Here is a 54658-nt window from a genome sequence, read left to right on the forward strand (position 1 = left end):
GTTCATTGCATGAAATCCTGACTCTAAAGAGGAAGAGCAAAGGACTTCTCCTTTTAAACCTGGATTAGTCATTGTAGTTGAACACCACAGTTTGGCCAGGAACCTAACAAATTATACCATCTCATGATCACGGAGTCACAGACACACATGCACGATTTCGCAGCCCTCGAAAACTGGTTGCCTCAACATGCAGAGCTGGAGGCGGCTGAGCACATGTTTAAACACAGTTGATGCTATCAGTGTTGGTGAAATGCATGACAAGTGTAGGCAGTTCTTTTTGGAGTATCATGCAAGACCAGTCATGTACACATCGTACATTATGCGCAGTAGTCAGTGATGTTTTCCCTTGCTCCGCTGCTAGGCAAAATATCCTTCTCAACTATAATGCCAGAGAAGCAATGCTGGGACTGCTAGCACCAGCATGCTTTTAACATGGTAGTAGATTTCCAATAAACCTTTATTCTTGTCTGACAGCAAATACCAGCGTGTCAGACTAGAGAAACCACGTTTCTTGAAAATTTTAGTTCACTTCCAAGAAGAAAGTTATACCAAACAGTGCAACAGCTTGCCATACCATCCTGGAAGAGTTCACCCACCCATGGTGCGTTTGGGCTTGAACCAGCCCAAGTAGGTACCAGCACTTTGTTCCACCTTGCAGCACATCTGCAACACTTTATTAGCAGAAGGTGGAAAGAGGCTCTCACTGTCCAACTACTTTGTGAAAGAGGAGGAGTACTGCCCCCTCCTGTGAGCAGCCCCATAGCTTACATGCTGCCTCATCAGACCTGAGCTTGTGGGCTCCCTGCAGCAAATAGACACAAAGCCTTCACTCAAAAAAAAAAAAAACCAAAAAAAAAACAAAACCTAAAAACCAAATTTTAAATAGCACAAAAAGTCCATGTACTTTTTATTTTGGATAGGACAAGATGTGGATATAGCACTGAGGTGCAAAAATAGCCATCGCCTACACCCTGTGCTCCCTCTTCACCCTTAGCCATTCTTGAAGGCCAGTCAGAGACTTCAAAAGTACTCAGGGTCACTTTCTGGCAGCAAGCAGCTTCTCTGAAAAACACAGGATTTTTCCCCTTCAGTTGCCTTTCCGCTTCTGATCTGTTCTCTTTTATTCCCCTCTCTTTCACACAAGCACTAACACGTAAGTTCAAACATGCCAACGACGGATGTACTAAAATAGAGGTGCAGAGAACTCTGTAAGCACCTCCAGCTCCTCCTGTCTGGCTTGTCATGTCAGCCACGAATCCCCCCGCCCCAGGCACAGCTACCTCCAGCTCCAGCAACCGCTTCCCCCTGGGCTGTAGTCACATATTTGCCCAGGGGTAAAATATTTGAAAGGGTAATCATCCAAATTTAATGACCCTCTGTCATCAGCTTTGTGCCAGGTGCAAGAATTGTGCCTGGAATCTCTCATAGGCTTCACTGCAACTTGGAAGCAGAAAATGACAGAGAAGCCAACCAAGCCCCACTTTCAATAAAACGCACCCCAGATCGAACAGCATCCAGACTCTGAGCATGGAGAAACCTGCCGAACGCTCACATGCGCGATAATTGGGTCAAAGAAACGTTTTGGGTCTTTCAATTTAAGTTCACTTTTATTCTCGAGGTATATTTTTTGTGACATACAAATGGCAGTTTCCGTTTGCCAGTTAGTTAATAAGGATAAATTTGTGGAGGACAGTGAGGAAGGGAATTTTCCAGCCTCTGGAAGAACATTGCACATCAGAGTGTAGTTTTGAAAATGAACGTGGCTGTTGGTTGACGCGTTTTAGGTGGATGAAATATAACCTAAGGAACATTTGGAAGATGCAGGTCTGAACAAAAAAAAAGAGGCCAGGAATAGTGCTATCACAGATAAAGAAAGGCTTGGGGCTATTTCAGAGGAAAAGGGATCCATTTTGACTAGATAAAAGGGCACTGAAAGGCATCCAAGAAGAGAACTGCCAGTTCTAGATGGACAAGAGGAAGAAATACGATGGGCTCGAAACGTAAGAGCAAATTCCTGAATCTTTGGTGTGTCTGAAGCCAGATTTAGGAACAAGATTATATGTGAAAAGGATAAAGAGAAATACCCAGGAGGAGGGAATAAGGTCAATAAGGAGTGAACGACATAAAAACCTACTGGAAAAAAAAGCCTACACGAAACGATAAAAGTTAGAACTAGAAAATGATGGTCACAGGAATCAAGGTTTCACAGAATATCGGGGTAAACAGAACAAACAGTGCTAAGAAGTCGGGAAGATATTGAGAAGGACAGTGGAGAAACTTGAAATACTGAAAGTGCAAAGTAAAATAGCTTTCATTTCTGATAAGCACTACCACTTTTGCAGGGCTGTGTTGAGATATGCTGAAAAAATTATTTTTTTTTCTGAATTCCATGAAAAATAATTTCCTTAGTTACAGGCATATGCATGACAAGGTAAGAATCAAACTATCTGTAAGTTAGAAACCACCTGCATTTACAGGTATAGAAGGAGTGGTGGTAACAGAACGCATCAAATCAGTGGCCGTTCACCTGATAGTCAGCCCGGCATGCTTTTTTCTAAAGAAACAATGGAGTTTCTTCTTATTTCCTACAATACCAGCTAACTGCATCCACTACATAATACACTTTTTATTTACTAATTGGGGGGAGGGGGAACAACTGATTGCCACTTTAGAGAGATAAGTCTAATTGAGTAGAAGTGAATTACAAATACTTTCTCCTCTGCTTTCAAGCGTTGTGCCTTGCACACAGGGCTGGATGGACAGCCAAGCCCTTGACCTGGAATCCAATGCCACATCCTCTGTCGATCTGAACTGTCTACGGGGCTGCACAGGGTGCTGGGGTGAGTCCCTGAGAGGTTTATTCACAAGAGGAAATATTAAAAGAGCAACCCTTGATTTAACAACATCAGGCAGCTAGGTCTTTCTCCAGCTTCACTCATTACCGGGACGATATGGCTCTTGTCTTAGCAGGGTGCGATGGCCGTTAATTAAATTACTGTTTGCACAGTGCTTCACATTCAAAGTACTACCCCAGAAGAGGCAGTACAAGCACCAAAATGGGAATACCAACTTGTACATGCAAGGATGCTAATTTAGAAAACCGCAGTTCTTCATGTGTGTCATCTGCCTTTTTGGCCTGATATTTAGGACACCCAGGAGGGGAACTTCCAGAACAAGCACTTTGAGAAGATGCTGGCAGAGCTACAGTGAGAGCTTCTCAGCAGCTGTTCGTTCCCCCCCACCCCGACACCCCGTGCAGACTCCCCCAAGACCCACACGCTCCAGCATCCTTTGACTCTTGGCTTGTGGTACCCTGTGCAAGTCAGGCATGGTGTGAAACCAAGGACTTGCAGGCTCAAATCTATCAGCTGCAATGCCACCTCGCTTCAGGTTTGTCCATAAAAAGTATTTTTTTCCCAAACCAAAAAGCTCCTGCAATGCTTTCCAGAGATTAGCACGGAAGTTACAAGCCACAGCGACTCATCTTGCACACCAACCCCCCTTCCATGCCTGACAAGCGTGCCTCATCCCGGTTGGAAACCCTCAGACCTCTCACACGCAGATGGCAACGTTTTCAGCATATACATTCTGCGTGGTGAAACAGGAAATTGGGTAACAGGATGGTGCCCGACCTTCTGTAGCTATTGAGGGGGGGGAAAGCCTGCCGGGGGGCCCAGCCCTGCAGGAAACCCTGATGTAAAAAAAAAGAAGAGGGGGGAGCGGGATTCATTTTTGTTTGCGTGATGCTAAAGGAGTAAAACAAAATTTTATTTTTTTATTATTTTTTTTTAAAAAAAGAGGCTGAACGTGCCGGCGGCCGGGAAGCGGGGGGTGCCGAGGAGCCCCCACGGGTCCACGTGCCGCCGGGCGGCCTCGGCGAGGCGGCGGCGCGGGGGCTCCCGGGAGCTCCGTGTCCCGCAGCACCTGGCGGCGCGGCCCCGGTTCCGCCCCCCCGCCCCCCCTCCCTCACCTCCCCCAGCCCGGCGGCGCGCTTGGCGCGCTCCCGCCGCAGCCGCCCGCCTCCACATGCACGGCGGGAGGAGGAGTGGCATCTTCTCGCAGCCCCATCGCCTATGTGATTCCCCTCCGTCCTCGCCCTTTTCTATTTCCCCTTCATTTTTTTCTTTGTTTAATTTTATTTCCCCGTTATCGTTGTAATTATTTGCCGGGGTGCGCCGGGCGGCTCCCGCCGGAGAGGTTGGATTATACGTCGGGGGATCCCCGCTGCTCCTCGGGAAGGTAAGGAGCAGCTGATGCAATCAGGGGGACGGGGACGCGGCGCCCCGCGCAGCCTTTGTCTCCGCGCCGCGGCCGCGCTGCGCGGCCGGAACCCGCCGCGGGTCGCGCTTTTGTCTCCGCCGTGTGCGCAGCAACTTCCCCCCCCAACCCCCCCGCCCAAAAAAAAAATGTGCCGCCTCGCCTGCGGTCGCTTCCTATTTTGAACCCTAAAATTGCGCTCAGGGACTCTGGGAGGCGACGGCGGAGCCCAGCGGCATCGCTGCGGAGCGGGAAGGGACGAGACGCGGACACGGACACATGGAGCCGGCCATGCGGCATCTCCCCGCGGTTGGAGGGCGCTGCTGGGCGGGGGGAGAGGGGGGGGCTGGCCACCGGGATGCTACCCTAGCGAGCCGCTGCGGCGTGCCTGAAAGAAACAAATAAAATAAAAAAAAAAACCGGCAGGCAGCACCTAGGAGCTCTCGCTGGCAGCGCCAGAAAATAAAATAAAATAATAATAATAATAATAATAATAATGATAATGAAAACCGTAATGAGTTTCACCCTGGCAAACATGAGGGCTGGGGCTGCGCCGCTGGGCCGCGTGTGCCGCAGCCCCCGCAAGATGCGCGGTGGCGGCCGTAGCCTGCCTTGCTGGGAAGCCTCCCTGCCTTTCCCCTTCGAGCCCTCCCTGCCTTTCCCCTTCGAGCCTTCCCTGCCTTTCCCCTTCGAGCCCCTCCCGCCTTTCCCCTTAGATCCCCTGCTGCCGTAGGGTCAAGTGGAAGTTTTACGGTATTGGGAAAATGCAGGCAGGGCCCACGGCGCGCACGCGTGTGTGTCTGTGTCTGTCTGTCTCTGTGTGTCTGTGTCCGTCCGTGTGTGTGTGTGTTCGCCCGCCCGCGAACGCACCGTAACAGCCAAGCTCTGCTGGCTTTTAAGGGGCCGAAAGACGAGAACAAAAAGGGGCACTTTGGAATGCCAGGGTGTGCGTTTGCTCACGTGTGCGTGCGCCCAGGGCTTGTTCCATTGTTTTGCGGAGTTTTTTGAGGCAACCTGTAGCTAGGGCATCCCTCCTTGTGAAAGGGGAGGCGAGAAGGTGCCTAAACGCGGGCTTTGTTTATGTGAGGCTGGAAGGGCCGCAATAAACCCGACGTTTGGCAGCCGGTTTTGCCGAAGGGGAGGTGACTGTGCCGCCGGCTGAACCCGCTGCCGCATGTCCTCGGGCTGCTGAGCGTGCCACGGGTGGCTCTGGGGCATGGATACCGGCCTCTGTCCCAGACGGTGGTAACCTCTGCTTTGCGGTGCTGCCTTCACCTTCCAGACGTCGTTCTAAAAGTTACAATGTCCTTGTTAACTAACAAAACACGTTCTGGAAGGGGGGTATTCTTAGTGTCTCCGTTAAAACGAGGGGAGAGAGCAAGCATACTTCCATCTAACTCTTACTTCATCTCGCACCGATGTATCGACTCTGTTTTAAAGGCCTCTGATAGGAAATCCCATCTGTCACTGGAGGATACAGAGTATCATCGACAGCTGCCCTTTTCAGGCCAGAAGCCCGTGCCGAAATTGCTGAAATCAACTGGCAAAACCTGCCTGAAACCGAGGAATTGCCATACTCCCAGTGAGCAGGGGCCTTCTGCTGTGGCTCGGTGGAAATTCACTGGCTAAAACGGGATCTGCTTCACTGCCAGACTGAATGACTCCTGTTTGACTTTGCCTTTCTGGAAAGTGGGGGGCGTTTGTTGTGGCTTTATTATTATTATTATTTTTCTTTTTAAGAGGCGCCACAGAGCGAGCACTTCAGTGGAGCACACTGCAGCATCCTCTGGCTCGTCACTTGAGACTATTTATGCTCTAGTTGGACCAAGTGGGCTCTCCGGCCCCAGCGAGGACAAGAGGTTTGCTGGCGAGTGCCACGCTCCACATACCCCTGTGCAGAGGATTATCCTTCAAGTTTTTTGAGGCTTTCTGCAGACTGCCACAGAACATGGAGGATCAATTGTCCTCTGTGTCCAAATCCTGCTTTTTACAAGGGTTTTAAAGGCATGGAAGGGAAGGCAGGGCTCTCTTAGCCCGACTGTTGAAGGCTGCTTGTCCTTGGTCTCTCCTACGTTTTATCAGGGTTTTGGGTTGGTTTTTTTTACCAAGGGAAGAGTGGCGACTGAGCAGAAAGATGACTTGTCTTCCTCCCATGCGTCTCCGCTGTCGTTTTCTCAGCTCACTTATTTCTGTAGAAACACTCATAGCACACAGTGTGACAATAAACACGGCTTTAGAAGTTTGCATTGTGAAGGCAAATGAGATTTTGAGGGAATATTTAAATATTCTAAGCTTAAACCCAGTTTTCTTTCTGACAGGCATTTATTGCTGTGACCTTAATCTAATCCAAGAAGCTTGAGTGGTCACTCTTGGGAAAAATGGCAGCTTTTCTATGCTAAAAGTGTTTCATGGCCCTTTTCCAGTTACCTCTCATAATATTTGTGTAAGCTTATCAAGTAAATATCACTCTTGAGTCTCTTACAGGCAAGAAAACTTAAGCAAAGAAATTACTTGTACACTGTGGGTGGAGGAGGAGAAAGAGTGAGTTACCTATGAACATGTGCAGAGCTCTCTTCCTTCTGTGGGGCAGAATTTACTTTAAGAATTTCTGAGCTGAGATTTAGCCCTTACAAATACATCTGGATAGTCTGTTTCATTGCTGTAACCCACAAAGTACTGCTCATACAGCGCTTCCACTTTCTGAGACAAGAGTTCGTCTATTCGCGGCGGTGCGTCCTGGGATCTCTTCAGCAAAGCCAGGACTGTTGAGAGGTTTTCACAGAGCAATATAATTAGGAAAAAATGTGACTGTATTCCTCTGCCAGCTGCCTCCCCTAAATTGACTGGGAAGGGCTCGTAACAAAAATGTACATAAAACCATCTTCCTTTATGGCTCATCTTTAAGTGTTTTGCCTAAAGTAATGAATCACTGGGTGAATCAGACTGGGATTTCAGATTTCTTATTTGCCTGCCTTTGATCAGCTGAGTAGCCTGTCGAGACTTAATTTGGGACTGTCTTCCCTTTCTTTATGGCAGCATGGAGAGCGATGGGGCAGAGCGGGAACATATTCCTCTGGCAGCACAAGGTCACGCAGCACATAGAGAAAGGTTCATCACTTCTGTTTTACAGCATCCTTCTCTGAGCTTCCTTCTTACACCTTCTGTGACTTGTTGGGGTTTTTTTCTCTCTCCTCCTCCAACCAGTTATGGTTTAACCGTTTCCATCCCTCCCGCTGGGGGGCTGAGAGAGAAGGAGCCTGAAAACGAAAGGTGATGGCTTGCAGCCACCAAGCAAACAAACAGCTGCAGCAGCTGGAAGGCCTTCTGGATGCTACACTGCCCACAGCACTGCCGATGGGCAGAATGGGCATGGACCAGCACCTCGATGGTTCTCCATGGCAGCACTGAGCCCAACCAGTGCTGGGCTGCTGTCGGGGCCCCTGGGGGTGAACAGGCTTCCTTCCTCTGCAGCCTGCTGCGACGGGGCAGTACCGATGAGCTGGAGGCAATGACATTTCAAGCACTGCAGATGTTTGCTCAGTGGATGTGAGTCAGTCTTTAATTTCCAAGCCCTTTGTTATCTCAGTGGCTCTTCTCTAATCTCTCCATTTCGTCCTTCCTGTAGACGAGGAGTAAACCGGGAGCTTTATGTTCTGCATGTCAGGTGTTACTAATGCTAAACAAAAAGGAGGTAGTTCTTCCCCGCCTCTCAGCGCGATACTGTTACATTTAGAGCCTATTATTGCTTTTGGTCATTCAGCTGAATAGTCCATACACAGAGTCGCAGGCTCAGTGTTTTATTATTTATATCCCCAGTCTCTTACTGGTCATATTGCTCTTCTTTGAAAGAACCTTAAAAAGTATGAGCAAAGAAAGACGTATCGCATCTCAGGCTTTGTAGGAATAAAAACAGCTTGTGTGAAACTCAAGCACTGGGTTCTGATGACTTGTAACCGACCAAGAGGAGTTCTTGGCAAAACTCCCTTTGAGAAGAAATTTGAGTCATATTTCAGCTTTTAAGCAAATTATCTTGAATTCCATAGTGAAAATTGCTTAGCATGTCTTGGATAGTTGCCAGCCCTGAGACCGTTTGACTGTGGGATGTGTAGAGTGAATGAAGGGCCTGGTGAGTGTGCAAGGGCACATGTGACGAAAACCATATCCAGAGGTGGTCAAGACAAGGCAATGTCTGACCCAAACACCTCCCATATACTGGGTCAGCTTTTTTTGAATGATGTCATTGACAGGATATTTAATTTGAAAAAAAAAAAACCAACCCACCCTGTAAATTAAGTCATCACCATTACCACGAGGCGTGACAAAAACAGAGCTTCTAGCAAGGGGTTTTCTGAGATTACACCTCTTTCTGGTACGGCCCCAAAAAGGGAACAACAGACCCAGTGGAAAAATTCAAGCTAGACAGTCTGTATTGTCATATTTTTTTCAAACACAAACTTTTTGAGTCTGTTACTGCTGTTGGGGAATTTTAACAGTCCAGAAAACCGGAGTTGCAGGGACTTTTCAATATTTATTTATGTTTTTAATGTTTCAGAAGACAACAGAGAAAATGACCCTAGTTTTTGGAATGTGTTTTAATGGCTTGTGAAGGTCTCAGTGTCCTTGAGAAAAATAAACTCACTTTATCTTCTTGTGTCATCTCACAGTCCTCCTTCTGAAGTCTGTGACCAGTTGCAGTCTTTCCCATATTCTGCAAGGAGCACACAATGAATAAATTATCTGTGATGGGTTTTACAAGACATGTCATGGGATGTTTAGAGAGAAAGGCAAACTCAAACTCCTAGGCCAGAGCAATGCTTTCTCTACTAAACGGAGGGGTTGGATTCACTGCCAAACACAGACGCTTGAGGTTCCTTTAGAGGGGTCATTAGCTCTTTCCTGGTTTTCTCTCAGAGTGATTCCTGCCTCAAGAAGGAGTGTTTTCCCATCCAAGTAGAAAAGCTTGAAGTAGGAGCAAAATTCTTGTTTATTCTTGTTTATTTATTATGTGTGTGTCTGGATAGACAGGTTTGGTGGCAGGTATCTGGAAGTTTTCTTTCCGGGAGGTTTAAGGCTGGGCAGAGTAGTAGGAACAGTGAATGAAAGTGACTGGAATTACGACAGTCACTCTTAAGTCACTCTTACTGCTTTCACTGTGAGTTAGGAGTAAAGTTCAACCTAGAGTAACTTTTGCCAATGTAAGTTGTGGGGGTTTTTTTGTTTGGTTGGTTGTGGGTTTTTTTTTAATTTTCATTTATTTTATGACACTTCTTGAATCTAAAGGCCTTAAAAGTAAGGATATTGCCATGTTGCTTTCATGTAGGTCAGCGTCAATATACAGTGAATTTTTATTAGTTGAACCAAGTTATTTTTTTCTTCCCACATCACTAGTGGCACCTACACCTGACGTAGCAACTTGCTTAGCCCAGGTACCTCAGTGTTGAAGCTCTCTTTGGGAGCAAAGCTATCATATTTGCAGACTGCAGCTCAGCATGGCTGCAAACCTTTCCTGTGGACCAAGGTGGATTGCCCTCTGGCACTGCCAGGCTCTGCTGTAGAGACCAAGCGATGAGCCTGGAGTGGACACTCAACACGTAGAGTTAAAGCTGGTTGATTTCAAGCCCACCCTTAGGGACTGTAGATTTTATTCAGACTCTGTGATTTGTCACATCTGTGAACTTGAAATTTTAAATAGGCGATTTTGGGGGTGAAATTCATACAACCACCTCCGCTCCACTAATGGTGGAGGGTACCTAGAGCAATTAGCAGTGACAAAGGGTTTGCTCCATATATGTCTATGGTAAAGTTATCTTTACGCAAAGCTGGAGGTTTGCATCGTGGGGTTTTTTTTCAGGTATCACACTTCTGCCACCCTTTTCCTCTGAATTTGCAAGTGCTTCAGAAACTGAGTGTTATTGTTGCTATTATCATCTTAATTTTGCAGATGGAGGTGCTAAGGATGAGGTAGTTATCCTTTGCCAAAGATTTGTGATGAGTTCATGCTGTGACAGTGAAAGTTTCCATCCCCAGCCCCACTGCTCCCTCTTCAAAACCCACTTTGTTTTTGTTTCAGGGGTTTGTGTTGTTGGGGTGTTGTTTGGGTATTTTTTTTTTTTTTAGTAAATCACTTAATCCAGCAAGAACCTGAGGCAGATTCAAAGATGTATGTGCTGTCATGCTGCTTCAGGGGCAACTTGTCTGCCTGAAACCTGGGATCTGCTGAAATGATCACTGGTGGGTCACCTGGCACCGCTTGCACTAAGGTTTTTGCTGTGTCTTCATTCAGTCAGTTTTTCACGTAATCAGAATTTTGGTTAAAAACAAGCAAACTAAAGGAAAAAAAAGATTATTTGCACTGCAAGGATTCTTTGTGAACAAACCAGCCAGCCATTTTTCTGCTGGTTTGGCCTCACAGCGTTTTGGCTACAGAGGAGCCGGAGCAGCAAAGCAGAAGCTGCACACATCAGTGAGCTGTGGAGTCTGCTCTCCAGCACGCTGTTTGCCTCACAGGAGCGCTAATTTCAGCACGTGCTTTGGAAGCACTTAATGGGGAATTTATTAAGCACAGGCAATGTCAAGGCAGTTCTGAAAAATCCTCCTGAGGGACCGTGATGCAAAACAGCGCCCAAAGGGAGGGCTGCTCTGCCCGAACCTTTACACCAGTTTTTAAGTGCCGGGGGATACAGATCTCAGTACAGAGGTTGTCACATCTATTAAGGAATTGTTTATTTTAGGAACTCACAGTCACAAGAAGCTTCAGGATTCAGTGGGCTTGGTCCTTACCACCTCAGCAGTCACTGTCTCCTGTGGCTTTATCCTTTTATAAAAAGATCACGCTTCCCTTCCAAACTAGGTAGACTATTTTATCCTCACAGCCTCTGGGAAGACTGTTCCAGAATGTCACTGCTAAAACCACCCTCTGCTTGCCAATCTGCAACATCATCATCATTTTATTATTATTACTACTACTACTACATTTTAATAACTGTGTGGTTGCTCCCCTGGTATCTGTAGTGGAAATCTCTTCTGCAGAGGAGCTGAAAGGGACCCAACTCACATCCACTCCCACGCAGGACCAGGCCCCCTCTGCCACCACAACCACAGGCATAGTTGCTCTTTTAGTAGAACAGAACAGGTCCTTCCCTATTTTAGACTGTGAGGCTTGCCTATAAACTTTGCACCTGAAATTTTGACAGTTTGGGCTCTTGAGGAAATGTTAGGAGCACCTGTAAGCTTCAAGAGAGTATTACATTTCTGAGAAAGCTTTTACAGGGGGAAGAAAAACGCTCATTTGCAAAGCCCTTTTTTTGGCATGGTGGGGATGTGGTATAAACCAGCAGTACCAGGTTCTGTAAATTTGATTTGAAACAGAGAAATGGCTGAACCAAGTGAACTGCGGCCTCCTACCTCGACACAGTGCCCTGAGAAAGCTGGGGATGCTCCTGCTGCTTTTTTTCCAGCTTGATGGTTTTGAGGCAGTCCTGAGAATTTGAAAATATCCCCAAATTAATCTGGCTTCTGAGTGTTTGTACCCCAGGGTGAGTTGTTGTTTGGCAATACTACAGAAAATCCATTCACAAAACAGAAACTGAGTGAGTTGTGGTGCAGGAACTTGTTTGTGAAGGAAGTCCTGTTAGCTAACAGTACCACACTGGAGTTGTAGCTCAGATGAGGGTGATCAGACTCTGGAAAATATTGGTTTTTCGGTTGATTTGCATTGATGAGGAGGAAGTAACGTCACTGTGGCTGACGTGCCTGATCTTTTTACCGAAAAACCTTAATGTATTCAAATACCTGGGATACCTATTTTAGTAGACCCAAGTGCTGGGATAACTGTCTCTCTGTTACATGCATTTACTATCAGCATGGACGCAGGATATTTTATGTTTTTAAGCAACATGGAGAACATATGGAAGAAGAACTCCTAATATCAAAATAGGATTTGGACAAGCAAATAATTTTTTATTCCTAAATTTGTTTAATTTGCAGGTAGCTAGTAGTTTCTCCTGAAACAAATAGGATTTGTTTGCTCATTGGTTTTTTTATATACAAGTACTGTCTTCAGCAGTTGGTTGAGAGACCAGCAAATTTGTAAGGTTAGTGAAGTTGATCTCATTAGGGCATATAAGGTTACTACTGTTCTACAGTGCATTTAGGTTATAACCTGAGGTTCTTCTAACAATACAGAATTGGTTGGTAAGGAAAGTCCCTCTTGTCCAGGATTCACTGGTTTCTTCTGGTGATATTGCCTGTTGGTGGTGGTATACATCTTTGGGGTTTATTTCTTGTGTTTTATTTAGGTTGCTGACACTGTGGCTACAGTTTACTCACGAGATACCAACCAAACACTAATATTTGGAGAAACACTTGGATACCTACAGCCCCTTACCCAGGATGCCTTTCAAAGCTGGATTAGAACTGACTGAATTGCAGAATATGACTGTCCCTGAAGATGATAACATCAGCAATGATTCGAATGATTTCACGGAGGTGGAAAATGGCCAGATAAATAGGTGAGTATTTTTCCACTGATGCTGCCTGTGCTAAGAAACACACTGTTTAAAAACAGCATTCTAATTTTCAGTATATGTCTTGAATTATTCATTATCAAGTCATGCTCCATTTGAAGATGTAATTTGAATTTCATATGTGACATCTGTTGGGCATAGGCTGCAACAGCAGATAAAGCAAACAGAGTGGCAATTTATTCATCGTTTTGAATCTTCCAAATTAGTCTAATAAAATGCACAAACATATAATGTAGCAAAAAGCCAACATTTTGAAATGTCTGCTTGCACAGTGCAAAGAAGTAATAATAATTAATACAATTAGACCAACAGCATAATTTGGGGCAAACAGCTTTGTTGACCTTTGATCTCTTATATGATAATTTTAACCTGCCTGGCCACCTTCGTGCACCCAAGCTCCTGGAGTTTTACAGCTGGTGGTAGTGGAAGCAACTGTAATCCCAGTCCACATTCTCAATTTGGCAAGGTAAAACTGGGCAGTGGCCATCGCTCCCTGAAGTAGGCATGGTGAGAAGCTGGTACAACAGAAATGTGTAACTAGCACGTGTCAAGTTTGAAAAACACATCTATTTATCAATATTGGTGAAAATCATTACATTTGTTTAAATTAGGCAGTAGGCTTTTCCTGTAAGCTGTGGAGTCATTTCAAAGAGCAGCTTGTTCCACCCGAGAGCGGTTCTTCAGCCTCCACCAGTTGCTGAGTTGTCCCTGTTTACAGCCAACACCTGCTGATGGACCCTGTTTGGGTTTTGTGAGCTGTAAAACGAGGAGCTGGTTTTCTGATCAAACTTCCTGCTCAAATATTGCAAACCAAGGTGGAGCACGCCGTCTGGACATTGCCTGAGTGGAATCCAGCCCTTCCTGGCACTGGTGCTGCTGGGAAGCCTCTGTCGGCACATCACCCCACTCCTTTACTGCCAGGCTGCCCCAGCCTGCGTTTATGGTCTTTAATAACTTTTCCTTTTACCTGTTCTTCCTTTTGGCAGCAGCTTCTCTGGCTACCCAGAGAAACTCATTTTCTAGCGTAAAAACAAAATTAAAAGCTTTTGTTCCCAAATGAGTGTAACATTGTGTGGCTTTTGTGGGAATAAGCACCCAGCACTGCCCACACCATGCACATAGCGAATTCATCTGACCGTATAGCCGGGGACTGAGCAGGGGGCCCTGGCTGGCAGCTCCAGCAAGCCCCACATCAGGAAGGGTGCCAGCCTGCACACCCCCCCTTCCCACCACCGCCCACCCAGGGGGAAGTCCTGGGGCTGTCGCCAGCTGCGCCGTGTAGCGGTGCGACCGCAGCGCAGCTGCACCGATGAAGATTAGAGCCGGTCAGGAATTTTCTGATGCAACTGCTTTGATGGAAAGTGCCAGAACGAAATGCAAACCACTTCTGTTAAAAAAAAAAACCCAACAAAAAAAAACCCACAAAAAAAAAGGCAAGAAAGAAAGAAAGATAGACCTCCCAACTGACTGCCAAAAACAAAGCAGTTCCAGTATGAACCTGCTTGCTTTCCTGCTGGCTCACTCGGTAAGGCTCAGGGGCTGACAGTGGTAAATTCACTCCCTGGAGCCTGCTGAGCATTTATATCCTTGAGAGGAGAAGGAGTGGCTGTATAGGGTTGGCTGCACCTCCCCAACGCTTTGGCTGGTGGCACCAGTAATGAGCAAACACCCTGTTAGCACTGCCATCTTTCCGTGAATGTTTATGGAGGGTGGGGAAGGAGCGTTCCGTGTGTGCCCTATCCTCAGCAGCCACAATGTGCTCTGTGGAGTTAGGGTGTAGTAAGCGTGGCACGGTCTAGGTCAGACCCAGACTTGTCTGGAAAGGACAGGAGAGTAGAGGAGAAAATTGGGGTGTGGAAAATGTGTCAGAATCTCAGAGACAGAATTTCCGGTTACTGTTCTGGCTTTTCAGGCAGAGAACACGTCCCACAATTTTTCATTCCCTTCTGGATAACTTCTTTCTTCTGCAGAGAATCATTTTCTTAGAGGATGTGGCCCTTCACAGTTGTGTATTATCCTGCTGGGGTGCCCGCGGGATAGCTACTCACTCACGCATCTCATACACAAGTATTTTTCCCTACATATCCCCACGTGTTCGTGTTCCCCTCCATGTCTAAACCAAGAGTTTCAAGCCAGCTTGCCCTGACCACAGCTTCCAGCTCCACAGCACGTTGGCAGTGGCGCAGCCCCATCGGCGTCCCCTGGGGCTGTGCTGCCCAGGGCTGCTGCCCTGTGCAAAAGCCTCCACCATGCCGACATGGGTGGAGAGCGGCAGGGCAGACCCTGCTTCATAGCCCGTGCCAAACACATCCTGAAGGGATGTGGCTATTCCCTGTCCATGGCTATTTTGGGAAATGCTCTGTCTCTGTGGAATATGATGTTAACGAGCGTACGGAAGAAATCCTTTTGCGCTGCCTGGCACAGGGTGGGAGGCCTCGTGAAACGCCGCAGTCCATCAAAATCACTGGGATTTTTTTCTGTTGATTTCACTCGAGCTTTAGATTAGATCTGTAATTTTCAACTAACTTCTTGTTCTTGTTTCAACCTGATGGTTTTGTGCTCTCTATTGCATTTCAAATATTCTTTTTTTTTCTCCCAACGCATAATTTTTCAAGCTCAATGTAGAGCAGTTTTTAAGGGCCATTTGGAGAAAGTACATGATATTGGAAAAGAATTCTCCATTTTCCTTTGGATGACCAGCATCTTCCTGGCCTAAATACGGATTTATGCATGCATTTGTATGTAGGGAAGCGATGTTGTTTGGAAGGGGCTGTTTTGGCAGGGGGAGTTGTGTGCAGATGTTGAGTTTCTTTTGGGAGTGTCGACAAAGAGCCTTGAGCATCAAATCCAGACATGGATTTGGTGACTTTTAACCATGTGTCACGGCTATAAGAGTCTGTACATTACTAAACCAGTATTTAGGTGACATCTTCCTTTTCTGTAACCACGACTATGCTCTCTGAAAGCTGCTGGCTGAATGCCTCTCTTATTTTACAGCTACTCCTGTAAGTTATCAGCACCCTTTGTTCAGTTAACCGGGTTGTTAGTAGGTATACCCAGATCTGGTCCAAGTTTTATAGCATAAGCCAGACCAAGGTTTAAGGTTTCTTCTACATTTCTTGTTCCTGCCTGCCCTGGAAATCTTTGCTATTGCTTTAGCTAGAGCTCAGTTTAAGAAGCTGCCTAAGGATAAAGTTCTGTCATCTTGGCAAAGCTAGTTTTCCCTAACAAATGTTTAAGGCATTGTCAAATATCGCTTTAACTTAATTATGTTCAAACGTATCTGGGATGGCTAAATGGTTTTTGGCTAGGTCTGCTTAGCTGAAATGGTTAGCTTGAGGATATCACCTTAATCAAAAATTTCTCATTCAAGTCTTTCAACAAATTAAATTTGGAAGCCATAGTTAAACATGGGCCTTTTAAAACCACTTCATCAACAATGCTGAGCTTCTACTTTGCACTAAGTCAAACCAGGAAAAGAATTAAATGAAGAAATTCTTCCCAAGCCAACCATGAGGCTTTATGCGTCGCAAGGATGAGCTGATTGGTTTTCGGCCAGGGTATTTTATTAATGATACAAGAAGCTTTGTATTAACTGCTCATACTCAGCTGTGATGTAGGAAGCACAACAGGAAAGCCAGAAACACAGAAGAAGAGGTTATGTTTTTTTAATGATGAGCAAAGTGTTTGAAATGAAGACGACAAACAGAGCAAATGGATTTCAGGCTTGTCAGGGAGTCACAAGGCTTTGATGGCACAGACGGTCCTACTGCACGTTTCCACAGCACCTGTCACAGTGGCCAGTCGTCCTTGGGAGGGCTGGGAGAGGCTGGAGTAAACAGCCCTTTCACTTCATTCATCTCATGTTTATAAAGGCCAAATATACAACGTTTTGTGACAGTGAACAGCTCGTTTTCTAAGCACACCTATTAAGCAGAGCAGATGCAAGTCACGGTTTAACTAGAAATACCAGTATTCCAAAGTGTGTTCCCTTTCATTTGCTGTAGGGGCAGGGGAAAACCACCCTGAAATGAAAAAATGTTTATAAAAAGAAAAATTGTGGGAAAATTAGTTTCTGTTGAATCCATTGGGTTATCTTCCCCATACCTTCTTTTTTTTTTTTTAATTGATGTTCAGCAACACATTCAATTTATGGAAAACATAGGCTGTCATATGGTACAGCTGTACCACCTACCGAGCGTGGTCCCGAGGCAAGGTTCTCGTCTGGACTTGCAGATTAAGTTGCCTGCAATAGCAAATGCAGCACAGCCTCTGGGTCAGGCAGAATCTGCAGTCCTCACCACTGCATGGCTGCTGAGCTTTCCGGCAAGCCATTCTGGGGCTGGGAAGCCCACCCTGGAAAAAAGCTGGGTGCAATGCTGTGTACCTTGTAGAAGGTGTGACATGGGAGCCCTGGGCCACATTCCCATGTCTGGCTTTGCTCTCCCCTATGCATCACTCAGCATAAATGTAGAGAATGTGACATGGTGAACGTGGGGTCGGCGAGGAGCACAGCTTTGTTATGAGAGATGAGAGGCTGGACAACAAGCCCGCTCCATTTTAATGTAGGACTAGCTCAAAATAAAGTACTTTGGATCAACTTACCAAGTCAGACCAGTTTCTTTTAAAGTCCCATCCAGGAGGAAATGTTGTGTTCATTGGCCACGGGAGATACAAGTTCTGCAGAAGCTGTTTGCTCTGTCAAAAGTATCCCTATGGAAAGCCCCGCATTTGCTTTACATTCAGGCAATATTATTCAAGTGTTGTCTTTATCATGTTTTAGTTAGTTAACAATTATTTTCATTGAATTTTAGTACCAGCTGGCAATAATAATAATAATAGTATCTACAGATCTTTTATTTTTGTAGTTATTATGAGGGGACCGGCAGCAGAGGGATGCGGAGAAGTGTCGGTGTCATAACTCTGACAAAATCTGAAATGACACATGCTCTCCATAAGTGACAGGAGAAGGCAAAGTCCACAGATGTTCCCAGCAGCACATACAAATCCAAAAGAGACAAAACTCTTCTCTCTGCTCCTGCCTGTATAAATCGCCTGCGGGGTGTTTCAAGAGAGAGAGAGATGGAATGTCTTTTTCAAACTGTTCACACTCTGCTGCCTGTGTTCAAGAGATGGGCTTTAAACAGACATCAAAAGAAAAAAACCCGCACACTCTGAATCGGGTTGAGATTTTATTCCATGAGGATGAAATACCTACACGGTGAGCTTTGGAAAGTTAATTTTGGATCGGTCTATCTCAGAAGTGGTTGGTTATACACTTCTTAAAACAGTGGGGGAAGTTCAGCCATCTATTCCAACTGTGTTAGGGCTGGTAAGCCTGGCACGGTGTCTATATTTTGCAGCAGATTAGCTCCTAAAGGTAGCAGTTTAAAAAACACAGGAGAAGCCTATAGCTGGTTTTTATTGATACAAAGGAAGTCAAAGCAGATGGATGGTTGGAAGTGAAAGTTGCAGCAAACCCAGAAAAAATGCTGCATACATTTTGCCAGCTATGCCCAGATCTAAGGGATAAACCCAAAACACATATGTAGTACCCAAAATGTTAGAGACAGACACAGGGCCCAGCATGTCAGCGGCAGAAGCCAGGTCAGCAGCACTACAACTGCATGACTTTGGCGTACCCTTAGAAGCTGTGCTAGCACATATAGTTGTAGTATAGCCACAGCCCGGGTGTTACAGAAGTTTGATAGACCTCTGTCTTGATGAGTTCACAGTTGTATTACCAGCCTGGATACCTTTGGATGTCATCAAATGATGTCTTGAGTCACGGCTTGCACTACACTTCCCTGCTCAGAAGATGTTCCCAGCTGTGGGAAAGGACCAGCGGTGCCACTCTTTGTGTTCAGCGTATTGTCTGTCTGTTTTAATTTAAGAAGACCCATCTTAATTTACCTATAGAAAAAAAGGGCCTCTGGGTTTTGGTGACAGCCTCTGCTTCGGTACGCAATGCGCTGGCTGATGCATTAGCCACTGCAGCCTGAGAACCATCTGTGGATTAACAAAGATGCCAGGGACTTAACTGTGCATAAACCTTCAAAAGATGAAAAGCTGAAAGAATGCATTGTACAAACTCAAATGTTTGCTGAAGAGAGGGTCTGGGAGAAAATAACAGCTCACCCAAATCAGAAGTGTCGTAAATCCCAAGGATACTGACACAGCAGCAGAAAGCAAACCTTGTTCTGGTGACGCCAAGTTCCTAAACTTGGATATATCAAGGACACAGAACAAGTAAAGGGTGGAGAGAAAGAAAAGCTGGGTATTCTGTGCTTCTCTCCACAGAAGCGCTTAATTTTGCAGCATGGTGCATTCAGTTTTGGGTTTTTAAAGTCTTATTAAGTGAAAATTCCCTAGCTCAGGCCATGTCACCCAAGAGAACATGTTCAGGGTGGGCCGGGTGGTGCTGGCGTGCAGCACCTCTTCCTCCTCTCAACTCCAGCCGTACTGATCCTAGGGTGGTCATTTAAGGTTTCATAGGGTCCCCAACACTGAGGGGACAGAGAGGTGATTTTAGGCATCCTTGGCAAAATGGTGATGCACTGGATTGCAGTTTAAATAAAGTTTTGTTTACTGAACAGGATATTGTGATGAGTATAGCACAGAATTTATTATTAGAATGGCATATAGTTTCCACAAGAAGAATCAGTGTAGTACAACCTGTAAGTAACATAATACAGGGTTTAAAATACAACTTAAAATTTCTAATCACCTGGACCCCCTGCAGATCAGGTCAAATCTTAATACATGGTTTGCTGTACCAACATAACAATCACAACCGAGACTCTAAAGTCATATAAAAGAAGAAGACCAGTTGCTCCCTCAGTCCTTGTAGGGAGCAGAGAACAGTGGAGGTGTCCCTGGCTATTGGGGGGTCCCAGGTCTCTCTGTCCAGCAGCAGCTCTGGTCCGAGTTCTCCATTTAGGACATGTACCTGTTTGATTCTACGGTCAGTGCTCTGGGTGCTGTTATTCTTCCCTCTTCTGTAAGGGGGCCCTCACCACCACCTCATGGGATGGGTGCCTGGGACCTTCAAGGCTGGCACAAGGAGGGAAGTAATCAGGCTGATACCCTGAAGTCTTGAGATCAATAAGGAGGGGAAGAAGAAATCTGTTTGGTTTGTCTACTTGGTTAATAGAACCTTCAAGCCTGATGATGAGGAAAGAATATGAATACATGATCCACTCAGTCACAGAGAACAGCTGCCTGCCTTATAAAATGGCGTTAGTTATGCTAGCGTCCCGGGGCAGGGGTTGAGGGGTAGACTGCTGGTCACAGGCACCCCTAAAGGACACCTAGAGAAGTATCTCCTCTTAGTGTCTGTGCAAGCAAATTGCTTTCCATCCACAAAATCAGTGCTGCTGTTTCACTACGTGCTACCTTTATTGATGCTCAATGTACATTGGTATCAGTGAAGCACATTCTGGCTCATTAAATAGTTATGAGTTTGACCTCTTTTCACATACAGTTTTTATTATACATTGCATATTTTGTAATCACATGCTGCTTGTGGAATTAATGTGTTCACATTTTCTAAATGCTTGCTGGAAATAAATCCTCTGACTTCTTTCAGCAAGTTCATTTCAGATCGAGAAAGCAGAAGAAGTCTCACAAACAGCCACCTGGAGAAGAAGAAATGCGATGAATACGTAAGTCTCTCCTGCGGCCTTGCTCCCTGTCAAATTGAACTCTGTGTTGTGTATATGAACTCTGTATATATGAACTATGTGTTGTGTATAAGGGCCTTCAGGCATGATCTTCCAAAGTGCTGGACACACACACAGTTACAGTTGAGATTTGGGTTCCAGTAGGAACTGCTCAGCACTTCAAAAACAAAAACAAACCTAAAAACACTGAAGCATTTTGATTGAGTTGAGGCAAGGGAATCCCTCTGGCATGTGTTAGGCAGGAAGTCCTGGTGGTTCCCTGTGGCCTTACAATATATATAAATCACGTGCCTGAGATGTTTCACAGCTGCAGTGAAAGATGGGGTTTAAAATTGAAAGTGTAGTGTGAGCTGTGTCTGTCTGTACCATTTGCGTCAGTTTACAAAAGCTGTAGGACAGTGATGAGATGTAGCTGTGACAGGGTTCAGCTACACTTTTTCCCTTCTCAAACTAATTTTTATTGCTGTTTCCATAGCAGTGGTTGCTTATATCTGATATGTTGCAAAACGAAAGAGTTGTTCCAAGCTGTTGCTGACACATCTGTCTCTACTTCTCCAGATCCCAGGAACTACTTCACTGGGGATGTCCGTCTTCAACCTCAGCAATGCAATTATGGGCAGTGGGATTTTGGGTCTCGCTTTTGCCCTGGCCAACACAGGAATTCTCCTTTTTCTGTAAGTATTCACGTGGTGAGTAGCTGATCTCCAGGCAGTTTCACTGCATATAAAGAATGTGTGTGCTGCCAGCAAGCGGAGGGATTTATAGTCCATCTGCAATCAAGAACGGCATTCAAGCCTGAAAATGTTAGCTACAAGTCTCAGGCTTTTTTTTTCAGTCCATTTTTCTGGGGGGAAAACCCACCAATTTTAGTGCCAGAGCAAATTAAGCCCATGTTATATACTACTGACCTGATCCTAGCCAGGGATTTTTCCTATAGTCCACAAGCTACACATACATCAGAAATATTCCGTCATAATAGTTGCAGTGGGATAGTTCCTACCTCTTTACTTGGTCACAGGATCTCTGGAGCTTTCATCAAAGCATGGTGCAACAACTGCTTTTTTTTTTTTAACCAAGGAAAAGAATATTTATATTCCTTTACATGTTACATATAATATTTTCATCTCACTCCCACAGATTCTTCAGTTTCTTATGTGAGAGTCCTTGAGAGCCAACATAAATATAGCCAAGATTTTAGTATAAAAAAAGAGTTGAGGTAGAGTACTTGACTCCAGCAAAAAAAAAAAAAGAGGTATTTTGTAGATGAGAATTTTATAGTTTAAAAATGAAACGGTGCCAGCGAATGAGTAAGACACAGTGTTACTCTGTGTTATTCTGGATCACAGTATGAGACGTTTCATTGTGAAAAGTGATTGTTAAGAAACCAGTTGGGAATTGTGTGCAGATTTTGGTGATAAATGTTCATTGAGGGGAGAAATACAGTAATTTACAGTCTTTGAGAACTGTTCAACACGGTTATTGAGTTTACAGATTACTCTGAAGATGTGTCATTTCTTGAATGTCAAATCTAAAAGTCTAGAACCTTTGTTATTTCTTTGGTGTTTTTTGGCAAATATATAACTTGAGCCCTACATGTAGCAGAATGGATGGCCAAAGTGGTATGTATAGCCATCTGGTTTTGGGGTTTGTGTTGGGATAGACAAATCCATGCTGCTACCTTACAGTTTGCTGTGGTTGGGTAAAAACTAGGAGTAATCCAAGGAGCTAATCCATTTATATTAGGAATGTACAAAGTCTCGTATTTTTCTTGTCAGTAAGATAGGCTGTAAAGTAGTTGGGCTCTAACTCAGGTCTTTCTTATGCAAAGGGACTGGGTTCATTTTATTTTTACTACCTATTTTACCAAGTACTCTAACTAGTATGCGATGCCTCACTCATGCTCTGACCAGCACATCTCTCTGCACAGACTGGCAGTTGCGAAAAATGCTGTAACCAGGAAAAAAAGAAGTTACCTCTCTTCGGCCTTGTTACCTCTCCTGTGATCATAGTGTCTCAGCCAAACGAGGAGCACCCTCAGTTCCTCCTTACCGCTTTAGTTTTCTGTGATCTCATTAAGTGAAATGTGTTTGGTCTGAAGGATGTTAAAAGGCAATTTCTTTTAAATGCAATAGATCACAGTGATGTGACCCAGAGAAACTTCTATCAACGTGTGCTGGCGACTGGGCTCGTCTTGGTCAGAGTACTGAGTCTGTAGATCTGCACCACCAATTTGTACTAAAAACTGCCCAGCCTGATTGTAGGGGTTTTATACAGTAAACAGCAGCATTATTCTCTACAGAACTAACTGTGTGCATTTTCAAGTGTGCAGTTGGTTTTCCTAGCTTTATAATGCCTTGAGATCCGTTGATCTGGAGGTAGATGGGCCTGCTGAGATCTAGTGACTAGAGTCCTAGAAGTACTTTGACTACTTCTTGCACATTTACTTTGACTACTTCTTGCACATTAGAAAGCACTTAAATCCATTGCTCTTGAGTAGCACCATTCTGGAAAGTTTCTGGGTTGCTTTATCCAGTATTGGCATGCACCATCCCTGAGAAACAGAAAGCAGAGGAGGAAAAATTACAGGAGCATTTTCAGTGCTAACAAAGCAGACCCAGCCTGATTTCCACTCTCACAACTCTTTAACCCTGGCAGTGGGAAGTGTGCACTACTGTGCACACCTGGGTCAGTTCAGATCCTGGATCCTTGGCAGAAGACATGCAAAATAAACAGTGATGAAAGTACACTCTCACATCCTATTTACCTAACTTAGTGGCGCAGCAAAATGCCATGCTTTCTAGGCAAAACAACTGAGGTAGGAGCTCAGAGGAACTTCGTCACAGTATTGTTGAAAACTACAGCCTAGACCAAAGAAGAACATCTTTTGCTGTATGCAAAAGGGGAGGAAACCTTGCTGCAGAAAGCTGGCACAAAAGGCTTCTGAAGTTATAGAATGGCCAGGACACCTAGGGATGGCAGGAGCACTCGTCACTGCCTGTGGTTTCATCCTGGAAAGCCAGGACCTGGAGCAATGGATCACATTGCAGAGACCTGTGGGTTGACCAAGTGCAAGTTGCGTTCAGCCTGAAGTTAGCCCAGCTCAGCATTTGATCTGAAAAACCCTGCTGAGGCACAGGCTTGGTAGATAAGGCGTGGTGTGAGACTACAACTGAAGTTTCACACTGCTTTCTGCAGTTGTTTCTGCTAGGGTTGGCTGGAAGCAGTCACAAAGAGGTAGCCCAGCTCCTCCAAAGGTGTGGGGTAGGTGGTCCCTCTGAGTGGCTGTACAGTGGCAAACGTTCTTCTGCACCAGGTGACTCCACAAGCCTCATAGGTCCTCCCGCCCCAAAACCTGGGGCTCCACAGAGGGCTGGGGACAAAACATGTTTCAGCTGACCGGGTAATGTGGCAGCTGGGAGCAAACAGCAGTGGCATTGCAGGGACAGTTTGGTTTTCCCAGCACCATATCAGTCCCCTGCCCTAAACCATTCATCCTGGATTCGTTGTGGGACAGGGACTTCTGCGTGTGCCGGTTGCTCACATAGCTGCCAGCGCTGCTTTAAAAGCAGCCAGAATGGAAAAGTAGGGGAGTGCTTTTGGGACTGCAGTTCAAGCTCCCCTGCTTCTGTTCTGAATTTTTGCAGTGCAAGCGGCACGGACATTTCCATTGCTTTCCAAGGGGTGGTTCTGGCGTGGATATCCCTGTCCATACCACAGTGCTAACACAAACAAGTTTTTCATGGCAGCGCTAATGAAAATGCCGAGTGTCTCTGTAGGAGCCCTATGGGGAGCTAAGGACAACGGATCAGATAAATACCTGGCTGCTTGGTAGTGTTATTTTTACCACTGCAAAGGCTCCATGAGCTCAGTGCTTGAAAAACGGGAGCTTTTAATATTAAAATAGACTTGACGCTGGCATGCGGAGCCGACGCCGTTTGGGGCTGGGAGTGAATCAGCCCAGCAGCCGGGTACGGGGGGTGCCTCCAGGCAGGCAGGGGTGTAGGGGTTCTGCGGGGAAAATGGAACAGAGTGACCTCAGCCAGTACAATCTCTCTTCCCTTCTCCACCTCCCTGAGGAGCAACACCCTTTGGGCTGTACAAAGAACGTGTTGTTATTGTCGACCATCGCTCTCCCTCTTTTAAGTTTCTTCCTGCCCCAGGAAACTTGTGGGTCACTATTTGGTGCTGAAGTATTTCTAGTCAAAAATAATAAAAAAGTGGGGGAGGAGGCTTCTCATCCCGTTCTTTCTATGTACTCCGATGAAAAGATGTATCGCTGCCTATCTATGGCAGTGGCTTGTTTTCTGTTAAATTTTAGGCTTGTTTTTCTCAATGTCCTGAGGGTAGTTGTCATAATAAAGAGAGGAATTGCCAACAGATTTTCTGAATGCTCTTCACACACATCATGAAAACATCATCAGGTCTTTGTGTGTCAGAGTGTTGGAGGGGGAGGCACACATGGTGCTTGGCTTAAAGACATGGAGCAATGAGCAAATGTGTTTTTATGCACTTAGCCCCCAGCACTGACTAATTATCATTTGTGCCAGCAAGTTCCCTACACAAACAGTTTGGTCATTACTTCCTGCAATTCTTCTGTATGAAGTCAAATTGTGGATCAGGAGTGACATCAGTGAGGGAACACCAGTCCCCGCCTGGACAAAATATGAGCCCTTGGTTTCTGCCTTTATTCCCAAAGGAAGCCAGTAAACCCTTAACTTTCTTTCTCTCCCTTCTCCTTGGGCACTGAGAGGCCCATAAAGAAGCTTTTTGGGCTTCCTACCTCCACAGTGGTGCAGTGAAACTGTGGACATGTGTAAATCACATGTATTTTTAGGGGGGTTTTTTGCACCGTCAGAATAGTATAAAAAATATCTCCGCATCGATGGGCTTATGACCCAATATGTGAAATATTGCAATGTTAGAGCTCAGCTCTTACAATAAGCTGTGTTTTCCATTCTTTTGTAGGCTGCTTTTGGTGTCAGTGACGCTGCTGTCTATTTATTCAATATATCTCCTGTTGGTGTGTTCAAAAGAAACAGGTAACTTAAGATGTTATTATACCATATCAGTAGAATTGTAAAGTACAAGAGGTGAAAAGTGCTCAAATAAGGCCAGGTGCTTTCTGCAGGATGGAGTTTCTATCACTTTGCTGCCACGATAAAAAAGCCTAAGGCATTTTGGGTCAGAAGCCCAGAATTAACAATAATTCACGTCATGGCAATGGAGAACAGCATCTGACCATCACTATAAAGAGAAAAAAAAATACAGTAAAGGGTGAGTTCTGCTACCATGAAATGACGTGTTCAGTGGCTGGGAAGGAACAGCTCGTATAGTTTCTTTACATTACAAAACCAATTGCAAAGGACATACAATGAATCTTTGTGGTGAAGCTTACCTGTAAGTATAGTTTGTCCTTGATGGTCAGCGTGAAGTTCTTGATAGCCTTTGTGGTGCAGTAGCAGGTTTCCTAGAAGAAAACAGAAGGGAAAAGTTCCTTCACAGAGAGAAGTATATCTGTAAGCACAATATATTCTAAACACAGAAATGAGAAGTTACCTACAGTGTTAAAAGTCACTGTCACTGTGCTCTGAAGCCCAAGAGTCTCTTTTCTTGGGTTACAATCTCTGAAGGCAGATTTTTTGAATTATCTCTGCACCAGAACACTGTAATATTTTAATATCCAGTATGGACACACATGAGCTACTCTTATAGCATGTATAATGGCAGCAGCTGCCTGTTTAAATTAGGTACGTATGTCTCGTTGTGGACACATTTATGCCCTTTTAGCTCCTACAATCTGAGCCCTTGATTCTACGCTGCTGGTACACTTAAGATCAAACTCACTGTTTATACAAGCTTCAAAGTAGAAATGTCAGCTCTAAGGAAATAGAGAGAGAACCAAATAATGGGATACATTTAAAAAATCATCTGTACATTGTAACATCTGCAGTACTTCTCTTTCAGCACTCACGTATCTCCCCATCTTTACAACATTCGTTCTTTTTCTCAGCTGAAATCACAGCCAAGGGAAAAAAAAATTAACAGAAACACAAGCCAGTGAATAGAGGCATTTCTCAAGCTTGACAGATATTTTAAAAGAAGTTTTTAGTTATAATTTACACCTTTCCCTGCTTTTACCAAAAACATACCACGCTGAGAATTCATGAAGTTAAAGCTTCGTCATTAGAAAGCTGTAAATCATCCTGCAAAACAGCGGCTGCCCTTATTAGGATCGTTTTGTCAAAGCAAACGAAATCACAGAATCGTGGTACTGTGCTGTGGCCAGGCTGCCAGCGCTGACTCGTGGGTCCTGCTGTACCAGGTTTTGTCTGAAGAAGAGGCTTTCTACGTCACTCTTACTGCGGGCGCAAGCCTAACACGCCAGGACGGGGATGCCAGAACTTAACATGTCACTGGGGGGTATAGACAGGGTGAAATAGCCTCATTAAGAGCTTCAATTTCAAATGTGACTGGTAGCCAATGATAACATTTATAGACGTAAGAAAACATTCCTACGTAAGTTCCAGCCCTAGTAATTACAAGAGAGCTCTCTTATTTACTTGCAAAGGGCAGACATGGCTGTAGAGATGGGTGTTTAGCTGAGAAGGGATCGTAAGTGTTTGGACTCAGCATCTTTCACTGGTGTATTTGTGACCTTTCTCCTCATTTCTTTTCATGCAGGCTGCATGGTGTATGAAAAGCTGGGTGAGCAGGTCTTCGGTACCCCAGGGAAAATGATTGTCTTTGGATCTACATCTCTGCAGAACGTTGGAGGTAAAGGAGAGGAGGGGTATTGAGAAACACAGCAATGTCATAATGATGTTATGGCTACCAGCCAGTCAGGCTCTTCTTCTCTCAGTGATGCCTTGGGATCTGCGTAGCTGTGGCTGACACTTTGCATGGAACCCTTTCAAAATGACATACTGCTGAGTGATCAGTAGTTTGCAGTCAGTTACAGTCCGAGTTCTTCTGTCATCAGAGGCTGATGTGGAGAAGGCTTAAGCTGCTTCTCTGCATTTATCCCACAGATCATCTTATCTATTTTCTAAACTGACTTTCTTCTTCCCCCAGCAATGTTGAGCTATCTCTTCATAGTCAAAAATGAGCTGCCTTCCGCCATAAAGTTTCTAATGGGAAAAGAAGAAACTTTTTGGTAAGTTGAAATAATTCTGCTGATTAGAATATAGAATTTAACATTGCATACAATGTGTTTATAAAAGTTCTTTAGGATGCTTTAGGTTTGTCAAAGCAGATTTTCACAGGAATATCTCAGGGGGTTGATAAAAACCAAGGCAACTTTGGGAAGAAAAAGAGGATAGATAGGAAATGAATGGCTAAGTCGTCAGAAGTTACTCTCTTTGCACGCTGGATTTTCATGCAAATTGTGATTTGTACAAACCCCTTTTCATAGGACACAGATTTTTACAGTGTTAGGCAACACTTGAAGGTGTTGGTAACAATGCAAGTTTGACATGTATTTCCCTGCATTCATCAACACGCAACTTATAGGATCTTGTCCCTAAAGCACTGTCCATGAAATTCCTTGGTATGAGCGTATGACAGCAGCAGAATATTGTACTTCAATTTCTGCCACTTACCACTCATTGATATTTACCAAGTTCTTCAACAGAGGGGTGATACTTCTTTATAACAGTAAATATCCTTTGCAGTGGGTTATGTGCTGTGCTGTAGCACACGAGAAGAAGGTAGAGAGCCCATTCCTCAGACTTTCATACTAAATTAGACCGAGCAGTGGAACATCGCTAACACTGTCCCTTCTCCCCTGTCTTGCTTTCCAGCAGAATTCAAAGCGATTTGCTAAAAGGAGAGACAGCCTCAGGCTGGCTATTGTGTGCCAGCCCTCAGGAGCCTGGTTTGCCACTCCAGGCACGTGCCTGGGCGCTTTAGCAAATGAATCATGGCAGTACCCCCACCCCTCCACGGCCCACTGTACTGTATGTGTGGCCCTTTGCATGATCTTTCCTTGTCCTGGTAGGGTGGCTGATACCAGAGTAGAGTGGATGTTGTTCTGCCTCTCAGTCCCACTCGTTGATCTCGGCAGCAGGACAGTATTTTGCCTAGTGACTATGAAAATCTGCCTTATCTGACTCAGAGAGGTGCCATCTTTGAAGGGCTGGATGTTTAATGACTCTACAAAGGTCAAAAGTGGCCCCCATTTCTCCTGCTGTAGGAGCTTGTAGGGTCAGGAGCCCAAAGGTAGTTCTGTAACAGCAACAATCATAGAGGATGACTTGAGCATGAGGAAAACCAGAGAGGGCTCAAGGTGTGCTCACAGTGGGTTTTTTTACTGTTTTTTACAGGGAATGGTACGTGGATGGGCGGATTCTTGTTGTCACAGTGACGTTCGGTATAATCCTCCCTTTATGTCTCCTTAAGAACTTAGGTAAGATGTAAATGTCATTGTGGGAATACAATAAAGGAGCCCAGACTTCATGCTACTGACAGCCACACTGGCAGCTCAACTATAATTCAAAAAAGCATGCTGTCCTTATAAACTAAGCAGCCTCCCTGGTCCAGGAATAAACTGAGCTTTGAGTGTCTAGGAACAAGTAGGCCTAAACGCTCCTGGTGGTTGAACTCAGTATGAACCAACTTTACCCATAGGATTGTGGAAATCGATTCAAAAAGTTACAGTTAAGAGGGTCTTAATTTCATAAGGCAACTCTGGCTTGTATGTAGGCTGTAAAAATAAGTTCACAAACTGTGAGATTACAAAAAATAACATAGGGAATTTTTTTGTGGTGAGCTTATTAGGAGGCATTGAGCTTTGAAGCAAGGTGTCTATAAAGGATTGTATTTTCAAATGTGTTTGAGTCTGCAGAGATGTCAGTAAGTTCACAATGTATTTTTCAAAACTGTGTAACAAGTTTTGGCGCTGAAGTCTGTTGCTTTTGAGGAAATGACCCACACTCAGCTGACGTGGCTCATGTCAGGGAATCTGGGCCACGTTCTGATTGCAATTGCACATTTTCAGGTTTGTTTAAATTATCAAGTCCCCTTTGAAAGGGAAAATTAATTAAACTGCTGTAAAGGTGACCCTCAGGAAACCAGAGTGGTCAGAGCAAAGCTTGAGTCTGTCTGAAAACCAGGAGGCTTTGAGGTGGGAGGCTCCCACACCAACAGAACGTGCCGTTGTCCTGTCCAGATGCTCATGATACATATTAAATGTATACTACGTTTAAACTTTTAATAAAGCAGTGAAAAGAAGTGAAAAATAAGATAGGGCTAATAAAATAATTTTGTATTGGATCTTCTTTTCATTTCTTTCAGGGTATCTTGGCTATACCAGTGGATTTTCACTAAGCTGCATGGTATTCTTCCTGATAGTGGTAAGTTCAGCTTGCTTGCTTTATTGGATAAGAGTCACTTGATAGAATATTCACCATTTCTCTGATGTTTTAATTTTAATGTGCTTTTTATTATGCTCTTTAGCAATTAGCTGTCTTTCATTCTAGGTTATTTACAAGAAGTTTCAAATTCCCTGTGGCGGACCGGTGCTAAATGCAACGTCAGCTATCCTATCAAATAGCTCAGCATATGAACATATGTGTAAGCCAAAGTATGTTATCTTTAATTCCAAGGTATGTTTCTTTTTATATTTATTTTTAATTCACATAATATCCGCACCTACACCCCGTGTTCTTAATCTGATCAGCACCACGTAGGGCCCAATTCTCCATGCTCCCACTTGTGCTCCAATGGCAAATGCCCAGTGGATCTCCTTGCCCATTCTTATGGAGATGCTGTGTCCATTCTACCTCCTTGCTCTCTTGCTTTGCCCTGGTAGCAGACGTGCTAAAGCTGCAAGCCCGAGCCACCACCATACAAAAAACGCTTTCTTTGGGAGAATTTTCCTTTCCTCTGCTTCTAACTGTCTGCTGCACCTTTAGGCTGTAGTTCAGCAGAAGCTGAGTAAGCCATTCCTGCATCTAAAACCCAGAAGTAATCCCTCTGTCCTGCACACAAACCACTTCTTTGTGACAGAGTGCGTGTTTCTGTAGCCATATGGTGAACTGGATCAGGAAAAAGAGACAGTCGAAAGCTAATCCAGCAAAAAATTTTATTGCCTTTCAGCTGGATGCTTTCCTCCATTGCCACACAGCTGCAGGAAAAGTTGTGCCAAGAGAATGCAAAAGAGCAACTGGCTGTAGCTGTGGGAGCAGGAGGATTGCTCCTGCCCACTGCGCTGGGGCACAGTGCTCGTGAAACTCCACCTTACCCTGCAGAGCATGGCCCTCAGGGTCTCACATCCAGAGGGAATGTGCATGTATAGCATACGTGTAAGGAACATAGTTATGGGGTTTTTAATTCAGCTTACCAGTTTCAGTTGGAGAAGCCAACCCGAGCGCTTTTCAGTTGGGAGTAGCCACCAGCCCAGCTCTGCTGTGATGGTCCAAGGGTTACCTAACTTGGTGTGCAGCAGTAGCTTAGGTGTAGGCATATTTTAGATAGCATTGAAGTTCAGTGTTCTTCTCTTACAGCGTCAGCGTTTGCCTCAGAGTTGATGGAGGCACGTCAGAAAGATCGGGCCATCTGAATTAGGGACGCTGGAGCTGAACTCTCGAGATTTGCCCTCAGGGCCAGCAGTGTGCCAATCAATTTAGCAACTTCCATGTGTGAGCAGAGAGAGAGTTTCACAGAATTAGAAGATGGCTGAGGTTGGCATGGACCTCTGGAGTCACCTGGTCCAAATTCCCTGCTCAAACAGGGCCACCAAGAGCTGGTTGCCCAGCACAGCATCCAAGCAACTTCCAAATATCTCCACAACAGCCATGTGCTGTGAGGGAGGGAGAGGAGGTAGCACAGGCCTGGATGAGGAAGGATTGCTGGAGAACAGACAACGTCTATAATGAATCTGTCCTGCCTGGGGTATACCCCAGGGCAGCTTTTGTGGAAAGAGGATGCCTGTGGCCAGCACAAACAGTTCTCAGAGGGCCGAGGAGAACTGCATGTAGGAATGGACTCACAGGAGGACCTGTTTTTCATGTGATCTCTGCTTGTACCCGTTCCCCATGGAGAATGGAAGCGCACGGGCGCTGAGATCATTTGTGAAATTTGGCTGTACGCTGTGGACTGAAACCAGCTCAGGTTTTTGGTGGAGAAGGGGGTGAGGTTCCCCCCGGAGGCCTCCTGTGCTTCCTGGTGACGTAACAGTCTCTCTCTTTCCCCAAGGAAAAGCATGCTCCCTCCACACCCCTCCTAGCCCTTTTGTTGGCCTGGGAAATGAAGGGACTCAGTCTGGTACCTTGAAATATCCATTTATTTGTAAGTGCTGCATTCCTCTTCTCTTTTTTTACAGTCTGAATATGGGCTTCTCTGCAGGACCTCAGCCTTAGCACCACGGGTGTGCGCCCCTCTCCATGCCAAGGCAGGGTAGAGTAGCGATGACCCACCATACGTCCCTTTTACCCGTGACTCCGTGTTAGTAGCGGTGGCAGTAGCTGGGCAGGAGAACCCATCCCAGGGAGCAAAGCCAGCAGCCACATGGCATCCAGCTCTGCGAGCAGGGCCAGGACTCTGCTCGCATGACCAACGCGAGGACTTTGTCCTCCCAATCTCTCCATATTTCATTAAATACACGCTAACTGACAGGTCTTTCGCCTTCTCTGAAGGCTCTCAGCATCTGGTTGAAGAATCCAGAGAGCTGGGAGCTGAGGGAGTGGACCACGGATCATTTCTTTACAGATCTAGGAGCAACACTTCTTCTTAACTTCTTTTCTGAAATTCTCTCCGAACAGACAGTGTACGCTTTGCCCACCATTGCTTTTGCATTTGTGTGCCACCCGTCAGTCCTCCCGATTTACAGCGAACTCAAAGAGTAAGCCTTTCTCTCTTCCTTTTTTTTTTTTTTAAATCCCATCCCTCTCCTCACCCCACCCCCCCCAGTTAATTGTTTTGAACCGCTTTGCATGGAAAATGTTAGCGCAGAGGTGCTCTGAGTCATTTGTGCCATTCAGGGAAAGATGTGCTTTAATAACACCCAACAAGCCAATCAGCTAGGAAATCTGGGCTCCCAGGCGTGCCACTGGGGTGGGGGTGAGGGAAGTTGAGGATAATGCAATACTTTGGGAGTATCCTCTGGAAGTACACGGCAGCTTGGGGAGAGCCAAGTCATGCTGGTCGTTACTTGGCATAGGAGGGAGGTGTGTTCAGCTAACGGAGTTTGTTCCAGCACAACTGAAAATCTGTTGCAGTACCAGGAAAAAAAAAAGGATAAAAAAGGGATTTTCAGGCTTGCCTGTCCTAAAAGACCTTTTCTGGTACATCTGCCTGGCTGGAGAGCACTGCGGGGAGATGGAGACTGTCCCTGCTGCAGCATCACTGGTAGCTGGGGTGGGGCGGCAATGGGGGTCCTGAGCCATGGGAGAGTCCCAGGGGAGAAATTGGGATTAGTCAGACCCATGGGTACCCTCAGGTCCCGGACACTTGCTGGGTGCTTGGAGGTTCAAGAGACTCCAGCAGGTTCCCATGTGCCTATTTAGGGAATCCCTGTGTGGACTTAAAAGTCTATGACTTTAGGGACCAGAGTGTGAATATGTCGGAACAAATACCTAAAACTGAAGCATTTGCACTTAAACTATTTACTAGACAGTGGTCTGCATGCATCCATTATTTTTTACCCATGGGGACACAAATGTTTCTCTGCAAACACTCAGAATACTGTTGGGGCTTTTTTCTTGTGTATAATTTTACTCTTCCTTATTTTGACCTTTTAATGTAATTATGACGTGTTTCAGGGCCACCCTTCTCCATTTGGCTTCACCTTCCACTCTGTCTAGGCAGGTACAGCTGGGGAGCAGAGTCACAGGTCAAACCCAGCATTTCTTCGTTTAAGCCCCAAGTAGGGTCTGTTTCCCTGGTCCTTCTCTTCCTTGTGCAGCTGTCAATGAATTCCTGTTTTAAATGAAAACGCCTTCACGAGTCTCCCCAGAATTACAATGTTTATACGCAAAAACTTAATACGTTTTTAAACAGCTATTGAAAAACCCAGCCCAACCATTTTTATCTGTTCTTTTTTTCTTTCTCCAGCCGTTCGCAGAAAAAAATGCAGTTGGTTTCAAATATCTCATTTTTTGCCATGTTTGTGATGTACTTTATGACTGCCATATTTGGCTATTTGACTTTCTACGGTAAGTGTGCATTTCTTTACTGCTCAGTGTGGAAAGGGAATAGGTGTGAATTCAGTAGCATATCCCAGCTGCAAAGGAAAGTCCCAGCCACTTACATGAAAATGCTTTTCCAAATAATTTTCCTTAAAATTTTCATGTTGAAGGTACAAATCCTTTCCCCCTTTCTCCCCTGTGGATGCAAAGCCCCAGGGAAAGTAGTGTTTGTAAAAGGCATACTTGACATAAGAGGAAGAAATATGTTTTAACAGAATTGGGGATTAGCTGGGCCCCACTAAGATTCTTGTTCCACGGCCCTCAGATGAATGTTGTGTGTGTATTGGTAATGACTGAAACGTGCATATCTGCATAAAATGAGACAGATTTGAGAAGCAGGTCCAAAGAAACAAGTATCCAATCAGCCATCACAGCTTTTTTCTTTATTTTTTTTTTCTTATTGACGCTTTCATCGTAGAGGTGAAAGTCCAAATGTTTTCCTCTGTGTCCCCAGAGCTGACCCCTTTGAGTCTTGGTTAAATAAACTGGCAGTGAAGGTGGGGGAGCTTCCAGTGTTGTCCCAGCTCAGGTTATTGCGGTGCAAGAGTCTTGCACCTGTCTCTTTTCACACAGATCAGTTCACTCAAACAAATAAATGGTGTTGTATCGCTCAAGGGTACAAGGTGTATGCCCTGAAGGCACCATTATTAAGTAAAGCAGGATAAAATGTGGATGTTGGCCAGGAAGCTACTCCCAAGGTCCAGTATAATGGAAAGGTTGAAAAGTAGTGTCTTTTTTAGCATGGACCATTAAGGGGTTACAAGACAGATGACAAAACTGATATTTGCCTTTTACCTTGGGGTCACCAAAAGGTCATCGGTCTTCTCCAGCCTATTCCAAGTGACCTTTTTGTTACAGTCTCCTCATTCATGATACCATCCCTTGCGAGCCACGTATCGCAAGAGAAAGAGAATAAGTAAATATGAAATGTGGCCTTTATGTTTCTTCCAAAGCTGTACCTATCTCATATTTGTTTTCTCAGGCTCTCATTCTGATTATGAGGCCTTGAGTCTGCATGCGTTGAAGTAACTCGAGGTCATCTGTTCTCATTCTCCCAATAAAACTGCACATACGCTGGAAGTGACAACAGCGACAGCCGCTCTCATCCAACTGCTCCCGTCTAACACATTTTCATAGAAATGCATCAAATTAGCATCCCCGGGGAGCAAGTGGGTGTAAATCAGCACGGACCCCTTCGCTTTGGCAGGGAGGAGATTCTGATGTGATTGCCCCAGGGATCTGAGGAGGCAGATCCGTGGCGCTCCTCTCTGGGAATCTCCCACGCCCCTCAAGGACGAGGGTCTGGAGTCCATGGAGGAGGTAGGGGCTGCGTCCTTCTGGCCCTCCCGAGGGGGAATGGCGGAGGAATCCCTGGGGTGTCTCGTGTGCCTCTCCCCATGTCAGGCATCCCTGCTCCCCAGCGCCAAGAGCCTGTGGGCGGAAGCTTTGTGGCTCCGCTGGGGCTTCTCCAAGGGTCAGTGCCATGAGATACAGCCAAAAAGACACTGAGGGAATCTAAAATTCCTCCGTTCTGATCCTTCTTCCCCTCGAGACTGACAAGACCTTACCTTTATTATGTTCACTTGCAGTTTTCTAACCCTCTTCTCTACCCTTACCTGGGTAAGAACAGCATTTTTACTGTGGCCATTTCTTCTTTTCACCAATAGTACTTGTCTGTTTGCTGTATTCTCAAAAAGTGTTGCAGTGATGACTATTTACATTGCAGAATTACAGAAAAGAGGTGTTTTTCTTCCCCTAAAAGGTCACACTGTGGTTGGGCTCTGTGGTGTATCTAGCTGAAAGGAAAACAGACCTTCAACTGTAAGCCTTGCCCTTCACTTCCTACCTGGCTGCAGTCCGTGAGCGGTACAGAAGTTGCAGTCTGTGCTTGCAGGAGCAGAGTAAGCTCTGTGTCGCAGAAGCTCTGCATGTGCCCGGCTTGAAAACCCCACTCCTAATCTGCAGGGAGGTGGGAGAGCGTTTTCTTTCTCCTGGTGGGGATTCAAGCACCATATAGGTGGTGTTGACTGACGGTCTCTCCCCAGAAGGGCATCCTGGGGGGAGCACACACATTTCACCATAGGCCAGAAATACGCGAGGTTTTACCAAAGTGCCAAAGATTCTAAATTAGACACGGCCACCAAGTTCCCTTTAAGGACTTTGGTTTAAGAGCTGTTACATTTTACCGTCAGCTTTCTAAGCTTAGCAGCTAAGAAAAAACCATGGGCCTTAAGAAGGGGCGGCGAGTATGTTTTTGTGGCGTGCTTTAACAACCGCCCCCTTAGGTTCTTGCTCCTAGATATTTAAAGGTTACAAAGCAAACACATAGGTCCTTCAGCAAATTGGTTTTCCTGTTGGTTAGTGTACAGCAGGCCCGCTCCGCGCTGTTTATCACAGCTTCAAGGAAACGCTTTTTGCAGGAGGTCATACTAAAGTACCGCCAGTGCCTCCCCATCAGGCCTCCCCCCACGATTTGTCTCGAATGCTGGGGCCGCCGGCCCGAGCAGGGCTGGGCTGTGGGTACTGCTGAGGGTGGGAGGGGGGGTGGCAGGTTCAGGAGAAAAAAACATCAGGGCAGCCCTCAGAGGAGCTGCCAAGGGATTTGAGTGCAAATGTCAGAGCGTCCCGCTGAGAGCTGACCCGAGATAGGCTTTGTTCTTGGCTGAGAACAGGGGCACTGCTTTTCGCTCGAACTTTATTTGCTGTTTAGACTAATTTAGCTCAAAACCTTGTAGTTTGTATTAAGTTCAGCCCTTGCAGTGCATGTGGTTATTTTTCTATCATTTGAAACTTAAAAAAAAATAAAAAGCCCAGAGAACCAATTAGAAATAGGGTTTTTTCACTTATTTTTAATATATGTAAGCGAGCTTTTGTGTATGTCTCACTGTTGTCTTTCCTACAGTGAAAATTACCTTAGACTTAGGCATGTGCTCTCTTGAATTAGGATGCATTCCTAAATCAGGCTTCCAAAGGATTAATCTGGAATAATGGGATCATTAGGATTTGGTACAAAGCGCTGTTTTAACTCAAGAATGTTTCATTCCGTACTCTTTTGTTTGCAGATAAATCACTTGTTGTTCAAGAAGGCTGTTGTTAAGCAATGATTGTTGTGAAGGAATCGCCTGTTTGCCAGAACACTTACCTTACTGTCTTTTCCATAGACAAAGTGCAGTCGGATCTGCTTCACAAGTACCAGAGCAAAGATGACATCCTCATCCTGACCGTGCGCTTGGCGGTGATTGTTGCAGTGATACTCACGGTGCCGGTGCTGTTTTTCACTGTAAGTAACAGCTCCCTGCACTCTGCGAGCCCGTAGCGGCCGGACACGGTGCGTTTCTTCAGACCACAGTCCAGCGGTTGCCCAGACGGTGATTTTGGATCAGTCTTTTCCCACAACAGACTCCCACTAACTTCTGGAGGAGTTCTCCCTGCAGGAAATAAAATTAATCGCTTTTGGTCTTAAATCTGTTTTAAATTGAATCCACAAGGGCACCTCTTTTACTTCGCATTATTTCACTGCAGCAGGCTCAGAGGTGAAGTCGGGTTTTAAATGCAGAAAGGTCCCAAAAGGCATGTTAGAAAGAGGGAGATATCCTACTGCATGAATACCCACAGTTGTGAAATATCAAGTTCATTTTAAGGATTATTTCAAAAGACCCCAAAATTTCCGTGGGACCTACACAGCACTGGCTGTCTTGTGAAGAACCGCTTAAGACAAACACGGGAAGCATTGAATCGGCTTATAGACTGTTCCTGACAGAGAACTTTATCTCTATTTATCTTCCTACAGGTGCGTTCATCACTATTTGAGCTGGCCAGAAAAACAAAATTTGACTTATGCCGTCATGTTGTGGTTACTTTTGTTCTTTTGGTTATCATCAACCTGTTAGTCATTTTTATCCCATCCATGAAGGATATTTTTGGAGTTGTAGGTACAGTATCCTGCTTTTGTACCGTTAATAAAAGACTGTTGCTAATCAGCAACGCAACAATCAGCTGTTGTGGGCAACTAATAAAAACTCGTGTATTTGAATTCTGCAGGGGTCACTTCTGCCAATATGCTGATTTTCATTCTTCCTTCATCGTTGTACTTAAAAATTACACAGCAGGATGAATCGAAGTTGACTCAGAGGATTTGGGTATGCATTCCTTTCCCATTGTCATTCCTTGCCGCATGCTAGGTGTAAAGCAAACCTGATCTGAACACGTGTGAGCTTCTGTACATTACTTTCCCTCCCCTCCTTGCTTCAGCCAGCTGCGTGCCTTTCTCCTTTGCTTACCCTGGCGGTCTCCCAGTGGAGGGGCTGCACTGTGCAGGGGGGCATCTGGTATTAGGAGGAGCACTTCTCTTTGTGTTGGGGGGCTCTTCCCACAGCTTTGCAGCTGCTGCAGCTGGTGGCAGGTTGCAGGTTCCTCTCCAGCAGCCCTTTGAACCCAGCAAGCTTCCTCTGTTTCATCGCGTTGCTTCAGTCAGCGCACAAGGCATCCGTCTGCAGGATTCCTCTTGGGTTTAATGGACCTGATTCAGACAAAGGGTGCTTCCACCAGAAGCAGCCAGCTGAAATGCTAGACCTTTTGCATGTGTGAGCAATTGGGAATGGGCCTGGGAAAGATTTCCTCTGAGCCCCAGAAAGAGCTGCAGGTGAAACAGCGCAACACTTCTAATGGGGTTTGTGCTGGAAAGCATCTTAAGCTCTGAGCTGACAGGCAGGAAACCCGTGTTTCATTTGTGGCTCCATCCACAAAGCCCAGGGCGAAAGGGCTGAACTTGGACAGACATGTATCTGATGGGAAGCCTATGTTTACTTCCATGAGGCTTTGAAAAGATCAGAGCCGCTTGGTCCTAAAAACAGACTCATTTAATCCTCTTTAGAGATGATCAGTGTTTAAGCAGTGAATTGAAAGGAGAAAAAAATTGGTGTTCAGTGAGTAATTATTAATGACGCTAATCTGTTTAATTATCTATGGGTCTTGTCTCTACCAGAAGTGCTATCCCATTCTAGCTGATAAGTTTGATACATCACCTTGTAAATCTCCTTAAGAGGAGAAGTTAGCATACTTGAATTAATTGTCTTTTCACTTTATCCATTAATTTTCTCTTTTTGTTTCAGGCTTCTCTTTTCTTGGCACTGGGGATAGTGTTTTCCCTAGTGAGCATTCCCTTGGTCGTCTATGACTGGGTGCAATCAGGAGGCAGTGCTGAAAGAGACTGAAGTTCACCTCCTAAAAAGAAGACACCCACCGTTTGCTACACACCAAAATCGCAACCATCCGTTCTGTTATCTATTCCATCTTTTGTGAGTTTACTCAAATCAAATCCAAATAATGATTATCCAGTACTGAAAATATTGTTATGGGTGCGTTTTCTTGCAGAAAACAGACCTGTTTTTCCAACAGCCGTATCACACTGTCCCCTGATACTGAGTTATCAGATCAGCTGAAAGTCTGTGTTATTTGTCTGTGAGACTATATAGAATGTTACCCATAGAAATTCATCACAATTAATTTGTTTCCCCCCTTTTCCTCCCATGAATTGCATTATGTCGCTATTATCCTTAGCCCTTTAACCATAAGCTCTGCTCCTTCAGGGCAGCAGCACCTCTTGTTACCAATCCCAACTGGAGTGACGTCAGTTCACACCTTTCCCCCTGCCTCTTAGCCAAAACTCTGCTGTTTGACTGTATACATCTGGTTTGCTGGTCGGTCTGTTTGTTCCATGGCTGTTTCATGCACCATTTGCCTCACTGTGTTCAGTGTAGCATTCTGGATACAGCCACGAAAGGCATCATGTGAATGTAAATTGGGGTAATATAAGCGTAGGTCCTAATTCTTTTGTTCTGGTGAGGGAGCCACCAGATGTTCCTGATGTTTTGGTGGGGGAGCCAGCTCCAGGGTTTGGTCCTTTTGTAGCTTTGGGGAACAGACCTACATGTCTTTGTGATGGGGGGCTGGAAGCAGGAGAAGGATGGCCACTACCACCAGCCCCCACCCCCTGACACACTTGGTTTGGAGCCTGACCAGAATTAGATTTGACCCCAAGCCATGAGTACTTGAGCCTGAAGAGAAGGAGATGCTGTGAGATTTCCATAGAAAGTCAGTTCTTCAGCATTAAATCGTTTAATGATGTCCCACTTCTCTCTCAAAAGAAAAAAAGGAAAAAGCCCAAATTCCAGTTTTATCAGAACTTACTCATGCAATGGTACCTCATGCCTCTTCCATTCATTTGTACATCCCTTGCAAAGACTGGCTCCTCTCTTGTGTCTTATCCTCCTCCTGCTGAAGTCAGTGGGGTTTCTGACATCAGCAAGAGCAGGATTTGACTCACCCTGCCAAACTATTGGATTTCTAATGGAAACTGAAATCAGTAACAGTTCTTCAAACAAACAGAAACACTTTTTATATTTGAAATGTTTCATTTACATTTCTCGACGATTCTCCGTCGCGAAGACGTTCAGTTACTACTTGCAGAAACACTGTACCTTGCTTCTCTTGTCCACAAAATGAGTATTTGCCTAATGCCTTATAGCTGGTGTAGAGAACTACTCGTAGAGACTCAGACGCTAAGCAGGTGATCGTTACCCACCCTGAGCAGCCACCTTCTGTTAGTGCCCTGCCAGCAGCATAAGCCTGTTCACTTCGTGTCATTCGCCGTGTGAGCTAAAACGTGTCTCAGAACAAGAACCTGGCTCCCACAGAGAGACCCCGTGGCTAACGGGAGCCCCGCTTCACGCCCAAGGGCTGAGTGGTGCCCTGGGGGTGCTCCAGCCGTACCTGTCAGTGTGCAGCAACGACCCTCTTGTTCCCAGTAGCTACTTCATTGCCAACTCCCATTGTAACTGTGGAAGGAGACTGTATCGTCAGCTGTGGGGAACCTGTCATTGCAGCTTGCTCTTTTTAAGGCTAGAGATGAGAAACTGGGGATCTTGGGATTTCTGTAAGCTATTGAACTGCCTCAGTTGCCTTTGCCTTGTCCTACACGGCTCGAAGTCGCTGAGAGTTTAGACAACAGAGCACTTCTCAGGACCTTGGAAGTTGATTTCTAAGGATAACATCCAGAGAGGTTTGTTTGGGGCCTTCCTTGGAATTAGGGCATCGAGATACAGAATGTTCATGCTGCAGAAACTAAACCCAGGCTTCTAGACCTGTACCTCAGTCTAGGCAGCGAGGTACCTGCCAACACTCCACTGTGATCAGAAATAAAGCAGAGAGGACTCTGCAGGTTGCCCAGGTCCTTGGAGTAGCCCAGCAGCAAGAACAAGACCGGAAGCAGCTCCAGGCAAGGTCACTCGTGAGACTGCAAAGCAGGGTTCCCTTACTCTGTCCTCCTCCTGGCCCCTCAGACCCTCACACACAGGCTCCCAGCAGGGCCTCCAGTGTGGTGTCCTTCTTCCCAAACACCACCAGCCCAGCATTTAACACACAAACTACTGAGCTACCTGGAACCCACAGGCTGAGGTCACTCTGCTTTCCTGTGTCTGGTCTCACACCCTTGCCTGCAACAATGCACGTCACCAGTTTTCTCTGCACTATCCCTTTATGAGACTGATGCCTGCCCTTATTCCTGGAGAAGTCCACACCATAGCCTATGAGCACAGGTGTTAGTCAAGCTCTGGAGAGAAGAACCTATGATTGGTTCCTGTCTCCTCATAGCTCATTCCAGGCATCTTCCCAGCTTGGGATACGTTTGTAGCTCCCCTCCCAAACCTCCCTGATCACTGCAGCAGGAGCCCAGCATCTCAGTCCATTCTTTGACTCAGCTTGCTGGGGTCATAGAATCACAGAATGGTTTGGGTTGGAAAGGACCTCAAAATCCATCTAGTTCCATTCCCTCTGCCATGGGCAGGAACACCCTCCACTACACCAGGTTTCCCAAAGCCCCATCCAGCCTGGCCTTGAACACTGCCAAGGAGGGGACAGACATAGCTGCTCCGGGCAACTTGTGCCAGGACCTCACCACCCTCACTAGGAACAATTCCTTCCTAACATCTAATCTAAATCTGCCCTCTTTCAGCTTAAAGCCATTCCCCCTTGTCCTATCACTACACTCCCTGACAATCAGTCCCTCTCCATCTTCCCTGTAGGCCCTTTTAGGTACTGGAAGGCTGCAATAAAGTCTCCCCAGAGCCTTCAGAGTTTCATTTCAGTTTTTGAGGTGCCTTATAATCTCTCTGGATCTTATTCTAAAAAAATCTAAATCAGACCTGAGAATGCTGTACAGTGTTATCCAGTGCTCTCCTGCTCCAGTGCTCTCCTGCTTTCCTCCCCCCTTTATTCTTCTTCTACTACTGATTTATAAGCAGTGCAGAACTCTGCATTAGGGGGTTGTGAGAGGAGATCCTGGGAGCAACTTGTGAGTACCCAGCTATGAGCTAGAGGTATGATCTGCTGTACAGTGTCCCAGCAAGGTCACAGCTGCAATACCTTCCTCCCACCACCCCCAAATAGTCTGTAGTCACATGTTTAAAATACCAGTCATTGAGTTTTGGCACCCAGCTTCCTTCAAGTTGAAGGGCTGTTGGGTGACTGATTGCTCCTTGCATTTTCCCAAATCTCCTCCATCACTCTCCTTCTCCTCTTTGCTGTTCTGCCTTCTTGTTTTTCCCAGTTTATGTATATATACTGGAGTTTTACTGGATAAGTAAGGAGAAGAATGAGCTGGGTGTGTACATAGAGTGAAATTCCTCAAGGTACTGGACCATCAAAGCATACCTTAGATACTGAAAAATAGATACCCGCAATAGTGAGTCTTTACACAGACTTTGTTTCTAGGTCTAAGAAAAAAATTTAAAAAGAAAAAAAAAAGTAAGCAGAGGGAATTTTCCTCAGTGATTAACTCATCATATTTATAGATATTTATGGAAAGGAATCATGTGTTTATTGATGTCTGTGGTAATGAACGTGAAATAACGTGCTTTTTGTTTTCTCATCAGGTTTATACATTCTTAACAGAATGCAATAGACCCTGCTGTAACTGTCAACATCAGTGATGGATGACAATATTTGTATGAGGTTATCTGTAAAATGTACTGCTGTTATTCAGTTCATTTGGACTAGTGAACTTGTAGCCAACGATGTACGAGTCCCACATTTTAGCTAGGATTTAAGAGCACAGTGAAATGCTGTAGGAGTTTCTCTGTTGTTAAATTAATAGGATCCAGAGTACCGTATCTACTTAGTAGGTGGTAGCACGCTTTCTTTTCATAGAGAGTTTATCACTATTGTGAGCACTGCAGATGTCATAGACTAGATGCAAAATTGCTCCTAATAGCTATAACAAAATACTTCAAAGTTCTCGTTTGCGTAAGAGCAACAATTGAGTGGCGAGGGACAAGGAAGGACTAATTGGAACCAGGGGTTCTGGATAAGACTGTAGGAGTTACACCTACACTGAAAAGCCTGGATGTCTCTCCTAGTCCACAGCACATTGCAAAGAAATTAGTCATGAGCTTAAAGCACCCTTATGGCTGCAGAATACAGCTGCCCTTCTCTGACCAATGGCAAGCACACCTAGTAAGTAAAACACAGTAAATTGTTATTTGGGAACAGCATCTTAGGAGCGGTGACCTCTCTGGGTGATTCCTGAATCCTGCTCAGAGGGCCAATGCCAAATCTGTGCACCAACACAGACCTTTTGTTGGGGTTGACATGGACCGAGTGCTGCCTGGCCCACACGCTGGCCCAGGGCAGAATGGCTGGTCTCATCCTGATAGGTTAGGGATGGGGGTGCCCATCCGCTCCTGAGGGCTGCTTTCCCGAGCCACACCCCGACCCATAGCTTGTGCTCCACTTGCAATAGGTCACACTGCAGGTTGGATGATAGGTGAGTTGTGTCTGTACATCTGCCTTACAATGCATAAGCACCACAGCTCTCTCCGATACCCAGTATTAACAGTAACAACAAACGGTATCTCTAGCTTATCTTCAAACAAATACGTTTCTTTGCTTGAACCTTACATTAAGGCTAAAGAGCATCTTGGTCAAAACAAAACTCTTTCCATGTGGTGGCATGCCACCACCAGTCCTACCGTCCCACCCCAGTGCCTGCAGGAGAAAGGCACAGCAGAATGTACTCAGCTCCATCAGCAGCTCCACGAGATGGCTTTATCGCCTGGCGCCGGGCTGCTCTCTTAAACGATTCCCCAGAGCCCTTGGCGTCAGGAAAATCCTTATTTCCTATGACTTAGACAAAGAATGTTTTATTTGTATCTAATGTAAGGATTTCTGTAACAAACTGTGAAAAAGGAAAAAAAAAAAAAGGAAAAAAAAGATAATAAGTACTGGGCTGGAAAGGTCTAGAGTTCACAAATTGTACACATGCCTATGTTTCTGAAGACAAATCTATGCAGTTGTGTTGTATTGTAGGAATCTTCATTTTAATGTACATATATATATTGTAAATAAATAGGATGCTGTATATTTTTGCAGTTGTTTATCCCCTATGATATAGAAGTGTTGAGATAGGCTCTGCATATTAAGAAGAATTTTAATAGAAATACAAATACTTTAGCTTTTGACTTAGCAAAATGTATATCCTTTCCTTCCCGCTCCCCCTCAAGGGTTCACAAGTTAAATCCTAAACTTGAAATTATAATTACAAGAAAAAGAGAAATAAAAGGTCCGACAAAATTGCTAGGATTAATTCCAGTGCATGACTCCCTGTTTTCTCAACAGCAAATTAACCAGTCTTCCTGCTGGGTGAAGTATCTCCCTTGTAAAGGGCCCTATTGGTACCCAGGTACCTCTTATCTTCTCAGCTGACATGAGGTAGTAGAAAAGTGCTGAAAAGGCTTTATGCAGAAACCAGAGCAAATTGGAGCCAGCAATTCGACCCAGCGTTATGCCATGTTGTGTCCAGGCACCTATTTACCCGACTGGTACAAACAGAAGTCAGGGCAGGACTTCAGCATTTCCAGCCACACGAATTGCCTGTAGCTCCGGAGGGGAAATAAAAAGTACTACAAGCCGGGGGTGGGCAGTAACCAGAGCAGTCTGTGCCACTTCCACCCCGCTCCCTCCCAGCAGTGTCCTGAGGCTCCTTCTCCGCCGCAGGCACGCTGCTATCATGCAACCAAAACATGAGTGCCTGAGGCTGATGGGAGTATCCCTGGCCAGGGACAGCTTGTACATCCCACCCTATGTACAGTTTTGGCCGCGGGGCAGTTGCGTATCCATAGGTGGGGATGAGGGGAGGGGAGGGTAGAGTTGTGTATGTCCTGAGAGTGCCTCCCTCAAGAAACTTTTCCGGCTGGTAAAGCACAGAAATGTGGGATTTTTTTCAGGATTGATGAAAAACAGAGATTGAGAAATGCATCTAAAAATAATTGGGTTAGTTTGTTTTTTCCCCATGTTTACTTTATGGTCCTGGATGAAAATGAAATAATGTTTGCTTTCACCGTGAGCACAAGTTTGAGGGGAAAAAAAAACCCATATGCAGTCACTTCTACAGAGCTTTTCAAATTAATACAAGTGTGCGTTTTGTTTTCAGTGTTCTAGCCAACAAAATATAAACTGTAAAGGTATTTTTCCACAAGACTTGAACTTTAACTTGTTTATAGAAACCTGGTTTTAGTGTCCCAAGGTATGTTAAGGCTCACCCAGATCCAGTATAAACAGTACTGTTTGAATGATGTACGCTTGATACGAGCTCATCTCTAATAGATTGTTGAAGCGAGTCATTTGGTAATATTTTGCTCCTGCTAACATCACCATACTTTGTGCTGCTCATATCCAAATAAACGATGCAGTTTTTTCAGTTTCTGTGTGTAAATAAATGAAAAAAAAAATGTATTATGTTCTATAATCTCTCTGTTACCTCTATAGTTTTTAAACATTAAAATTGTGATCTAAACTAATGTTGAAGCCATACTCATTCTTTCAGGGGAATGACTATATGTCATTCTAATGCCACTCTTTATATTCACTGAACTCGGAGCATGCAGCTCTTGCAAAGCCAAGTATATTAGACCCTGTGCACTATATAGAGCAAAAAGCAACAAGAGATGGCTATGGAGCATTACCATAAAGTTTCCACTACAGTTTTAGAGGGACCTGAAGCTGGGGCATGTGGTCACCACAGACTGGGGTTGCTGAAGATGACAGCGTTTCCCAAGCCCAGTGCTTGTTTCTGCATACTTTTGAGTGCTTGCCAGTCTGTTTCGGTGTCAGGTTGGGCTCTAAGGGCTGCTCTTAGAGTTGGGTGGGAGTTCAGGTGCTGAACTGGTGCCTGGAGCAGCTAAAGCCTTGTTGGACCCTCTCCTATGGAAGCAGAAGCCACTACCAGATGGGTGAGGCAGATACCCAAGGGCATAAATGACTTAAGCGTCCCTAGTTAGATCTCCCATAGTGCCTCTGTCAAAGCCTTAGGGGGTCTTTTTCTAGACCCTCTAACTAAGCTAACTTTCTGCGTTTGACCACTAATTTCACTAGTGCTCAGGCTGTGGGGATCACTTAGACAAAGACCTCTTGGCTAAGCCGAGTCCCATCCATATGACTGATGAGTTTACTTGACTGAACAGGGTAAGTGCAGCCAACATCTCTGTGGCACGGTTCCCTGGGCCCCGCTGCAGGAGAAATGATGGGAGGGTTTATGTATCAGAGGATCCTTGCCTACACCCCAAGCCCAGGGAAATATCTCAGCTATAATTCTGTGAGCACAGAGGTACAAGCTTCTGCACTGACCTCTCCCATTTGCCTTCTCTACCCAGCCAAGCATAACATAACCATCTCGGAGACATACCCTAAAATACAGGAGCATGGTTTGTGGATCAGAGGGAAAAGAGGCGATATTGATTTGCTTCCTTGCTTGCAGAGACAACAACCAACATCTATTGCCCTCTGCAGTGCAGTCTGGAAGATTCACCTGACGCTCACCTCAAGACACACAGCCAAAGAAAGAAACATCAACCTCCTTTCCAGCCACAAATTTCTAGCTTTGGTTTGGCTTGGTCTTCATATGTCCCCAAGGTCAGCCAGATCACTGAGTTCATCTGACCAGTCCCTACTTGATTAAGAAAAAATAGGAAAATTACCTTCAACAAGCTCAGCCTGAGGGAAGAGAATCCCCGTTTGGTTCAAGTGTCATCTTTGACTTAAGTTCACATGAAACTGCATTTAATCATCAGGCTGAAGCCCAAATTCAGGCCACTGTTAATATGTCTCATTCCTCACTGTGCCAAGAGCTGGTAGTAAGCACTCCCACCACCTTTAAGAAGTGTGGAGAAAGCAGAGATGGTAGAAGCAAGGGATAAGTTTTAAGACCATTTGTAAGCCTTTCTAATCACAGACCCCAGATAAACTGAACACGGGCTTCATGTCTTACACCCTGTTCCCATCAGACCCACCCAGGACAGCAACACCACTTGCTTCGTGTTTGGTTGTGCTAGCAGGCTCTGGCTGAAATACCAGTGGCTTAACACAGACTCCAGTGCGGTCAGACAGACTTTTCAGGCACCCTGGCACCTGTATTTTGCAAATACTAAGTGCCACACATTTCTCCTTCAACTTAGAGTTACGGAAAATGGTGTCTCTCAGAGGTGTCAATGTTATGCTGCTAAATGCCACAGCACTGGCAAGGGACAGTGCTGCTGGCTTAGAGCACCCTTTGGCATGGCTCACTGCTTGAAAAACATGAGGATATTAAAATTCTTGGAAAAAGGTGTAGTTCAGCCGAGGCTTAGACAATAGGGCTGGGAAAGTAAACTGCAAGGGGCTGGGGTGGCACAGCCAAGCCCTGTCTGCAAGCCGGCCTGCAGAGCAAAGCCACATTGCGAGGCTGGCGGCAGTGCCTGGCCATGTGCCGCCCTCTCTGAGATCCCTCTGCTCTGTGCCCATGTTTCCACACTGGAAAAATGGGGGAAGCGTATTATCAACAGAAGCCAGAACACACCCCAGAGCTGAGAGCCACATCCCCTCCTTGTAAAAATCCCACCCTGCTTAAAGCCTCAGGTCCTTTCCCCAGCAGTAACTGTAGTACCAGATCCTCGTCTTCCTCCTCCTGCCTGCTCCCTCCCCCCAGATCCCAAGCGTTTGCCCACTAGTCAGGAAACCTTTAAGCACTTTCCTTCTGCCAGCTATGAAAAGCTGGTGAAATTCACCCAGTTTTTGGTGGAAATCATTACTTCACACCACACTCTTGGAATGTACCAGGCACTGACCATGCCCATGAGCTCTTCCTTCCTGGACCCCTCTGGGGACCTGTGCTTCGGTAAGTTTCCAAAAGTGACTCTTTCCAAACCCATCAGCGTTAACTACCCAGTAAGCTCTGCAACAACTGGACCATCCCCTTTACTGCCACTTACAGACCTGCCCCGCAGCCCAGGCAGAGCTACCGGCTCCTCTCACCTCACCTAGGAAGGGTTTGCTCAACCATTCCCTTTGCCCAGCACTGCATGGCAACAACCCTCACACAGAGGTGTTCAACAGTGATTGGGGAGCTGAAAAACAAGCATTAGATGCAGGAACATCTGCATCTGCCTTTTCCTCTCTCCAAGCTCCTACCATCGGCAACCCACTGCACACTCCAGGGGCAGTAGCAGTGCTGGTGAGCAGCCGATGAGCATGAGAAGAGGTCTGCTGGCCAAATGTCTCCTCAGCCACTCAGACCAGTCCCTAGGAGCTTCCCATGTACTCCTGGATGTGCAGCCTGATGCAGGGATACAGCAAACGCGGGGCCTGGCAGTACCAAGCACATCAAGGATAAAAAAAGTGGTTGTTCTGCCCAGGGTAATTATAAGGGAGCATAGCAGAGTTAGGCACCGAGGTATTGGAAAGTGTTATGATAACAAAGAAACTCATGAAGAGGGTGGAGAAATTTTTACGACGTGAGATCAGATTAATGACCTGTGCAAGGGCTGCAGTAAAAACAGCAGCACACAAATGCTACAACATTTGTAGAACACATTTCTTCAAACCATAACCAAGGCCTGTAATTTACTAGGATATTTAAAAAAAAAAAAAAGAAGGAAAATTATACGTTCACTGACAAAGCCAGCTCTTGTAGAATCTGAAGCCTCCTCAGGCTTTGTGCAGGCAACAGTTCCCACTAGTATTTCTGACATGAAAGCTGGATCTCCTATTAATTTTCAGATACCGTTTGCAGATAATCAGTGAAGTACCAGATGCTGGCGAAACAACTTCCCTGACATAACGAGGAATTATATATCTCTTGCAATTAGATCATCATAAAATGAAAGGAAAACAGACCTCAGTCTGCCATCCTCACATCCAGTGGCATTTAAACAATGAGCGCAGTCTCCGTTACGACTGCTGGCAGGCCTCCAGCAGCACTTTGAAAAGGCAGCGTGGCCTCCCTGTAAATTGATAAACAATCTTGTTGAGCAACAGGCACAGGAACATTCAAGCCTTTGTTAAATTTTGACTCAAGTGGAGCATTAATTGGCATCTTTCCGGGCAGAACAAACAGGGTCAACTTCTCTGCTTTCCAGAGGGAGATTATTTTAACCAGTCCCTGCAGTTAATGGAATAAACCCCAGGAATGCGAGTACTCAGAGATGCAGAAATGGTTTGTTTTCTTAAAGAGCTCTGGTAGTGAAAACAATCAAACTCAGATGGAGAAAAAACTTGGAATAACTGAGTTGTAGCTGTGCTGATGGCTTCAATGCACAATCAGATCACTTCAAAAGCAGATATGTCATCTTCACATGGGTCACCGATTTCCTACTGTAGATGTGATCACTGACTGTACCAGTCAGGACTAATTTAATCCAGAGAAGGGATCATATTCCCACCTCTGCTCGGGGCCAAGGAACAGAGAATGGCCTGAAATCTTTCATACAGTTCCACTAGTACACGCCAAAATGCAGAGTATTCCCTGGTGAGAGGGAAGTGTGCTCAAACATATGAGTGCCACCTCATTATCTTCCTTCCTTCGGTGCTCCAGCATGTGCCTGCCTGCTCCAGTTTGCCCCACTGGGGCAAACTCAGCTTTCGCTGGGACTCATGGTTTGGTCAGTCGTGAGGAAGAAGCTTCTCAGCTGACCACAGAGTGAGTTCCACCAAGCAGATGTACCCCATGAAGTTTTTAAACCCCAGGCAGGCAGCTAAAGCACTGAGCAAGTGGAGTGGCACTGCAACACAGCAGGCAAACACATCATCAGCACCTTGATTTCTCTGGGGACAGTTTAACTTTTCTAAAAAGAGAGGACAATTATAAACCAGTTCATTCAATTAAGAACATGTCTATATTTACGTTACAACCCTCTATCAAGCACTAGTCCTGTTTACTGCAGAAATACTCCATGCTTCCTCTGAGAGCATCTGAACACCACTCTGAGGGCTCAGGACAGTTGTCTAAAATTGGGAAGTTGGTTGTTTTATTTTTATTTCAGTATTCACAAACAATACAAGTGCCAGTAAACAAAATAATAGTTCAAAACTTACTGCTAGAAAAAAACCTCTCACAACATGCTTTTTACCTGTCTACCTCTGAGAAAACACTGTGGTTAGCACAGCTGAGCAATGAATACAACAACCACAAAGAGCAGAGTTCATCGAAGCCAACTCTGAAAGGTACTTTTCCTGAGGGGACAGACATGACGAGGACATTTATCCACAAGAAGAACATGCAGTGTTTCCAACACCACTGCTTCACAGGTGCTGTCTCAGTAGACCTCCATAAATGCTCCACCAAAGGCAGTGTTGTACCAGCAGAGAACCACTAACACCTCTGCCACCTTGCTGGGGAAGTACTAGCTTTGAGATGTCCTATGGCTCAAAGCTGCAAAAGAAATTCCTTGTGTCCTTCCTTCTGCCCAGCAAATTTCTGGTCCTAGGGACCTTCCAGGAAGATCTGGATGAGTCAGTGACAGAAAACCCACAGTCTAGTTATGACAGACCAAATTAGAATCACAGAATCTTTAAGGTTGGAAATGACGACTAAGATTATCAAGTTCAACCATCTGCCCAATACCACCATGTCAACTAAACCATGTCCTGGAGTGCCACATCTCTTAGGTGTATAGCATCCAATTGCTGTACACTTTCAAAGAATAAAGAGCTAATTGCTAACAAGGAGGCCATTTCGAGTGCTGAGTTTTACGAGCAAAGAAATTTAGCCACAAATATCTCAGTTTGGTATAGAGCTTAGTTTACAAAGGCCACTAGCAGCTACTACTAAGCAGTAGAAACAAAACTCAAAAGGACCACACTAATTAGATACACAGATCCAGTCCCAGGCATCACATCCACAGACTTTCCAAGGTTCACAGCCTGTTGTGAAATGGTTGAGGTCCACTGCAGTCAATGGAATAGTCTTAGATTTATATAAATTGATAAAATATCTTAGGCTTTCACAATCTGAAGAATCGCCTTAATGGGTCTCTACTCAGACACTAAGTCATACATTGCTGTGGTCTTGCTTGGCAAGGTTCTGGTGGAGAAGGGGGGCTTCAGGGATGGCTTCTGTAAGAAGCAGCTCTCTGCAGGCCCCACAGAGCAAAGACCAACTGGCTCAAGGCTGGAATTGTTGTCGACTAAGGCCGAGCCCATCAGTGACAGTCACAGCACCTCTGGGAATCATATTTAGGAGAAAAAAAAGCCTCAAGCAGATGGTTTTTGCCACTAGAAAAGGGAGTGAGAAGATGTAAGAAACTGTGCAGGCACCGAGGTCAGTGAAGTGGGCGGGCCAGGCGCTCCAGGCACCAGAGAGAGAGATTCCCCTGCAGCCCATGGAGAAGACCATGGTGAAGCAGGTGTCCCCCCCACAGCCCATGGAAGATGACAGGGAGCAGAGGTGTCCCACCTGCAAGTGTGGAGGACCCCACGCTGGAGCAGGTAGAGACACATGGAAGATACTGTGACCTACATTGAAGTAAGCCACTGTCAGGGCCTGCAGCTCATGGAGAAGCCCACGCTGGAAAAGGTTTTCTGGAGCCTTTTGACTCCATGGGGGACCAGCCTGGAGCAGTCTGGGCCTGAGGGACTGTGCCCCACCAAAAGGACCCACACTGGGGCAGAGCTGAAGCCCCGTGGGAAAGCACTCACGTTAGAGAAGTTCATGGAGGACTGTCTCCCATGGATGGGACCCCACGGCACAACAGGGTAAGGGTGTGAGGAATTCCCCTCCTCCCCCCACCCAAGAAGGAAAATAACTCATGAGGAACTGACTGAAACCCCCATTCCCCACCTTCCCCCTGTGACACCTGGGGGAGAGGAAGAGAGAGAAACCATGACTAAAGTGAAGTCTGCTAAGAAGGGAGGGGTGGGGGAGGTGCTTTAAGATCTGGTTGCACTTCTCATTATCTGACTCTGGTGTCAGTGGGTGTGCAGTGCAGTGTGATAAATTAGAGAGTTTTCTTTCCTTTATTCTGTGTTGAGTCTGTTTTGCCCTTGACACCAATTGCAGAATGATCTCTCCCTGTCCTTATCTCAACTCCTAAGCCTCTCAATATATATTTTCTCCCCTGTCCAGCTGAAAAGGGGAGTGATAGAGCCGCTTTGGTGGGTGTCTGGCCTCCAGCCAGGGTCAAACCACCACATATGTGGAATAGCTTTGAAGCAATGGAGGGGACAAGGAAAATGCTAGGGAACCTTCAGTGAAAACCCATCTAGTGTGTGAGACCCAGGCTGTGATGAGGTAGCCAACATGGCTAGTAATAGCTATTAAGAATTACACAACTGGATGCCCAAATCTTCCGTGGCCTTGAACCAACATTACTTCACAGATGCACTCATATTTCTAAGTGTGTCTTTAGCTATTGCAGCTCTGTCTCCTTATCTCCTCAGTCAGTAGAGCAAAATATCGTTAGCTACATAATCTTCTCCTTGTGGGCTACACACGCAGACTAATCCCTGATACAAATCATGCGTATCCAAGATGAAGATGAAAATCAGCATGGATCCAAGCAGCTTAACCCAACAGGCTTTCCAACAGTACTGCATGTTATAGAAACCACATCTACTCTGAACTCCAGTGAAACTGGCTCACCAAAAGGTCTTTCCTCCTGCACTGTGGTTTTATATCTGAACATGGAGACACTGAGCTGCTACTCCAGTATACAAGCTCCCGATGACCATGGAAAAGATCTAGCTCTCACAGCAGGGAAATGAGAGGCAACTACAAGCCTCACTGAATCTTTCACTGGGGTAGGTCTGGGCTAAGACAGATACCACATGTTCTGCTTCAACATCTGAAAAAACCCAGTCATACCACAACGCTAATGTGTGCATGTCATTGAGCAGCTCAGTTCATGTTTCTCGTGATGGCCTCAACCAATCTGTAAGACACTGGGTGCCTGTTGCTTTTTCTGTTTCAAGTCAGCAGATGGTGCTTTTTGAAGGACTGTCTTCCATCTCAGCTGCTTTAAAACCAAAGGAACCTGGTAGAGTCTGCAAAGAGATGTCCCAGCGAGCTGCATGTCATCTTAGAAGACTAGATGGAGAGGAAGAAGAGGATGTTGCATACAGATCCTTAATACTCATTGAAGTAAAGAAAGTGCAACAGTAGGTCAGAAAGCTTTGTGAGAAAATACAAGACCCCAGATGAGCCATGCTTTCATTTTTACTAACGTGCTACTCTCTTCTCTCAGCATTTTATACTGCTGCTTCTCAGGAAAGAGTCTCAAAGTGCCCCCAGTGCACAGTAAGTCAAGGTGGTGAAGTCTCTGTTCAATGTATTCTGCAGAGAGGCACAAAAACTTGCTGCAAAAGAAGAGACCAAACAGCTCCTCAGATCTGGCCAGATGAGATGTCATCCAGAAGGCCTGCACCCCTGCTGTCCTGCATTTGAGGGCCTTGAGGAGGACAGGGAAGAAGAAAAAGGCAGGGTTTTTTTTACTTTTTAAGGGGTTTATTACTCCCTTTTTAAGATATCTGTCCTTTTCTGTTTGACTCAGCCACTGCCCTGTGGCAAAACCCAAGCAATTTGAATGCACTTTAATATTAATAATATTATTCATAAAATTGTCACATTGTTTTAGTAATTCAGAAAATGCACAAATTTTATATTTTTAAAATGTGCATTGCTTTTGGCTTTTTATTTAACAGTATCCTTTTCTTGGGTTTTTACAAAGATACTGAGCACCTCCCCTCCCCTCCCCTCCCCTCCCCTCTCCTCTCCTCTCCTCTCCTCTCCTCTCCTCTCCTCTCCTCTCCTCTCCTCTCCTCTCCTCTCCTCTCCTCTCCTCTCCTCTCCTCTCCTCTCCTCTCCTCTCCTCTCCTCTCCTCTCCTCTCCTCTCCTCTCCTCTCCTCTCCTCTCCTCTCCTCTCCTCTCCTCTCCTCTCCTCTCCTCTCCTCTCCTCTCCTCTCCTCTCCTCTCCTCCCCTCCCCTCCCCTCCCTTCTCCCCTCCCCTCCCCGCCCCTCCCCTCCCTTCTCCCCTCCCCTCCCCTCCCCTCCCTTCTCCCCTCCCCTCCCCTCCCCTCCCTTCTCCCCTCCCTTCTCCCCTCCCCTCCCCTCCCCTCCCCTCCCCTCCCCAAGCAGCATCAATGATGCTTCCACCTGTCACCTGTGCTTATGGCATACCAATATATTGCAATTACGATAATAAAAACCAGATCTATGCAGCTTTCTCAGCTCCTTTGTAATAACTGAGAACTGACACAAACATTTATACATTTCCCTGATATAAAAAAGATAAGGATGTCCTGGAAAGACTCCAGAAAAGGGCTACGAAGATGATTAAGGGCCTGGAGCATCTCCCCTATGAGGAAAGGCTGAGTGAGCTGGGACTGTTCAGCCTAGAGAAAAGAAGACTATGGGGGGGCCTAATTAATGTTTATAAATATCCTAAGTATGGGATGCAGGGGGAAATGGCCAGCCCCTTTTCAGTGATCTGTGGAGACAGGACAAGGGGCAAAGGCTGCAAGTTGGAGCACAGGAAGTTCCACACCAACATGCGGAAGAACTTTTACACAGTGAGGGTGACAGAGCCCTGGGACAGGCTGCCCAGGGCGGGTGTGGAGACTCCTTCTCTGGAGATATTCAAGCCCCGTCTGGACACCTACCTGTGCAATATGAGCTAGGGAGCTGCTTTGGCAGGGGGGTTGGACCCGATG

At 45.6% G+C, this 54658-nt stretch overlaps 1 protein-coding gene across 1 annotated transcript; it reads left to right on the forward strand.

Moving 5' to 3' along the window:
• Nucleotides 1-12608: 12608 nt before the first annotated feature.
• SLC38A1 (solute carrier family 38 member 1) lies at nt 12609-38861 on the forward strand (the record flags this gene model as incomplete). Its single annotated transcript, XM_084279590.1, has 15 exons — nt 12609-12767; nt 20371-20446; nt 21023-21138; nt 25430-25503; nt 27146-27238; nt 27536-27617; nt 28786-28868; nt 29756-29814; nt 29941-30066; nt 32224-32303; nt 33515-33615; nt 36810-36928; nt 37439-37580; nt 37690-37787; nt 38760-38861. The coding sequence occupies exons 1-15, from the start codon at nt 12649-12651 to the stop codon at nt 38859-38861; spliced, it is 1470 nt and encodes a 489-aa protein (XP_084135716.1). The 5' UTR covers nt 12609-12648.
• Between the last annotated feature and the right edge of the window lie 15797 nt (nt 38862-54658).

Source organism: Gallinula chloropus, assembly GCF_964237585.1.
Source record: "Gallinula chloropus genome assembly, chromosome: 1".
NCBI classification, from domain to species: Eukaryota; Metazoa; Chordata; class Aves; order Gruiformes; family Rallidae; genus Gallinula; species Gallinula chloropus.